Below are 72089 nucleotides of genomic sequence, written 5' to 3'. Positions count from 1 at the left end.
GGATTTGATGAACAGCACCCGGCTGTTAATAATCATCCTAAATCCCGTGGAAGCAGTAAGAATGTCTCGAGTCATTTTCACATAATAATTCTTTTATGTATGACAGGAAATTGTGACAGTTGTTAATACTATAAAACAGTTGATCACATCAACGATCAACACAAAACATTAGAATCAGTAAACAAACATTTATGACTATGCTAATAATGTAAATACCAGCATTACACAGCACAAACACTACACTGACAAAACACCACAACAAACGTTCGCTACTATAAATCACCATGTCTAATTATTTCAGTTCAACTGAGGACCAAAAAATGATCGAATGTCTTTATATAGAGTAAACATCCTGCATCACTGTAATCATCTCCTCACTGTTTTAATACATACATCAAAGCAACAAAGCCCACATTTTTCCTCATACTGTTTCAGTAAGTTTAACATGTTGCACATTGTTTCTGTCAGTGATGGATTTTGGTAATGATTTCCAGTCATTGCTTAAAATAAAACTGTCCACTGAGCCCATCTTTCTCTGCATTGTTGCATGTGGTTATATATGATTCAGCTGAAATATTATAAAAACACACATTTTTACCTGTCAATGAACCAACCCCGAATTGAAAAGACAAGAAAAGTGTCTGAATTTCTCATATTTGTTATGCCTGCTCTAAACATTTTTGATATTATAGTTTTTAATACTATATTATAATTTTTCCTACATGAATATTGAAAAGCTAAACAACAAACAACAAACTGAAGTATGACTCGTGCTATTTTTGGACTGTGCAGCTAATAATAATAATCTGGTTATACACTGGTCATAAAGCTGTAGTAGTACAATGTTATTGTCCCTCACAGCACACTCATTACGTAAGATATATTGGAAAAAAAGGAGTCAGTGAAAAAAGATAAACCTACTTTTACAAATTTACTCTGACTCATATATTAAGACACATGTTTATACAGATGGACTGTGAGTGTTTGTTTTTCTTATTTTCAATGTCTCTTTCATGGTGGGAGACTTCTTTAAAACTGAACAACTGTAAAAAATATGAGAATAATCCCCAGCCATCTCACAGAGTGGTTAAAGTCCCTTTTTCATACACTGCTACTAAAACAAGGGGTCCTAAAATCTTATTTTCGCAGGTCCAGTGTTTTTTGGGGGTTTGACAATTCATGCATTCAACAATAACAGTAATCAAGAGTTCCCATTTCTCTTTTATATAAACATGACCCAGAGATTCAGATCTAAAATATAAATGGCAAAAGGGCCAAGAGAAGAGTAGAGTCTGTGGGAAAACAGGACTCTGCAACACATAAGTATAGAAATAAGAAAAAAGGGACTGGGTCATAGCAAATATACAAAAAGGCAGGCCACACGGATGGACAAAAAAATGAAAGCGGTAAGGAAATACACAAATATAGCACCAAAGATAGAGAGCACTGATGTCACAGCGTGGCATCTGTGCTCTCTAACTTGAAGACGGTATCCTGCTTGTGTATGTTAAATCTAACTATACTCTTTCTTAACTGTTTATCTGTCAGTTCAATTCAACTGTAGTTATATAGCGCAGCAGTCACCTCAGGGGGCTTTACACTGTAAGGTAAAGAGCTTGAACCCCAACAATCAACAAACTCCCTCTGAGCAATCATTTGGCAATAGTGGGATGGAAAAACTCCCATTTAACATGAAGTACCTCAGCAGCACGGTGGCACAGTGGTTAGCAATGTTGCCTCACAGCAAGGTCCTGAGTTCTATTCCACCATCAGACGAGTCTTTCTGTGTGGAGTTTGCATATTCTCCCCATGTTTGTGTGGGTTCTCTCTGGGTACTCCGACTTCCTCCCACAATCCAAAGACAGTTAGTGGGGATAGGTTAATTGGAATCGAAATTGCTCATAGGTGTGAATGTGGCTGGGATAGGCTCCAGCCTCCCCACGACTCTGGGAAGGATAAGTGGCAGAGATTGGATGGATGGAACTAGGGATGCACCGATACCGATACTGGCATCAGGTATCAGGGCCGATACTGTAAAATGTGTGTGTACGCATACTCGTAAAAGTTAACCGATACCATGAACCGATACCAACTTATTTCATTAATCAGAGGGTGGCTTATCATTTTTGTTGTAGTTTTTTTAGATTGGCCACTAGGGGGACATCCCGCGCTAAACAGGCACAGGGTTAGACGAGTCAGACTGGCAGCTCCAGATAAAAAAAGAGAAACTGGAGGCTGCTGTAGCTAGACTAAACAAAATGTCTGCAGTGTGGACCGGAACAGCCAACTTTAACTCAGGTTTTGGCAAAGCGATGAAAAATGTCAAGAGAAAATCCACGGGCAGTTAAAATAACAGAGGCTCTGACTCATTTTATCGCTCTCGATGACCAGCCAATGCCAGTCGTGAAAAACATAGGATTCTTCTCAGCATGCTCGAGCTGCGATATGAAATTCCCAGCCGCCCACACATCAGGGAGATAATGGTGCCCAAACTTTCTAAACAGGTAAAGACAAGCAGTGTGTGCGCGATGTCAGTCCTTGGTTTAACGGCACAGTGGACTGATGATCCACGGGCAGATGGGGAGTTCTTTCGTCAATGCCAAATACTTTCGTTATTTTCTTTGTTTGTTTACAATATGGACACTCTGCAACAATTTAAAAGTTTATTTTATTCTCAAACCTAATTTGTATTTATTTTATTCCAAACAGAAGTGTTTATTTATTATTCCGAAAGCTCGAGACAGTGCCAATAGTTCAGTGATATTTTGTTAAATTACAATGTGGAGACTGCAATAATTTAACAGAAGTGCTTATTTTTCACTTGAAATTTTTTTGTGGTCATTTTTATTAAGATATTATTTATTATCGGCAGAGAATAAAATAAAATAAAACCTGTCTTCCAATTCATTGCATGTGTGTGTGTGTGTGTGTGTGTGTGTGTGTGTGTGTGTGTGTGTGTGTGTGTGTGTGTGTGTGAGATAGAAGTATCGGTTTTTGTACTCTGTATCGGCAAGTACTCAGATCCAAGTATCGGTATCGTATCGGTTTGAAAAAATTGGTATTGTTGCATCCCTAGATGGAACCTCTGGCAGAATCAGGCTGAGGGAGGGGCAGCTATCTGGCAGTCGGTTCACACCAAAGGCCAATTACAGTAAGTATCACCAATCAAGATAACATCAATTACTTGTAAATATGGGAAGATTCAGACAGTGATAGCATCTGAACTCAAGAAGGAAGGTCCCCAGCCAATTCAAACCCAGGAAAGTCTTGCTGTGAGGTGACGATGCTAACCACTCCACCACTGTGGTGCCTATGGACACCTTAAGAGTTTCATGTTGCAAAGCTCAAATAATATCAAACTGGTTTCTTGAACATGACACTGTACTTGTTGAATTTATGAGTTTATTAAGACGGTTCTGAGGGGGTCCAACTCAAGTGAGTGTAAGTAATCACTGTCTGACAAAAAAATATTTCACAATGGAATACAAATAAAAATGCTAATTTAAATGTTAATTTAAACCTGATGAGACATGTCTGCCCTCTTCAAAATTTCATGTACCATAAAAGGAGGGTGTGTTTCAGTCTGTAATGCTTATTCAAAGTTGATGGCCATCATTCAGTGTGTTGATCCTGGAATCTGGTTGCAGTGATTCAGTGTGCTATTATTTCATTAAGCACCATTACATCTGAGTCATTTTTACTTGGATGGATGTCTTTTACTACCATATTGATTTATGGTAAAACATTAAAAGCGTTTGCAGTTCAGTTCAAGTTTTAGAAATTTCTTCATAAAGCAGTACAACAAAATAAAGTATTTAAAACTTATTGTGGTGTTTTAAATATAATCATTAGTTTCAGTTACTTGTTGCTTTTTGGAGGACCTCTGAATTGCACTGATATGGTATCCAGAGTATATTGTTTATTGCAGTTTTAGTGGCTTTTTTAGAGTGAATCTTAATGTCAAAGTGCACCGTTTGCCCAGTTCTCAGGCCATGTGCTTACACGTGCTTACCACATGCTCCTTACTTGTGCAGCCAGAAATGGTTGTGAGCTGAAGCAAACAAATGACTAGTTAAGAAATTCTAAATGTTAAGCAAGCGAAAAACACCGAGATTACTTTTGTCAGGAACTGCAGTCAAGGACAGGGTCGAATAAAATTTAGCTGCCACGCTGCATTTATGTTGGACTGAAAGTCGAAATCGAGACTTTAGTGCGGTGTTAAGTTGATCCGTTTTTTTTTCTGGATATGCAAGGAGGAAAGTGTTTTCTGATATATTATCCACAGGACGACCTGTTGCTGTGGCTTTGTTTTGGTTGGAGAGAGTAGATTTCACTTTCCTGTGTCATAAAGACGGCTCCTTGGTGCCTTTTTGGCTTGTAGATTCCAGCTGTCCTGTTGTCTGTTGTTGCGTATAAGCAGTAAGTAATGTATGTTTCAGGGTTTCCTGCTTTGTTTGTTTTTAGGGGTGTTGTTTACACTTCAGTTATACATTATCATTGATATAATCCAGTTGATTTTCTTTCACAGAATTTCGTTTAAAGGAATAATCTTATTACAATACCATTATTATCATTGGGTGTATTTCGTTAGTTTGTCAAGAATTTCCAGCCTGCTTTGCTTAGTGTCAAGTAAGGTAAGTGGATAAGGAGATGGTGGTGTATTTGGTTGCAAAAACAAATTTCCTCAGTGACTCGAGTTCAGTAAATGGAAGTTAAATGGAAGATTCCTTTTGATTGTTTATAAGACCCCAAATTTCTTTGTAAAGTGTCTCCTTTCAGGGTGTGACCCGGTTTGACTTTCTGTGAGATCCTGCTGGCTTATCTAAGGAAAGGGACCGTTTGCCAGTCTTTCCTCCGAGGGTGTTTATGATAATGATATTAATTCATGTTTGCACACTATAGTACTTAGTACTTATCGTATCTGAGCTCCCTTCTCTGGTTCCAACAGTTCCGTTATGGAGGAAAAAAGGAAGTCCTAACAATGTTAAGGAAGTGTGTTGGTATGCCTGTCGGAAATGAGTGTCACTGCTCTTAATTGAACTGAGAGATGCGGGGTAAACTAACTGCAACTAAATTTCAGTGGGTGGGGGTTTAAGTTGGGAAAACTTGGTGAAATGCATGGGAATGGTTATATTTTTGGCCTCACTTAATTGGTTTTCCCATGCCTTAGGTACAACAACATTTTGTTAACATGTCAACTTAATGTTTATGGTATCTTAAGCATTTCTTTTGCTGGGCACCATCTGACATGGTGAAAAGTTGTTTCATCAGCATGTCATATTGCCCGTGTACTCTGCTGCCTTCACTCTCTCTCACTGTGAAGTGGCACACTGCCTAATTTCTGTCCCCAAGTCCCAAAGAAAGCCTGAGAAATTTTCTGATAAGGCAGAAATAAAACAATCTACAAATATGTAAGCATCACTTCTCACTGTGAAGGGATATTGGCTTACAATGCCAGGACTTTATTTTATTTTACATGTTAGATAGAATAGATAGGTATTTTAGGTGATGCCCGTATCAGTATTTAATGTGAGTGATTGATGCTGTAATGTTTATTATTTCAAACCAAGCATGTAGATCAATTTGCCTTTGGCGAGGGTATACAGTGCAAGCTCCCTATATTTGTTTTTCCATTTGTGTATTATTCTTCCTATTTTATTTATGCTTGTTTGCTTTTTGATACTTACTGTGATTTTTTTACTCTGTTGCTTTTTTTGGCTGTCTTTGCTCACTATGGATGGTTTCACCTTTATAAGCTTCTAGAGTTCTTTTTCTCCTGAAACTCTCACCTGGACCTTTACCTCTTTTGTTAAGTTTTGTGACTCCTATAATGACATAAAGTTGTTTTAATTTGTTATAGTTGTTGGAGTTACTAATCATGAATTTTGTCACTGACCTTTTCTCTATAGTTCCACCATGTTAACTTTCTTCTATGTGAATTTTCTACTACAAATCAATCACAACACCTCAATTCCAACTTAACTGTGAGCAGACATTTTGCGGGCAGCTGCTCATGCCACAAATGGGCACATTTCTTATCAACATTAGGTTGCGCACAGAGGCACACCTTTTTACTTACATGTACATACTTATTGATTTCAACACCCATTCAGTCATGCAAATATCTATCAGATCAAAAATTTACTTCAAATTTCAACAAAGTTGTCATGAACCGAAAGGCTGGGAGACAGAGACTGTCCAAGTAAGGTGAAGCCAGGGTTGGAACTCCACTGAATGAAGGGAAGACAGAAATTACTCCAAGAGATAAATCACACAAGGAAAACCACAAAGGGTAAACATCATTTACCACCAAGAAGAGTAGAGCAAACTGGCGAGGAGGAGCCAGTTGAGTCAGCTTAAGTAGGTCTCCCGCTGATTGCTCGCAGATGAGGCTCAGGTGAAGCACTGAAGTCTCCGCCCCCAAGGGATAGCTCAGCAGCCACAGAAGGAAAACCCCTCCAGGTACTCCCAGGGACCATGACAAACATTGAGTTTGCACAAATTGAGTATCAATATTTCTATACTTATTACAAGAACAAGCAATAACATGTCTTTTCTTGACATTGTGCTCCAACTGGCAAATTCAAATGTAATATTTCACATGATAAATAAGAGTTCATCTGTATTAAAATAATATATAGGTAATATTTTAATATAAAGACTTGTTTCGGACTTTACGTTTCCCAATTTTGCTTTAAGTTATAAAGTTATTTACATATGGCCTAATACTTATCTTTATTGCTGTTTTAGAGGAGCGGTGCTTCAAAGGATAGTTGCAGATTTCTGTCAGAATCTGCAGATTATACAGTACAAATAAAATGTTCACGTTTCTCCAACGTTGTCGTCCCAACAGTTTCACTAACATCTACACTGGACGGCCAGGAAGCGTTCGCGATGTCTTCTCGGCGCTGATAATTGGCGTCTGTCTTGTGTCAGTGACGTAAAAGACGGATTTAATGCGACTTGACCATTCAAGCAGCAGCCGCTTTCTAAAACAACAGATATGTACTGGGTTCAGTACCACATACGAAAGTGACCCAGATCGGATTTGAAAATATCGGATTTGAAAAAAGTCGGATTTGATGCGCTTTCGCCTGCAGTGTGAATGTAGCCTAAGACCTGACCTGACACATAAACATAGACAAACAGGCACACACAGACACAAACATGCATTCCCACCCTCATGCACACATGTACAAATACTGAGCACTCGCTCAACATGGAGAGACAAACAGAAATGAAGACTGTACACACACTCACACACCCCAAACATACTCTATACCCGCAGAGCCAATCCGACCCCAGACCCAAGAGATGTTTCCCTTTATTCTGGGGTGGAGACAAGCAGCAGCAGGGAGGCACAGCATCCCAGACCCCAACCAGATGGCTAGTTCCTTCTCCCGGCCAACTGCCCTAGACGGCAACCAAACAACGGGGGAGTGAAGACCCCAACAGTTATGTTTGTCACTGTTATGAAGCTTGCAGAGTCATAAAAACACAATTGTTTAGGGTTATAAAATGTGAAGTAATTGCTGCCATGGGTCAAAATTGAAATTCAAATAGAAAATTATAAAACAGAAAGTGAAAAACAAAACTGACATGCAAAAGAGATGCGTAGCAAACAAGAGGCCAAAAGGGCAGGTGGTTGAGCACCACCTGGAGTCTGTGCACGTGCCTGCAAACAGCTCTGCACAACCCAGAGCTTTACACATGAACCAACTACGCAACTTTTATCTCTTTAAAAAGTTAAAAAGCAAACAATTGTCTCTGTGCTGAGTCAACCTCAAAGGATGTCATGATGAATAGTTGTTTATTTTTCATTCTAACCCTGAATTTTGAAAAAGGTCAACCCATTTATCTTGTTACCCTGCTAATTAGAGAAACGTAGATTACCTCTGTAATGATGCTGGTCTGCGCTTTACTTTACACCAGACTGTATATGCCTGTGAGACCTGCGTTGTGAATTTAATTATCACTGCCAAAGATGACAAAAAATGATACACAGAGATTTGAATGTTTTATTTGAGCCCTTGCAAAGCTCACTGAAGGTCTGAGGCTTGAAGATTTGATGCCAAACATGAGTCACCCTGCTTCCTGGGTTGGCTCTTACCAGAAGTCATCAGTTTTCCCTGGGTGCCTGGGCTTAGATCTGCTGTTCCCTGGATCTTGCTTCGTATGCAGAGCAATGCTAATTGCTGAGAAACAACATCTGGAGCATGGTCTGGATATGTGAGTGTTGAACTCTGGAGGTAGGCCAGAGTGTGTGTGTGTTTGCTGGTGACAACACAGGCCATTAATGTTTGTATGGCATCAGGGCACTTCTCATCTACCAGTCTGTGAGGCTGCACTCTGCAGTGTCCCACCTCAGAGAGAGACAGAAGACATGGGCTGGAAGAATGCCTTCATCTTGCCTCAGCACTGTGGTTTACTCTTTGCACGTCTTTTGGAGACTTAAAACAAACCGAGGATGAATGAACATCAGACCAATCTGTACAGTGTCAGCTGCAGATTAAGAATGACCCACGCCACATAGCTAAACAACTTCACTCGGTGATTATCTCATGATGATGACGCCAGAGCTGATCCACTGCAGCAGTCTGCAGCAAGATGTAAGCACTTAGCCAGTGAACAAAGGTTTATTGTACCAATGGAAGCCCATGTGTGGACAGTTAAACAGTGAGTGCCCTCATGCTCAAAGAAATATACAAGAAAACAACGGCATCTGTATCAGCACAGTGGTTGTTTGAACCTGAGATCACTGCAGGAAGCAAAACTAGTTCATTGAGGATGCCACCAGCATAGGTAATATGTATCTGTTTAGGGATGTTGAATTGCTTGATTTTTGAATATATACATGTCGCGTGATGTCCAGGGGTGTACAATGGGCAGTAAGTGGGTAGGGGCCTCAGCTTCATACAATTTACATATAATGTAATTAAGCTGGAAGCCATGAACCTCAACCTGTGCTTAATTTGTCGCAGATCCTGCTTTATTTTCTGATGTGCAAAATAAGAACACCGAAGAACAAAATGTTAGAAATGTTCCATTTAGAGTTGTGGTATTGTGTTTTTATTACCTGCTAAAACTCAAACAAAACCAGACATTCAGAGCAAGAAACACTTTTGGCATAATTTCATTGACAGCCACCTTACACTGTGACTTATTTACCACTCTATGGCACTGTTTCCCAACCTTTTGGAGCCACGGCACACATTTCACATTAGAAAAAAAATCACAGGGCACACCACCAAACACCAATGTCACAAAAAGCATATTGATCATTTTCCCCCACGCACCTGGTATAGCAAAATTGGCTCAGTCTGTTCCCAGTATACATTTTTTGCTTTCTTCTGACCACTACTCATGCTAAGGTCCTTCATCTGGGTTGGAATTTTCTCCAAGACCCAGGACAGACTGACTACTTTTACTTTTCAAATACTGTTGTCTCACTCACAAAATGAGTATTATGTAATTTCTTCTTCATCTTCTTCTGTTTTACTGGCAGTTGGCAACCCATTTAATCAGTGCAGGTAGCTGTACTGCCCTCTAGTGGAAGAGAATGCAATTGTTCTGCCCGTTTCTCACGCAGATCGGTGGAACCAGATCATCTTCAGTTGAGATAAAATTGGTCTCTGGAATACTTTGTTGTACAGAAATGTTCAAGGCTCAGTGACTGCAAGGTATCCAGGTCCTTTGGCTACAAGACAAGGCCAAATCATTACCCCTCCACCACCGTGCCTGACCGTTGATATGAAGTGTTTGCGCTGGTTTTTGCATTTAGCCAAAAACATGTTCAGGTGTAACTTTCAGGTAAAGCCATTCTGCCATATTCTTTTTAGAGAAAAGAGGCTTTCTCCTGACAACCAAGAGTCTGTTTGTAGTCTGTGCGCATTTTCACACCGATGGAATATTTACTCTGATCCAAATCAGTTGATAAGATGGTAAACTTGTAGATTTTTCCTGTGATTTGGTTTCTTTTCTTACAGAAAAAAAACTACAGGGGAACCAAAATATGTCACTACAAACCACATGACGACATTTAGTCAGCTTACTGATCAGATGTGTTTGGGGCAGGAGCAACAGAAGTAAATAAGATAACTCTTTATTTTCATTGCACAGTCATACTTGGGACAGTTTTCCACTTTCATTGTACTATTGTACTATGAAAGTGGAAAACTGTCCCATGTCGGAACTAAGCACAAGTAAACACAACAAAACACAACACAGTAAACTTTAAAGTAAACAAAAAGTTGAAAAAAAAAAATGTATGAATAATAAATTAAAGAATGAATGTTCACTGCACATTATTGCCCCCCAAAAAAGTACAAGGAGGTAGCTATTCAGGTTAGCTGTTAGCATTGATTAGGGCTATTGCTCTTTTGTAAAAGACGTCCTTGAGTCGGTTTGTCCCCAATCTCAGCAACCAGAACCTCCTGCCACACCTCCACCTTCAAATACAGAAAGAAGGTGCCGTCTTCTGGCTTAGTGGGCACATGGAGAATTTACATTACATTAATGTGCTAGCACCACTGACTGTGTACAGGAAGGTTTTTAGCTCAGACTTGCAGCATACATCTGTTGGCTCTGATCAGGTTCACACCGTAAACGACTTGCTCTGGAATTCATTTGGAACTGGATCCAGACCACCTCCTCCAAAGTGTCTCGCTGCTTGTGTTTTGGTGCAATTATCATGTTTGCACCTGCCAAATAAACCACTATAAGAAGGAAAATGAAAGACCAATTTAAAAGGACTAAACACCACAGATGTGAAAACACCCTTAAATAAAATGCTGCTCTTGGGTTTGTTGCAGTTGCTCTGAGTATTGCACAGTCCGGCCTCTGGGTGAATTTGCTGGGACGTCCACTCTTCACACTTGCTGATAATTACTTAATCAAGTGCACCACCTGGCTGCTGATTACCTTTTTAATTCCTAAGGAAGCAGTTTTCTTAGTTTTGAACAGAGCTGCAAAGTCCTGTGAAAACTTTTTGTCATGTGACTCTGGTTCTAAGTTGGTGAGTTTGTTTCTCCAACTCTAAACAAAAAAAAAAAGTGCGGCATACACCCGATAAATGGTTTAGACTGAGGTGGATCACATTCTCAACATAAACAAGTCTCTGCAGATCTGGAGTTTGTTTGGAGATAACCTCCTCCAAAGCATCTTAGTGTGGTTGTTTTGGTCTACACCCATGTTCACAACCGAACCACACGGGCACACACAAGGCCTGAAAGCAAGACCAACATAAACAGGCTAAACACTGCATGTGTGAAAATATCCTTAGATTAATCATCTCCACCAATGAGGTTATGTAATTATTGTGGTTTGTCTTTAATTTCTTTGTTTGCTTATTTGTAAGCAGGATTACTCCATTATGGGTGGATTTGCATTAAAACCTTTTTCACAGCTTGGCTCGACTTAGAAGTAACTCCTTTTTGGATTTTAGATCAAGGGTCTGAGTACAGGAATGTTTGCCACTGCAAGGCAGGGCAAAATTGAACATTTTGCATCATAGCTTCATCAACAAATATCAAATTTAAAGAAGGAAAAACTAAGAAAGTATCTAAATGTTCCCACAAAATTATCACTAACTAATCATATTCCATTTGGAGTCTCAGTAAGGTGTGAAGTCTCAACTGCTCGTTGCTTTATAGCATCTATTATCTGTCTGTTATCAAATTCTGAGGAAAACTGAGGGAGGAAAATGGGTCAGTAAGTTTTGAAGTGGTGAATTTATTTGAATGCCTTTGACTAAATCTTCAGTAAGTTGGAATTTAATATACTAAAGTTTATATATAAAGTTTGTGTGCCTTCTTGGAGAGCCCTCAAAAGCTGACTTTACAGACTTTATTTCCTTTCTAGCAAAGCCAAAATTCAAAGTGGATTATATTCCACGGCTTTGCCAACTGTAAAAGGTCTTTTCTAATCCTTGGTTAAGACAGTTTATTACAGTGTGAAAATCCAAATGCTGCAGTATGTTGAGCAATGCAATGTGACACAAAGAGGATCCAAAGTCTCACAGAGATTTACACTGACAAATCAAAGGAAAAACCACAAAGTGTCTCAGTAGTAAGGTGTCAGGAAACCACGTGCCACAAGAACTGCTTCAGTGCATCTTGGCATCGACTCTCTTGAATGCTACTGAAGGATGAAACTCCATCCTTCCAAAAATTTTTTCCTTCATTTGGTTTTTGATGATCGTGGGTGAGGTCTAAAACACTGGCCCGAAGTCTCCCAGGGGTGTTCAGTCACTTCATGATCTGGTCATTTGTCAATTTCATATTCATCAAACAATTCTGTGACCTTTGTACCCTAAAGATTGAATCCAAAAGAGATCACTCCCATCAGGGCAGAAACATATTTTATTAGAGGATACAGTCATGTGGAACGTTTCACAAGGCTCCGTGCAGGCCTGTGAAAAGCTAAGTAAGCCCATGATTCATCAGCTTGTAGAACCACCTTTAGCAGCATTATCTTGAAGTAATCATTTTCTGTATGACTATCAGTCTCTCACATCATTACAGGGGAATTTGGGCCCATTCTTCTTTACAACAGTGTTACAGTTCATTGAGGTCTGTTTCAGTCAGGTTGAGGTCTGAACTTTAACTGGGTCATTGAAACACCTCGATTCTTTTTTTTCAGCTATTCTGTTATAGATTTCCTGCTGCACTTGGGATCATTGTCCCGTCTCGTGACCCAGTTTGGGCCAAGCTTTAGCTGTCGGACACATGGCTTCACATTTCACTCTGGAATACTTTGGTATACAGAGGAGTTTACGGTTGACTCAAAGACTGCAAGGTGCCCAGGTTTTGTGGTTGCAAAACAAGGCCAAATCATCACCCCTGTACCACTGAGCTTGACAGAGAGTATGAGGTGTTTGCACTGATATGCTGTGTTTGGTTTTCAGCAATGTGTTGCTGTTTATTATGGCCAAACATCTCCCCTTTGATCTCATCTGCCCAAAGGACATTGTCCCAGGTTTGTTCAGAGAGAGAACAAAGCCCGGCAACATGTCCAAACAAGCCATACTTGTTCAGTTTTTTTTCTCATTGTACTGTCATGAAATTAAACATGCTAACTGAGGCCTGTAGAGTCCGAGATGCAGCTCTTGGGTTTGTTGCAGTTTCTCAGAGGATTGCACACTCTGGAGAAACTGACCTTTGGGTGATTTTGCTGGAACATCTATTCCTGGGAAGATTTTTGACATTGTGTTAACACACACCTGCATGCTCCAGACCAGCAAACTGCCAAAACTTCTGCTTTTATAGAGATGCTCACGCCTGCTGATGATCAGTTAATCAAGTACATTTGATTAGCAGCACCTGGTTCCTACTGAGCCTCTTAATGCCTATGGAAGCAGAGAGGGAACATGTTCTTTTTCACATGACTGTAAAAGAGTTGATTCCAAACCATTTGTACTATTTGCAGTGTACAATTTGCAAATAGTTTGCAATTTGCAGAACTATTACACCACCATGGCGTCACAGGATTTGGGGTTTTCTTGAATTTGTCTGTAAGTGTGTAATTCTTAGAACATAATCATAAGGTGTTATTGAACAGCAACCTTGCCCACAAGCTATTCTTCACTAATCAATTTTCTTAATCACTGAGGATCTCTTGAGGTCTGGACTTCTTCCAGCTGTCAGTGGCAACCCTGAACAGGCTGCCTGCCCACCAGTTATCTTAATTGAAAACCAACATTACAGTTACACAGTTGACCTAATTACATTACATTGCGGTGAGCTGATTTAGTGAATCCATGTCAGACTAACTCCTGGAGATTGGCTACTGTGCTGAAAAACCATAAATTCTGGACAATTTTTCCTTGTGGAAAAAGCAAAGAGAAATCGCAGCTTGTTAACCCATCAGAGAAACTGTTACAAAGAACCAGTAAGTTAATTGTCTAATTAATAGCAGTGGGCTTTGTGTGACCTCTCATCAACCCTCACCAGAGTCCATGTTCAGTCTCAGCTCTTTTGGCAAAAACACCATCCAACTCAGCCCAAAGGAAGAATACCAGACATGAGCTAAAATAGACATTTAGCCTCGTGAATAAATTGAGAAAAACGAAGCTCTCATCCAGAATACACTTGTTTCCCAAACAGAGTAGTCAGCTGGGGTTTTTGGTTTGAAACCAAACATGGAAAGAATACCGCCATGCAGAATGCAGGATTAGGTCAGTGTCGTCCTGATGTTTGGATTGTAATTAATGATTTACTTTCATCACAAGAGTTGAGAGCAATTTAAAACTTTCCAGGATCTTGACTGGAATAGACTGTTTTGGACTTGTTCGGTGTGTTTGATGAGTTTACCGAGGACAACACATGTTTTCATTTACTCTTGAAGTCTGACTTGATAGAGTGTATGATAGAGTGATGTCCTAAGCATATATAAGTTGCCTTTTGTTATGAGGTGATGTGGGGAGCACTCCTTCAGGAAGATGGGCATAAATGGAAATTATTTCTAATTAGCTGAGAAACTGAAGCTGATCCATAACAGCATGACTCAACATCATAATTCAAACCAAAATATATACCTTGCCTTCATTCTGATCGAACCTTTAACAGCTGATATTGTTTGCATGCCTTACCTAACGTCAAGAAAATCAACACGAGGGAATATGAACATTAATGGGTGGACGTCACTACTATGAAGGATACTGTGTATCTTGGAAGGCAAGACCCATTAGCATGCATGCAACAACCCAGTCTGTCAGGTTTGTGTCTGAGAGAGTAATGGCTTTGGCCACAGCTCTCGCCAGTAAAAAAGTACCTCTGCTTAACCTCTTCCACTTAAAATCCAAAATATATGTCCCAGAGCAGAAAAAAAAGAGATGCACAATGACAGCTTTGTCAGCAGTGAGGTGTTTTGTAAGTAATGGCTCGGCGTGCGGAGCCAAGATCAATCTGCGCACAGGTGTCTGGAGAGGATGTATCACGTTAGTGATCTAACAGTGGTAATGTTGTGTCTATGAAACACTCACAGTGTGACACAGTTAATGAGTGGGGAGGTAACGAAGTTTTTTTAAACTGATTTGTTGCCGTTGTATTTTTTTTAAACCATGAGTAGAAAATACAGCGAGCGGTTTATCTGCTATATTTTTCCCCCAAAGTAGTTTTTGTCACCTGCGCATTCAAAGACAAATACATCACTCATGTAAAAGTAATGACTTGTAAGCAAGATTTGTTGAGCTCAGCTGTGCAGGTGTTGCTAAATATGCTTAGGCAGGACTGACTGAGAAGGATTTGGTTTGAAGAAGTGGTGAAGTGTGAAGATGGATGCTCCAAGGTTCAAGTCAGTGAGATCCTTCTATTACAAAAGTGAAAACAGGATCATATGAAATAAATGAGATAGAACAGTTGCCTCACAGCAAGAAGGTCCAGAGTTCAAGTCCACCATCTGCCCGAGTTTGCATGTTCTCCCCGTGTTTGCCTGGATTCTCTCCAGGTACTTCGGCTTCCTCTCACTGTCCAAAGACATGCAGTTAGTGGGGTTAGGTTAATTGGTAACTCTAAATTGCCCGTGAATGTGAGTGGAAATGGTTGTCTGTCTCTATGTGTTAACCCTGTGACAGACTGGCGACCTGTCCAGGGTGTACCCTGCCTCTCGCCATAAGACAGCTGAGATAGGCTTTCACAGGTGGGTTTTAAACTTCTTCTTAAATGTATTAACAGTGTAAATCAACCAATGTTAGTTCTACAACACCTTGGAGCCACATCCTCAAAAGCACCATTTCTCAGCCTGGACTGAGGACACTTTGGTCAGTAGACCTCAAAGTCTGGCAAGTTACATAAGGATTATAAAGCTTACTGACACAGAACATTGACTGTGAAGAGTACAGAGAGTCCATCTATCAATCCATTTTCTTCCACTTATCCAATTCAGGGTCACAGGGAGACTGGAGACTATCCCCACTGCCATAGGGCGAGAGGCAGGGTGCACCCTGGAGAGGCCAACAGTTGGCCACGGGGCTAAAACAGAGAATCAAATAACCACTCACACCTATGAGCAATTTAGAATCACCGGTTAACCTAACAACCCTAACTGCATGTTTTTGAGCTACGTGAGAAAGGTTAGTACACAGGGAGAACCCACACAAACATGGGGAAAACATGCAAACTCCTCACAGAAAAGCACTGGTCAGATGGTGGATTCAAACCCAGAACCTTTTTGCTGTAAGAGAACAGTGCTAACCACGGTGCCACCATGCTGAGTTCAGGAAGTGATCACCAAAATCTTGAACTAAGCCTTAAACTTTGTCACATGACCTAATAAGAAGCCTTGTAGCAGCCTTCTGGACTTTTTGTAGAGTGTAGGGTGATCCTTTTCCTTTTTCACAAAAGATCAAGTTAGTGTTGGATTGGGTGACCCTGTATCCTCCCTTAGTTACACTGCAATAGGCCTAGGCTGCTGGTGGCTTCTAATGATGCACTGAACATTTCTTCTTCTCCTTTTTCTTTTTCTATGCGTTTACACACCACTTTGCATTTAATCATTAGTTATTATTTATCTCGGGCTCTCTTCCAAAGTGTCTTTTCTCCGGTCTTCCCCCCATCCCCTCTAACCAGTGACAACAGATGGTTTCCCCTTTCCTGAGAGAGTTTCTTCCAGTTAAAAGGGAGTTTTTCCTTCCCACTCTCGCCATTGGCTTGCTCAAATGAAATGGCGAGAGTGGCGAGACTGTCATGGTCCGTGGGGGTACCTGGAGGGTGTCTCCTTCTGTGGCTGCTGTACCATCCCTTTGGGGCGGGGACTTCGGTGCTTCAACTGAGCCTCAGCTGCGAGCAATCAGCTGGAGACCTACTTCAGCTGTCTCAACCGGCTCCTCCGTGCCAGTTTGTTCTACCCGTCTCGGTGGTAAATGACGTTTCCCTTTGTGGTTTTCCTTGTGTGACTTAGCTCTCGGAGTCATTTCTGTCTTCCCTTCGTACAGCGGAGTTCCTATCCTGGCTTTCACCTCACGGGGACAGTCCCCGCCTCCCTGCCTACTCGTCCGCTTGCCCTCCAACCCCCACACTTCAGCTTGGGACCCTCCAGACGCTTTCCACGGACCTCTCCCCTCCCCTCAGTGATTCTAACCCGGACTGGCACAGTAAGGCGAACAATTCTCCAGTTTCTAGTTATCTATGCTCCAGTTTTCCCTTCCGATTATAACTACCTCCTCCTCTGTTACAGAATATTCCCGCGGCTCACTGACCTCCTCCCCGTCCCTGCAACTAGCCTGATTGGCCCCCCCTTGTCACATTAGGTCACTTTTTCGATTAAAATTCACTGTAAGCATTCCTCGCCCGTGTTTGTCTGCATTTTTGGGTCCACTTTCCTGATCGAACCTGTTGGTTCATGACAGAGACAGTTATTGTATGTCTATATAGATCAAACCAAACTGAACTGAATTTGATCCAGGGATGGTTTGCTCAGGCAATAAAAGTTTTAAAAACAGGATCGTACAAGACAACCAACTTATTTAGGTTGAACAGCTGATTAAATGTAAAGCCACCAAAGTTATCAGGGGCACAAATAAAAACGTCACTATTTAAGGAGCACAATTACATCAACCCGGAAGCCTGACATGTCCTCATGAACTTTCTGAGACATCGAATAGCTCCTAAGAAACATCATCCTTGGCTTCTTCACACGGTGTCATCTTTGAGTGACGATTCCTGCCTTTTGCATCGCAGGTTGCCGGGCACAGCATGTTTCAGTTTTCCCAGCTGTTTTTGGAGCCAGGGACATTTTTAATATGTGGCTCTTATATTTGGTGGAAAGATGCTGACTCTTGCTGTGTTTCTTTTCACCCTCTATCCTCAGGTTTTTGTGATTGCTTGGTTAAAAGAGTTGCAAGCTCGTGGCACTGCAAGTGTTGAAAAGCAACGAGCTGAAAATTAAAGCCACCGAGCGCAGGTAATTATCTGGGTTTGTTGTTTGCTCTTCCTCAGTCTGTAACAAATAAGTATGCTCTGTATCCGTGCAAATGCTTGGCAGTCAATTCAATTCCTTCTGGATGGGGGTCTTTCTTGCTCCCTCTCCCTCTCTGTATCTGTGTGTATGTCTCTTGCTCTCTCTCTCTCCCTCTCCTTGCTGGCAGGAGCGTCTGTGCTGCTGGCAGGAGTGACCAGAATAAAAACAGCAACACCAGACATAGACGAGGAAATAAAGCAAAGTGATCCACTGAACTAGAGTGTTTGCCCTCTCATAATTACGTTGAGCTTTTCCCTTTTTTCACCCTCCCCCTGCTTCTTTTTTTTTCATCACTCTTTGAGACTTCGGGGCTAGTGGTAATTAGCCAGAAGAGAATAAAACCAGCTGATCGGGAGAGGGGTGGTGCATTTTGGAGCGAGATGGCTAACAGAAACATTCTGTTGCTCTTCTGTGGACTCTTCCTCTTAGCACTGATTCAACCCTCTCTTCAAGGAGGTAAGTGCATAACCGCAGGTGAATGGAGTCATAATTATTGCTGCATCAATCAAAGGTTTAGAACAGGTGCAAAAAAGTTTTGTTCCTAAACTTAAAATCCTCAGTCATCAAAATGTCTGCTGATGTTTATTAGCCACAAGGCAGCAAGAAGTACATATAAAGGCTTTATATAATAACTAAAATTGATATTGTTTGCATCCGATGTTAAACTTGTGCAAAATAAAAATGTTAATTTAAAAAGAGCTCTGCATTATATTGCTTAGTATGCTTGATTTGCTAATTTATTGATGACTGCTGCTCATTTGATTTTTATTAATTCCCACAATACAATCTATATAGAAAAGAGTTCTTATTTTATGTTTCATGTTTGCGAAACGTGTGCACGTACATGCTGTCTATGACTTCACACTTCTGTCCCATGAGTTTAAATATTAAGTTTTAAAAGCCACATATTTATCTTAATGATTGCACTCCCCTATTGCATCATTATTATTGTGCAATCTAAATCTAAACCATAACAAGACGCCCCTCAAGTCTCCATCACATGCATGTGTTTTAATGCATTTCAAACGCTTGAACTGGCTCCTGTGTGCACACCTATCCATATGCGTGCTTATGTTTATATGGCTGCAGATCCAATCCAAAAAATGTAAGAGGAGGCTCCAGCTGGCTCTTCTTTCTACTCAGGAAAAAACACATACTTCTGATTCACTCCTGATGAACTCCTGCGTTGGACAGAGTGAATGTGAGAGTGACTCTAAAAGCTTTCCGCAGCTCTTGTAGCATGTGTGTGTACAGAGCCGAGGAGCTAGTTTCAAGTGCAGTTTGACGTTGAGACTTATCAGTTTCAGACTGAAAGGGAGAGAGTTTGCCTCCCACTATCATTCAGCTAGTGAGTTTGCTTTCTCTCCTCTGCCTGCATTGCTTTGATTGCTTCTTAGTCTGGGATTTGGCTGAGATTCTGAGTTATTCAGTCCCCAACTGGAAAACATGTCAAGCATCTGGGACTGGGTATGCTGTAGGCCATTTGTTGTTGTATTTATTTGCTTAAAAGTTACAGCTGTTTATATTCCTTATCTCCCAGTGTCCAAGTGTACTTTTAGATGCATTATGGCTATGCTGTTAGAGTCCTAAAATAAATATTTTGTCCATGTAAAGTCTCAATTTTTCTAGCTGTCTTCATCTGATTGTAGAATTTCTTTATCCGCTCTGCCTCATGGCACATCCATCATGTCTTCTCGGTGCCAGGTGCATTTCTATGGAGATTTTGAGGTACTCTCATGAAAAATATATAGCAGGTAAAGGAGCCAGCAAATATCAATAGCAGCGCAACTTTGATCTCAAGATGAGTGTTGAATCTATCAATTTCAAACATTTCTGTGGTGCTCAAACTAGTTCCATCTGTGTCTGTGCACTCTAACCTGAAAAAACCTTCTGGGCACAGTCCAAGGGTAAATTATCTGTGAGTAACACGAACCTCATTAACACCCAATCCACCCATTTAACGGTTCTGCCCAGAAAATGCCTCTTGTGCTTGACAAATTTACGCTTTGAATTATGGTGGACTGACAACCCTCTCTGAATAACTTCAGTCAACAAATGTAAATGAGAAATGGTACTGGAGGAAATATACAGTTACTATAGTTTGTTTGTTTGGATCTCCCTCATATGATGAAAGGGGCAGACCAACTTGAAGCTTTTTAAACAATGCGTCCTATAGAACACTAGCTATGGTTTTAAGTATCTCAAGTACCTCAGTCCATATGTTGCATTCACACAGACCATAAAACAATTTAACTGGCCTGTGCCACGTTTTGAGCTTTTCTTCAAGGACAAACAAGGACAGAGTTAATGGCACAACTCTGATTGGCAGGACTTGGCTGTGAGCTCTGATAAAAAAAAAAAAGGGGGGGGGGGCGGGGGAGTAGTTTTCTTCCTTCAAAGTGTCCAAGGAATTCAGGAGTTTGGGATTTTTCTTTTCTTTAGTGCTGCTGGAAGCCAGTTCCACTCATTTGGCATTAGTCATGATCAGCCTCGAGGAATATAATACATTAATCGGTGCCAGTCGCCTGGCTCTAGGTGAACTTAAATGCATTGCAGAGTGGACTGCCATGCAAAAGCCAAAACACCAGTGTTGACATGCAGCAGTACCTGAGAGTTACTGGTGGGTACCTAAACTCGATGCACTACTTTATTGGTAGCATGTGCTGTGAACACTTCTTTGGCTTTAATCCCTCCTCTGGTGGGGTGGGTTGCCAACCACAGTATACTGGATTAATGTGACATATAGGTGCTCCCAGCGCTCAACAGCTCTACTCTGCAATTACTGAAGCAGTCTATTTGAAGTCCCGTCTGAACAAGATGCAGGTTTTTTGGTGGCGGGGGGGAGATTTTTCCAACAAGGTTCTTCTCCTGCTTCTCTCTAGCTGGAGCCACACAAGCATTTTAATTTGTTGACGTTGAGCGGTTTGGTGTAATTTCCAGCGAGGTGACTTCATTCAGTACACATTTGGATAGAAGCTGTTTAGTTACAAGCACTGATTGGTTTGTTATTGTGAAAGAACTTTTATTCCATGTATACATGTCCCACTCTGGTGCATTTCCTGAGAAAGTGTTAGGGAATTGTACAATTCCATCCATGTTTTACATCAAAGAGGTTTTGCAAAGTCACTCTCTGCATCAAAGCACAAAGCCAGGAGCGATTACTGACATGTTGGCTTTCTTATCGCTCTTTTTTTTTTTTTTTTTTTTTTTTTTTTTTAACCATAACTACTGTTAAGAAGGTTACACAAATTGGAGCAGAGGTTTAGGATGGATGAGTTGTTTTAATACACATTATGTTGTATTATTTGAAGAATAATGCACTGCTAATATCCAGGGAACAACCTCTTAGTTCTTGCACTTCTTTTTTTTCACTACCAGTCTTGACTTTATAAACCCAGGACACAGTTTAATGGAAACCAATTCTTTCTCTGACTCACTGCTTTGCAAACCCAATGTGTTACGATTTAAATGCCTACAGGTTTTGGATAGTAGTCACTTCTCACCACTGCTACAAAAACATATCAATAATTTGTTTAGCTCTTACTCTTTGTGTGTAAATGTCAGTCTGAGCATCTTCCAGTCAGATGTTTGGTCTGCAATCGAGGAGTGCCAAGTGTTCAACAAAGAGGCGCATTATCTCCGATGATTCATTCCAGCCACTATGCAAGCAGCCCTCACCAGGCTGCGAGCTGGTAGGTGCAATCTTACCGGGCCAACAATCTGAAGTGGCTCCAGTCAGGAATTTTTTCATCTTCGGCCACCACGGCTGATGTCCAACTTCTTCTTTTAGGTTTACAACAACCTTCTTTTAGGTTTACAACAAACACCACGACAGCACTATTTTTTTTTATTTAAAAAGACACAAAAGAGGATGAGCAGATGAGGAAAAAATGGAAATAAACTATCATTTTAATCAAATGCATCACATGAGGTCAATCAAAATCATCAAAGTCCTCTGCGGTGAAACAATGTATCCTGTGTTGTGATTGATTTTTTTTTTTTTTTTTTTTTGGGGGGGGGGGTTTGTTTTGGGTTATTCACAATATGTAGTCCTATCTAAAATCAAATACACCTTTACTAATTTCATAACAATAAGGGTAAGTTGCAGTAATCAAATGCACTTTATTAACTGATCAGCAGCAAATGTGAGCATGTCTATAAAAGCAGAAGTTTTTTCAGTTTGCTGGTCTGAAGCTTTCAGGTGTGTGTGTTAACACAATGCCATCTTCCAGCATTGTGATCAGTTCCAGCAAGTTAACACCAAGGACAGCCTGTGCAATCCTCAGAGAGACTGCAACAAACCCAAGAGCAACATCTCAGACTGTACATGCCTCAGTTAGTACATTCAATGTTAAAGTTTCAGACTTGAACAGCTTAGGTTTACAGGTCTGCAAACCATAATGCATGGCGCCACGTTTGGTAAAACCCAAACACAGCTATCAGCACAAAAATCACAGTCCTGGTAGAAAGATGATGATTTTAGCTTGTGTTGCAACTACTGAGCCTGGGCACCATGAACTCCTCTGTACAACAAAATATTCTAGAGTCAAATGTCAGGCCGTCTGTCCGACAGCTAAAACCCGTTATTTCACTAGCTAGGTCCACGTCCTGATTTTAAGTTTGACAGCATTTTAGTAAGTAAAGGTGAATGCTTGGACATGAATTGAGCTGCAGTTTGGGGAAAGGCTCGAAGGGGACTGGCTGCTGCTCCTGGGCTTGGCAGATCCCCATGTACTAAATAGAAGTGAAGAAGTTAAAAAATTGAAAAGGTAAGGGAGGGTGGGGCACGTAAACGAGAATGAACAGCTTGTAGAACTGGGAGAACCTATACAGATGAGAACTGGAAGGAGCATATTTGGAGGCGTGGTCGCGCTCCTGAAATTCCGATACTTAATCTCCAATTGACCATGCAACAGGACAGTGATCCCAAGCACAAAAGAATGGAAACAAGTGTTGCAATGGCCCAAAGTCTATGCCTAAACATGACTGAAATGCTGCAGTGGGTCCTGTGAAAACCCTCCTTTTCATTACTTTATAGGGGATTTCTTTGCAAAGCACAACACATTTTGTGAAACAAAACTTTTATCATATCTTAAACTATATTTTAGTCAGTACAATTCACAATGGTGTTATGTTCAGGTGTCCCATCAGTTAACTTGGTTTTTACCAAGTCAAAAGAAATGCAGGCAACACATTTTCGAACATTGCAAACAGTGGATAATGATTTTAGTCATTTATGGTCCTTTTAACATTTCATTTGTAACTCTGTATCAACCAGTGGAACCAACAATCACATAAATCAGATTTTGGAGGGGAGTCATAACATGAACAACTTGTTCCATTAGCTTGTAGTGATTTCACATGGTCGATGGTTATCTCCAACCACGGCCCAGTTTCCTCCGCAATGCTCACGTTTGCAATCCTCACACAGGAGAGCCCACAGCAGCTGCTCCAAACCCATGTTTGGTTTCAAAGGCATGACTTTCCTAATCTTGTAATGATACCCTGTCAGCTTCCAGTAGAAAGCTTCACTAGAGCCACCAGAAGGTGAACCCTGACAGGACTGAAATCTGGTCTTGTGAGTTGTTAAAATTCTGCTCACCACATGCTTATGTTTCACTTCAGTCACTGAAACAAGATGGCAAACCGTAGAAAGGGAAGTTGAAATCTGTTGGGGGTGAGACTAACATAGATTTTAACTTTGAAAAATTTCATTTTCTGAACTGCTTCTCACATTTTTCCAACATGTTTTGGAAAATAGTGCAAAAATAGTGGAATGACTGACTGATTGGCCAGCTGTCATGTGTCTGATAACAGGAGATGTAAGAGTGCCAGGAACCGCAGTGTTTGCTTCACTGCAGTGCTCCTTGGGTTGCACTACGAGAGCTTTCCATAAAGAGAGAACCAAACCTCCTCTTCTGGGACAGCGGTTTTGGATACATGATGTGAATACAGCAAACAGCTGCTAGTTTGCCAAAACATTTTGAAATTTTATCTAAAGCGATAGAAATACAGGCGCAGAATCGTGTAAATGTGATGTAAACACTGTCCAGATCTGCCAATACTTCACAAACTATGCACTGTGAACACAATGGTAATGGCTCTGTAAGCCTTTTATGAAGGGAATGCCTTCATTAACTGTTTACGAGGTCACGCGTGTGTGTGCGCGCGCGTGTGCGTGTGTACTCACACACATAAGCGTGTTTTGCATGCACAAGTCAGGCAAATTGCTCAATCAACTCCGATGACCAATTATTAAACAGCCACAGCACAGGGTCAGGGAAATGTCACATTACTCACCCAGCTTGTTGTAAATGAAGTAAGACTAAGATCTTTCAAAGAGCAATTGTAAAAACTGCAATTAACTTGGGTGGTACTTTGGAAAAAACTGTCATTGGTTTTGGTTTGATTTAGTAACAAAACAAGATCTGACTTACAATTTCCTACCTTCTCTACGAGCCAGTCATTATTTTTGGGCCCAGTAACCCATATCCTCATAAAAATCAAGTGTGTAAGCCAGTGTACATTTTCCACTTAGGCTATAATATGTGATAAATTCATGAATTACAATGGAAGGCTTTGCTGCCAGTTTTGATGCTCAGGCAATACATCAAATAAATTATCTTGCCAGCTGAACAGCTGATAAACATGTCACTTTTTAATTTCCAGGCTGACACTCAAAACGTGACATTAGGCAAAGCTAAACATATCTGGATGTGGGCCTTTCCACTTGTTAGCTTGTGTCTAGTGAACTACGTCATTTTAATGAAACTCAAAACAAGGGAATTAGGCAAACCCAAAACACTACGTCCACATATGTGGACGCGTGTGAAAATGATTTCTATCTAAGCCTTCAGGCTTTTCACAGATTGTCCTCTCTGTTCTCCGTAAATGCAAATGCAAATTCCCTGGAAACAAAATAATCAACTCTCGTCAGAGTTTGAATGTCAAGTGTTGACAAGATTTTCACGCTTGAAGCAACCCTCACTGCTGATACACAAGTTTAGAAAGTATTATTTTCCTTGCATAAGGTAAAAATATAAATGATGTGAGGTTGAGATTTTCCACACAGCTGCAACTTGGCTGTGATTTATATAAAACTGGAAGCAAACGTTTTAAAGAAGTGGTGCGCCTTGAGCTACCGATAAGAAACTGTCTTATAAAACAGTGGCTACTTTAAAAAGTAATAAAAATCTGACTAATGACACTTCTGACACCTTTGTAAGAAACGTGTCCCTCTCTTAGGGAGTCTAGGAAATGTTGCCAATCACTAAAATAACAGAATACATGACAGGGTGAGGAACACTACATGTTGTAATGGGGTACATAAATGCACAGTCTAGAACTGTGTGTTAAGCTACTCACAGGGGTCCCTGTAGGTAAAGTGAATAATGTTGAGCATTTTGCTGCAGTACAATAATCTGCTGGGGAATCTTAGGTCCTTGCATTGACCTGGCCTCCAAACTTCCAAATCCCTTTCCAATTGAGCATCTGTGAGAAACATCAGAAAAAGCTGGACCCAGAAAGGCCCCACACCACAATCCATATCCCAGTGTCAGGGAGCGCAGGATAGCCCTATGGATCCCCTGTCTCCCCTGTCTATGATGCTGACTAGGTGTTGTTTTGGCAGCAAGAGGGACCACTCTACAATTTGATTATCCAAAAACTTTTTTTTATTAGCTGTTTTTCCCTTAGCTAGGAGTGATGAGTTAGCTGTAGCCTATTCATGCTGCCATAGGTCCAGAGGCTAGGTAACCCCAGATCAGGTCCATTATTTGACACAGGCCTAACACAAAGACACACGCTCACTCTGACATCAACACCTACACTACGGCCAATTTAGAATCAGCAATTAACCTAGTGAGCATATTGTTAGACTGGCAGAGCAGCAGAGAACTCCACTCATTCATACAAGCACTTTTTTTTACATCTACTTGTTTTTCTACGCTCTGGTGGATGCATCGGCGAGCAACAGGAGGTTCATCTGTTGTTGCAAATGGGTGCAAGCCTTTTACCACAAACTTAGTCACTGCTCGGTGACATTCGTCTATCCTGGCCTGAAAGGAGACGCTAACGGTAGACTGCAGCGAGAACTGCCAGCATCTGAGCCAGACTCTGTCTGTCTCTCTCATCATGGACACCTAAATGCACAGTAATGGCAGGTTTTGTAATAAGGCAGATCGCGCTAACATAATATGCACTGTTAGTTGATTATTTACCTGCCGCATTAACGGGAGAGGACGTGCAAAGGTTACCGCTGCTGCTGGGTTGAGATTCACGAGTCCGGAGCGGAATTAAAAACACGACATTCATTTAAGGTTATCGCGTGTTTTGTGAGCAAATGCTTTTGCATATTCGTAGTGTTTCCTCCCTTAAATGAAATATCTACTTTGCAAGTATTGCAAGTTGCCCTGTTGTCATCCGTTCTCGTAAAGTATGACCAAACTTCTGAGCGTTTGGCGCCATGTTTCCTGCCAGGTAAATGATGCAACGTGGTGACGTCATTCAGGGCGACTGGAATCGATAAGGGAATCGTTTGCAAAAATGGCAAACAATTCCAAGGAATTGAAACAGTGGGAACCGGTTCTCAACAAAAACTGGGTTTCGATACCCATCCCTATCCATAACTCGAAATTTCGACTTATTTTCTCGGAAATTCGACTTATTAACTTGAAATTTTGAGAAAATTAACTCGAAATTTCGAGTTAGCTCTGCCCATCAGTAAGCTACGTGGAATGCGCACTCAAAGCCGGATCTCAACAAATTGGCACTTTCGAGAGTACGTTTGCTGATGGTAACACCATGTGATTCAGTATAATAACACAAGGATTTCATCATTTGTGAAGCCACACTGAAAATAATCAGCAATTTGTGCATTCATGACTGGCTGTAATACTTGTAGCTTAGCTGTAGCATTTGTAGCTGAGGGCTTCCGGGTAACAAAGAAATTACGTAATTCATGTAGATTACTGATTGGCAGCGCTAACTCAAAATTTTGAGTTATTAAATCAAAATTTTGAGAAAAGTAAGTCAACATTTCAAGCTACTTTTCCAAAATTTTGAGTTAATAAGACAAAATTTCGAGTTAATAAGTCGAAATTTCGAGTTAATAAGTCTACTTCTCAAAATTTCGAGTTATGGATCCTTTTTTTTTTTCTGTGTGGTGGAAACGGGCTTCCATAAAGAGGTGAAACATCATCACGAAAATTAAAGAAGTCCAGTCACTTTCTTTCTAAACTCCATAGACTACTATGACTTGAATGACTAAGAACCTACACAGACAGACTATAAACTATGCTCGAGGTCTATCTCACACAGTAGTCCCACTTGCGCTTTTGTTAATCAGAGGCAGCCAATCAGAAGAATGTTTGCTTAAAGTGCTAAAAAAAAAAAAACAGCTTATTTCAGACAGTGGATAAGCTGTGTGCACCAAAACCTCAGGATAGGGATTATTGCGTAAATGATGAAAAAAATCCTCTCGTACAGTCCAAGAATCAAATGATGGAGGTGAAAATGAGGATAATAGGCTGTGTTTTATGTTATGACTGATCAGTCTGTGTAGATTTGGATGTTAGCAATTATCCTGAGGGTTACAGACAGTACAAAAGTGACTTCTTTTGCTTCTCTGTCTTTATTTTTTGCAAAGTTAACCACTGAAGTGTAGCTCGGAGTCGCCTAGTTTACTGGCTACACCACATCAAAAACTTTCTTGACATCTCTTGACAGGTTTCACTGCTTGTCTTCAGTCCCCCTGCCTCCAAAATGTGGCGTAAGGGTGATTCATATCTGGCAGGCCCTTAGACACCATGTTAGGTGAAAGTGGCGAATTATTATGTCTTTGCCTTTGTGGTGGGTGGAGTGATTGCTCTAAATGTTGCTCCTTTATGTTACACTCAAAAGAGATGCAGCAATAGCTATTCCTGCTGGCAGGCTGAATTATTTAATGTGGTGAACCACAGTGAGGCAAGCTCCATCTTCCTTTATGAAGAGAAAACTAGAATTTTGTGCTTTAATCTTAACATCGTCTTCTGTGATTAGCATGCAAAATACCGCAGGAAGTCTGAGGATCTCGCCACCAGATAATGAACTTTGTACTTTGTTGATGACTAGCTTACTGACAACCCATTGACTAAGAGTCCCACAGCTGGACCACATTCAAGTTCAAAGTGAAACTGGTGACAAGTCAAAATTGCTGCCAGGGTTCCTGTGAGTGCATGTACATCATCACCCTCTTAATATGCACAGAGCACTCTACAGAACAAAATACACTCTGTGCACCCTATTTAGGTTGTAACAGTCACTAATATTTAACTGATAACAAGAAAGCTTATTTACACAGCAGCCAGTAATTTATTAATATTTTCTTTTCCCCTTCTTATTTATCCAAAGTTGTCACAACTTCTTCTGTTCCAGTGGAGATAACCTGTACCAAGAAGGTTTCTACACATAAAATTACATTTGTTATGATTACCTTTTAGCTTTTACTCTAAAAAAAGCGGAGAGGGGCTTTTGCGGGGCCACCAGTCTTCTTTTCTCAACACCATGCACGTCACAAACACCCAGCAAACTTGACTGTACAGTCTAAATCCTGCTTGCTCTCCGAGTCAGTCTTGTCCTCCAAACACATTCCAACACATTCCCATGACCTGGCTGAGTTCATGAGGAACATAAGCACATGATGATGGTGATGATTAAGAAAATCATGAAGAAATCTTCAAATTTATTGACGTAGGTCAGGGCACTTGGCAGAGGTCAGTTTGGGCCTTATTTGGATGCACGGTCTTGGTGAACCCGGTGCACTCTGTGGATGTGGTACAGTAGCACGACTGGATTCTAAGCAGAAGGAAAACTGGAGCAGACCCGCAATCCGTCCTGCCTCACTTACAATGCCAGCACAGGAAATCCTCCTTTTGATTGCTAAATGAAGGCGCAAGATTGAGAACAATAACTGTGCGTCCACTGTGTAGTGCCTTGCACTTGAGCTCTATGCCATGGAGCCACAGGCATGGGCAAACTGATAGAGACAGACAAACATGTGCACTGCATTTCAAATTAATACACAGCACTTTTTTGTTTCAGTCTGCAAGGCCAAACCTCCAGAAATGTGATCAGTCCAGCACTCTGATCCTTCCAGCGAGCATAAGTTAAGAGACACCCTATCATTTGTCCTACACTGCAGACAACCACAGGGGTTATAAGACCTTTCTTGGCGCATTACTTTTTGCTCAACACAACATTTTATCTCTTCATCATAAACAATCGTGTTTACCCCTTAACTATCAGCACAGTTGCAAAGTATCTGAATGAGTGTGACACTGTTGTCCATAGCTTCACGGCAAACCACTTACAGCTGCGTCAGTACATTTAAATTAAAGATTTTCATACATAGTTTGCTTGTAATTTAATAATCCAGCTGTGTGTTAAAAAAATATCTTCTTCTTCCAGTCCAGGTGGTTCCTGCATCATCCTCTAGGACTTTGCACTTCACTAGTTCCCCCCACTGATTAGCACTGCTTTATTAGCCTCAGCTGCAAAACTGATAATACAGTTGCACAAATTAAAAATATATCACAGGTTGTTAGCGCTTTCTTCAATCTGGCGTACTTGATAAAATGCATGGGCTGGGTTTTTTGGTTTTGGTTTTGGGCTTTTTTTGTGGCATGTGTGATGAACTTCGATTCATCCAGCTTGGACAGTAATACCTTGTAATGTTCCTCTTCTAATGGCCTCACTCAGTGGACGGAACCGAAAGCCCACTTTTCAAAGGGTATTCTCTAATAAACACATGAACGCCTTTGACATGTGTTTTAAATTAAATTGCCTTCCAACACATGTAAGAGCCATTAAACATAGTGGTCTTACAGCCACATTCTCTCATTTACATTGTGTTTTTGTGATATAAACCAGGTTTTCCCCTCAAAAAATATTACTTGTAATTTTGGCTTTAGCTCACCGGTCCCGTTGGATTTAGCTGTTAGTCCTCCCAGAACAACTCATTTTTTTTAAAGTCTCCATTTCTTTTTATTTCTCTTGTTGTTCCTTGCACACATGAGGCCACCATGTCTGGGATCCAGAACGACCATCTCAGGAGTTACTCAGAGTTGCAGCCAAAAATCAGGCGAAAAATAAGGCTAGGGGATGCAGGTGGGGGTTGTGGGTATCCAGAGTGGTGCACTAGGATTCAGAAAGAAAGTTTCCAACTGCAGTACCTCATCAGTATGAAAACGATTTGAATTTTCTCCTCATCAAACTTATAAAGTTTCCCTTTCACTGTGGATTCGGCTGGAGCGGCTTTGTGCACGTTTCATTTAATTTCTGCAACCTGGGGCGGATGTGTATACCAGGGACGGATTCCATTTTTGCTTTATGGGTCACAGATGATGGAAGTGTTTAAGAGTGTTTGTCCAATAAATGAGCTATTTGTTTAGAAATGCTATTAGAAGCAATGTGCTTTAAAAAAAAATGGCTGCATGCCCATATTTCTAGTTAGTGTCACATGTGTTTGTGATAGAAGATAACTTCTTGCTTTTTCTGATGTGTGCTCCAGGTGTGTATCTACCACCTGGTGCTGGGTTAGGACCAGGAGGCGTTGGAACAGGAACTGGATTCTTTCCAGGTAAAAGAGCATCCACCGAGTGTCTGCACAATTTAAAAACAAAAAAACATCCAGAACGCAGCCACTATAAACAAAGTCTGCTTCTCTTTAGAAAAGGTATGAGAGGTAAATTGAACTACCGTGGAGCAGAAGTTTAACTAAAAGAAATAGTAGTATAAGAATCACTGCAATGTGAACATGCAATTGACTAAAAAAAAAAGACACTTGCAGTATTATGTGCAAAAGTATATAAGAAACATAGCACTCTACAGTGCTTTGTCATCAAACTTCAAAGCTGAGTTGATAGTTAAGTCTTGGCACTGATGATTCAAATGACTGAAAGTGGCTCACACAGATTTAACGTTCTTATTTATAACTGAAACCTAAGGGGTCTGTTTCTGTCAAAAGCATAAACTGGAAAGTCTGAAACTGTCTGAGTAAATATTTAACCCAAAAAGTCTTTCAAGGGTGAAAATGTGCATGTTTGTGACATGTAATCATCCTTTTCTCTTGTTGTATGTACTCAAAAATATACACTCATGTGAAAAAGAAAGTTTTCACATGACTTCATGCAGTCCTGTCAAAGCACACTCTTACTGCCTCCAGAAGAATTAATAAGGTAAGGAGGAGCCAGGTGCTGCTAATCAAATGCATATAATTAACCGCTCATCAGGAAGTGTGACCATTTCCAAAGGTTGCCTGAAGAAAGCGTCTTCTCTCTAAAATAAACATGACAGCATGGCTTAGGCTTGCAAAGCTGCATTTGAACAAACCACAAGATTTCAGGAACAATTTCCTTCGAGCCAAAGTAGAAATGCTTGGCCTTAACGCACAGCATTGTGTCTGCTGAAAACCAAACACAGCATATCAAACACATCATACCACCGTGGTGCAGGTGGGATGATTTCGGTTTATTTTGTAGCCACAGGACTTGGGCACCTTGAAGTCACAGAGTCGACCCTGAACTCTTCTGTCTCAAAGTATTCTAGAGTCAGATGTGGGGCCATCTGTCAAACAGCTAAAGCTTAGCTCAAACTGGGTCATGCAACAGGACAGTGATCCCAAAACATTTACAACAGAACGGTTGAAAAAAGAAAAAAATTAAGGTGCTGCATTGACCCAGTCAAAATCCAGACCTCAACCTGACTGAAATGCTGTGGTGGAACCTTAATAGAGCCGCGCATAAACAAATGACTGCAAACTTCAGTGAACTGAAGCAACCTTGTACAGGAGAGTGAGCCAAAATTCCTCTGCAACGATGTGAGGGGCTGATAAAGTCACACTGAAAATGATTACTTCAAGTTATTGCTGCTAAAGTTGGCTCTATAAGCTATCGAATCATGGGGCATACTCGATTTTTCACCAGACTGCATGGAGTCCTGTGCAAAACTTGACTGCATACAATCAATGTATGAGCACATGCATTCAGTGGTTTATAGCATATACCTCAATGTATGCATGTGCAGCATTGTCATTTCTGGAAAAGGAACATAGATTTTGAACCTCACAAGCGAACTTATGTGACCGTGCTTCATCGTGATATAAAAACTTATATGCAAGTATGTAGTAACCCTCAGAAGATGCCACAAGACACTCCTGGTGTCCTGACAGAACTTATGACACAAGTCAGCTGGCATGATGATAAACTGTCCATTACCTTACTACATGTAGGCAAACCATAAATCAATAGTTGTATGACTGTTATTTTACTAGGGGCTGCTGGAGGGTTCCCAGCGGGCTATAAACCAGCTAAAGCTGCAGGTGAGTAGAAGAGATTTTTTGATTTATGACTCCCCCCCCCCCCAAAAAAATAAATAAAAATAACTTCTCAAGAATTGCATCTGGTTTATCATGAACCAGAGCATTCATGTCTCTGTCTGTGATGGACAAATTAAACAAAATTATATCATAAAAGTCTACTTCAAATATGTATATTGGAAGAATTGTTTTTTAGCCTCATGGAGCTGTGCATGGATCAAGGTGATTTTATGATGAATTCAGCTTGGTTTAACTCATTGCCTTCCAGCTACTGATTAATATTTATACATTTTTAATAAGCTTCAGCATCATCTAGGCCGCTCTTTGAAGAGAGTCTTTCATTCGGCTCAGCCTAAATCATAGATATTTTCCATGTAAGTTTCTTTAAATCGAGAAAGTAGTGTCATTGCAGGCACAGGTATTCAGTCTGGTGATTGTCATTTCACACATCAGCAGCAGATACTCACACACACAATTTTAGCAGCAGCTTTACACACCCTGTGTAGTACCCTGACAGGGCTTCGGCTCCCATTTGCTGAACAAGTTTGACCTTGTGCACCTTTTTCTTTCTTTTTTTTTGCTATATTTTATGCTAATGCTATTTGAGGTCTATGCGCACATTAAGTTTACGACAATAAGCATGCAACAGTGTAACATTAGTTCCATAAGAAACAGTCCTTGTCCTTGAGACAAATTTCCCTGTCAGCGCTCGGATTTGGTTCGGCCCGATCAGGGGAAACAACTGGTGAGACTTCCTTGTCACGCCACCACAAGCTAAGATTAATTAAATCCAAGGGATATTGCTGAGGCAGTAAAACAATGTGTTTGAGGGCTGACCGCTTTTAATAAGCCTTTTTGCTGGAAGGCATTATGAGTTTTCTCTTATATGCGCGCAGTGGTCTTTAACAATGATTACCGTGATAATTATCAGCCATCTCCAAATGGTAACGATGAGGGCAAAATGACGACATGACACGAGATCGCTACAGAAACAAACACAGCAGTGCGACCGTGATCAGCCTATCATTAATGTTGTCATCACTTTTATCATCATCTGCTGTTTCTGTCAGGAGGTTATGCAGGAGGAGGTGGAGGCCGAGGCCTGTTCGTGCCAGGGGCAGGTGGCCAGGTCATTGCAGGATTGCCAGCAGGTATGAAGCAACTGCGCTTAATTGATTTAGCTGTCGACCAGCAATGCGCCTGCCTTTAGGAGCCGCTGTCATTACACATAATCAGGCAAAGCATTTCGGCATCTTAAGTCATAGCTGTCCGTTTGTGTTAAAACAGTTTAACAAATTATGTCACAATCAGATAATCACACAGTCCTCGCATATTATGTTTGCTTTGACTTCAGCAGGACAAGGTGGAAAGGCCCCTAAACCAGGTAAGCTGGAACATTTTTTTTAGTGTTATTGTGTTTTTTTATTCTATCATTTTATTGATATTAAAACAGACTCTGATTTTTACATGGAGCTAACACCAATCTACATTTTCACAAAATATTTTGAACCCACTATTTTTGCTCGGTTTCCACATGATGCAGTTTTGCAATAATAAGGAGATTTTACACCATGTTGGATGGTCTTGAAAGGAAGGAAATCTAATCACTCTATGGTCTGCATTACCTTTACCCACCCAGTCCTTAAAGAGACAGTCTATTCATCGGGTGTCAGCAGGTTGTCCTTATCAGCCCTGGGGTTTTTTGCGGTGGTGGGGTTGGCATCTCTCTGGGGAATCCTGACTGGGTGGGATCATACATACAGATTTCTCTACCTCTGCTACATGAAAAGGATTAAGGAGTGATGATTGGCAGAGTGCAAACAGCTATCAAGGCCTGCCAAGCAGTGGTGCCAGAGCACTGATTAATGTTATTGTAAAGCTGGACCCTCACAATATCTGGAAACCTCCGTGTTGAAATTTACCACAGCCCTTCTCTCCGATACTGTACAATAAATATTTTCCTTTGCTGTATTTTAGTCTGCACCGCATTGGTGCTCTAGTAAATTTAGCCATCATTTAATTTCCCCCAAGCACCGCTGATACAATCGCAGCCTACCTCTCTGTGTTTAGAAAGATAAGGGACCAAGCAATGGTTCTATAGTCCTGATAACACATGGAGCGGGGTCCCTCTGGAGTGCCACACCCTCACCCTCCAACCAGAGAGGCTGGAAAGCACTTTTGTGAAAATGACCTAATATCCAGCATTTGGTGGAAGTTGACTTTGGCCGGGCGCAGCAGAGCATTACTGGAGAAATATTGCGCTTTTGTGTGCATTTAAGACCCCTCTCTTCCTCACCGTGTACACGGCAGGAATTAAATTGGTGAGAAAAAGGGAAGTGAGAAATGTTTTAAAAAGCTCCTTGCGTGTTTGTTTTAGATCAGTGCTCCGCTCTGAATCCATACTAATCTTTGTTGTATGGAAAATACTCACAGTGCATTACTGGGGTTTAGCTAAGACGCTTTTTTTTTTAAATGGAAAAGAAGACTTAAAGTCTCAGGGGAGCAGTAATATGTTCCGCTTCATGGCTGTTCACAAAGCTTTGAATGTTGGTTTCCATCAGAGCTGCTTTCCTTTCCATCAGAGGAATATTGCCTGAAGCCTTACAAGCATGAAGCCTCCATTAATACACAAATGTATATCTACAGTTCACCTGTAAGTAAGACTCACACAGCGGCAGGTAGAATCCATCCCATTGGTCAGTGTCTGCAGGCTTGTGCTGCAGAGAGAACATGCAACTGTCACGTGAAAATTCACTGACATGTTTTTAGTTTTTCATTAATCTTCAATATTAAGAGCAAGGATTGTCTTTCTAAGGACACACAAATGCAAACACTGGTCAGCTAATCTCAGATGCATGCTCACATAACAGGAGCTGCCAGTCATTCTTCTGATGAAGTCAAGCAGTGACATTGCATTCCTCAGATATGCACCTTGCCTTTGCAGTAATGGAGAACAGCAGCTGGCTATGTGAGTAGCGTGACTGCAGTGAATTGCAGCGTAACTCATGCAAGACCTTGTAAATGTTACACTAATTGTGAAGTCTGTCAGCATCCAGCTCTGACAATACAATGAAAGGTGGAAGGAGGAACTTTCTCCTTATGAACAGCTGTTGGACCCCTTTTCTTGTGCTGCCTCAAGCGAAGGTGGAATCAATACTCATAGCGTTATTGCTGAAACTTGGCTTTCGCCGACCAGCCTCTTGTCACTTTCAGGCAACGTGAACGCAGTTAACGAGAAACATAGAGGTTACTGTTTTTGCTGTTGGTGTAATTTCTTTGTACGATTACAATGGTCTGTTTTAGCTTGAGAAAAGATGTGTCTGTGTGGGAGAGCTGCAATGTGTTTACACTCAGCCTACCAGTGGACTCTCCAAGAGTAATAAACACTGAAGATCATAGACAACATGTTGTCTGTCTTCGTTTTCTAACGCTGTCAGAAGCTGACAAGAGCGAGCCTCGGCCTTTGAGCAATGAAAACATATATGAGCCATCGGGATCTGTAAGCAATTTAACAGACTATAGATCTCATACAGTAGATGGATGAAATACTGCTCGTGTATAGTTTGTCTGTCGAAAGCATCAGTGGCAGTCGGGCTTTTATTAGTTTCTAGGCTCATAATGTTATAAAATAGGTATGTGTGAGCAAATAGCAATGACTAAAGGAAAAAACTAATGGCTGGCTGGCAGCAAGTCGCAAATCTGAAGAAATTAACATCTCAGGAGAAGACAAGTAGGCATCAGGTGTCACTTCTTTGTAAGAAAGTCCAACACTAGCTTTTAGGAAAGCTGTCCCTGAACAGTCTCTGTGCTATTCAGGACAGCTGAGTACACTGAGTTTCTGAGTAAGCTCTGCCAACTGCCATCCAACCAGAAAGAAAGACGGAAATTGATATTGTGAGCCTGGTAATGTAAGCCCACTGTTCGGCTTAACCTTGTGATGTAACTGCAGTGTAGTACAACTCAGCATTACAACCTGAAGTCTCCAAAAAGTCTTTGCGAAGGCGCAGCGGGATTTGTTGCAGAGCCGTTTATGAATAGATAAACGTACTGGAAAAAACTGGCAGCTGAGTGTAAAGAGTCTCGCCTTTTCTGCGGCTCTTCCACTGAAACATGATGATGAAAAGTATTGGAAAATGTAGTCAAAAATCCTCCTCGGAAAATTTGAGATACATGTAACATTTTGGTCCACACAGAAACATGTCTCTGAGTTGTTTTGGCAGTCATATGGACCTGCGTGGCGGCAGGCCAGCAGAGAGTTGTGGCTGCTGATTGCAGAAAATACATGCAGGTGGTGGGCTTGAGTGTTCGCAGCACTTTAGACTGTTTGTGAAAATCTGAAATAAATGAAGATATTCACTTTAATACCATCACTGGGGAAAAAAAAGCCCCTGTAATTTGTAAGAAAACAGTTATTTCAACACACGCACTTCTTTTTTTTTTCACGTAAAAACTCAGAATTTCTTTTTTCAGTTAATCTTTCTAGGATTTAAAAAGCACGGCCCAGACGTACACCTGCTTTTCTTTTCCTGCTCATCTTCTGGTTCATATCACGGTCATTGTTTGAAAACGCACCAAGTGAACTTGTCTTCTTCAAAAGCAGGAAAGGCAGAGAAATTGAAGCGTGCAGTGGACACGGGGAGGACAGACGAGAGACAGGCTAAAGCAAGGAGAACGGAAAGGACCGATAACTCACGCGGACATGCCATATATATGTCATACGTGTACACCACCTCTCACCGCCGCGCAGAGAATTATATGCGCATTCATTCGCATAGCACACATACCGAGAGAGCTCTGTGAGAGAAAGGAGACTGATAGATTGAGGTGAGGATTAAAGTGTTTAGCCAAAAGAAGATGAGCTCTGAGGAGGTTTAGTCTCCTGGAGCACATGTGTTTTTCATTACCGCAGCTCAGACCTGTCCTCTGAGCTGTCAGAGACTGGAAGCATCTGCATGTGAATATGCATGACTATGATTGTATGTAAATATGTTTATCATCTTCATATGTGCGCAATTACGAGAGCGACCGCATGTGTGCGCGCCGACACAAACACACACACAAATACCGAATATGTATTCTGACATCAGTTTGGAGGCATTCGGCATGCCTTTCAGCACATAATAGACACACTTGTCTATGCAGGAAAAATGTGAATTATGGACTTTTCTCTATTCTTACTCAACTATCTTTCCTCTTAGTCCATTTAATCTGCCCTCCACCGGCTCTCTGCGTCAAGCATTCAAGATCTTGGAAAATAAACTGTCTGCAGCGGAAACTTTCTGATATCACCCCCACACTGGACTCAGCCCACCCAATATGCACACAGCCAACACGGCTTATTTGTTCGCATTGCAAGTGCCTGTTGTCTCCCAAACAATTTTTCTTGGATTACGTCACCAGTTGTTGATGTTCCATTTTCTGTGTCCTCGCGAATTCATCTTGAGAATTACATTTATATTGGATTAAAGCTTGATAAGAAGCTCTTTATTAGTTTCCATTGGTGCCTAATCTGTCAGGCGTTCCACACATCACTGTTTCTAACTGTGGTATTTCCCCGCATGCAATTATAAAGTACTTTTTCTCTGCTTTAGTAATATCTCCTCAGGCCCTCACTGGCCAGTTTTGTATTTTGTTTGCACGGTTATTTTCCTGGGAACGTTACTACCGATGCATCTTGTCCATCTCCGCTTTGTTGGTTGAGCAACTGTCCCATGACAATACTTCTCACAACCTTATCTGACGCTCCCTTTGCCAGCAGGTCGGCAACGTGCGACTGTACTTGTCCATCCGGCTGCACAGCCAAAGCGTTATTTATGTAGTGATAGAGAAGCTTATGACGACAGAGTGAAGTCTGTGAGAGGCGAGGGCCTGTTTTGTAGATTCGTTTAAGAGTAAGCATTTACAGCGCTGTTGGGTTTGAAGAATTTAAAGAGCCATTAAGAGGAGATTATTTGTTTGGAAAGTTTACTGTATGCATTCCAGTCTTGGTGGGTATAAAGGATCATGCATCACACGGCATCGTCAAAAGAGTGGCGGGTGATTGATACATACACAGCTCACGTCTATGCTCAGGTCTGATGCAGGGCCTTAAAAATGTTGTGACGCAACATGTGTCATTTTAAAAAGGTCACTGTAAAAGTGTTCTGGTGCTGATGTCTTGTCCTCCCGGTGCAGGTTTGCTCATTCATTAAAATGCTCCTAATTTCAAATAATGGGAGTCGCAGAAATTATCTCACCCCTGTGAAATGTCGCTCTTGGATTTCTCAATCAGGCCCAGTGCCGGGCTTCAGTAACCTGGGATGATAAATGGGTTCTGAATGACTTCAGCTTTGGCCCTTGAGGCTTCGTAGGTATCCTAACGCATTAGTTCATGCAGCAATGCCTCTGCATATTTGTAACGTGCTATTTAGTAAACAGCTTTCCCACTGTCAGTGACAGTTTATCTTCTCTTGCTTGCTTTCCTTTGTAGAGTATCCCATACAGTTTGTCATAATGAAATGCCTCTCGTGGCTGAGCGGTGATAGCAGCCTTTTTCATAACGCCAGAGGAACTTGGAAAATGCTTTTAAGGCCGACTCCAGGAATCCATCGTCAATGTTTTAATTTGCATGTTATGAGCTGAGCCGACCTGTTGAGCACTAGCCTCCCCTCTCGGCCCTCTGTTGTCAGAAAAGCATTCAGTGGAATGGCAGTTAGATGCATGATGCATATGTGGACCATCTGGGAGAGGAAACGCACTTGGCCAACTTTACATACCATGGCCACAGGCTGCATTTGTTGACTGATTTTCTTACACCATGCATAATTTGCACAATTGAACCTCCCTGCACATGGAACCCACTGATCACAAATGAGCAGGTTTTTTTCCCCCCTAAAACTTCATTCTCCCCCAGCACATGTACTCCGTGCTTTGCTGCTCGATCTAATGCCTGTGGTTTGTTTCTGCCTTGTCTGCATGTCTTTACAGTACATTCTGTGAGTGTGTGTGCCAAGCTACAAAATGAGCAATGGTATGAGCTCTGAGTTAGAGATACTCTTCAGACATATTCAGGGGCTTAGTGTTGGCAGAGCAACTGTGACATTCCTTTAGAAGTGGATAAAAAGGAGAAGAGCAGAGCCTCTCCACTCACACACAAACAAGGAAGCGGGAGACATGTCGGGTCAACTTGAAAGCCTATAGCATAGCGTGTTCTGCTCTATATGGCTCTAGTATAAACAATTACATCAGAGGCTCGGTGGATATCGTGTAATGCGTGGAGTCGAAAATTAACATGGTGTAAATTAAGACATGGGAATAATGGTCTTTTGGACAGATGTGCTTGAAATAATGCGTGTTTGCAGAGGTGAGAGGCTTGAAAAGACTCGGGCTGGTGGGTTCAGACTGCCGCAGACGTCAGTGGGCATGGCAGCCTGGTTTGGCACAGCGGTGCTGCTTTAAATCCAAAGAAAGTGTAATGGTGACTTTTACAGTTGCCTTTAATTTGAAGAGTTGCTCAGCGCCTCACAGATGATGTATGTGTTCTGATGCCCAAGTGTGTGGGTTTGTGAGGCTCTCCAAAGATACCCAAAGTTTTTCTTGCACTGTAGGTGCCCACCGCCAAATATCCCCTTTTAATTTTTTAGTATGATGCAAAGCTCCCTTATAAAAGTGAATAATTGCCACTCGTACCAACTTACTGACACCTAACACTGATCTCAACCTGGATGGTGTGAGAGTGTGCTTGCACACGGTAACAGCAAGCATAGATGTCAGAGAACAAGACAATAACAAGACCTTTTCCCTGTTTGTCTGTAGGATTTTTGACAGTTTTGCACTTGGGGTCATTTGGCAGAGAGGCAGGATCAGGCTTTGGGACCTCTCATTGATCGTGTCAATGACTCCATGGAAAAGGAAAAGCAAAAACAATATAAGGCTTCCCGCCAAAGTCGGCAAGCTCACATCAGCCAGCGAGGGAAAGACTTTGTGTGTAGCGGTGTGACTGTGTAAATACTTAATTAGTCCAACATGTGACTCGTCCTGCCTTTCACAGCACCGCATGTCCGTGACTGACAGCACAACCAAATCTTGAGGTAACCAAGAGCAGGGGAGGTCAAAATGGAGGGAGGGGGGGAGAAGAGTAAGCAAAGGGGGAGCTTCGGTGTGTCCACATGTCTCACGCGATCTGGAATCACCATCGCACGTCACATGACTCTGGCTTCCATTCAGCTTGTCCTGCGTCACCTTGCAAGAATGCAACTTATCCACCAACTTGGAAGCAAAACTGTGTGATAATTTGATACTGATAAAAATCTGCTGTCATGACAGTGAAGGACAAAATGATGGGCTTAACTTTCAAAGTGAAAATTTATATGGGACCACAGCTGAACAGCAGAATCTGCCTGTCAGTCACAGTAAAGCACTGAGTCTCCTGGGCTCTTGAAGAGGAAGTTTATCTTCATGAAGATTTTCCGTCACATTACAGAAAATTACAGCATTTGTATTATGCTGTAGCACGTCTTTGTGCTTCTTGCAGCTACTCTACTCTTCACATGTTTGTTTGATTAGCCATTTTTTGCATACCAGCACCGGCTTCCAAGTCAGATAACAGTATTAAAAATGTGTATGAGTTACAGTACAATAACCTCCCTTTGTGAATTAACCACTTGTTCTTATGAAGCTTCCCTGATTAAATATGACCTGAAACCAAGAATACAATGAGAAACAAGTCCCAAAAATTTCCTGGACATTCCAGAGCTCCAGCTCCGAAGTCTGCTCTCCTCGCGTCTGCCGTCAGTTACAGTGGATCTCTGCCATGGAATTCTTTGCTCTCTTAAATTAAACCCTTCACCAGACCCAGCTGGTTCACAAAGCAGAGAGCGAGAGAGAATGAGAGGAGAGAAAGGCGGAGGAAAATGGAGGGGATGGAAAGGAGCGAGCAAATATTTCTCTCGCTTCTCATGTTTGGCTTTCTCCATTTGCTGCTATTAACACCTCATGTCTGGTCTGCACAAGCCCTTAGACACCAACTGGAGAGGAAAGAGTGAGAGGAAAGAGACAAGGATGGTTAAACCGACAGAGGAACGGTAACAGAAAAAGACTGTGCGCCGAAAATATTGTTTTGATTAATGTCTCTTGTATTCCTCTGGTCCCGAAACAGAGAATTACCTTACCTAACCCCAACGGAGAATGAGCAAGACGTTTCAGTGCAGAGATTGAAACCAGATATTTCTGTTCACACTGGCTCACATCCATCACTTGTTCTGGACTTGTGTTTGAGAACATGACTGGTGACTGAAAGTACTAGCCACACTGTCTGGCCAGTTTTAATCCAGCGTAAGTCTTCGGTTCAAATAGCTCTCTGCAGGAGGCATGGCTGCCTGTCCTTCGTCACGTTTTCATTCCATTGAAAAACAAGATTCCCTCTTCTTTGCCGGAGAAGCTTTAAACTCATGTACCCACAGTGAAATCATTCTTAAACAAGCGACCGCAAATTAATCACCCACCATTGCTAGGCAATGCTCAATTATTCATAACCGCAGCACAGCAGATTTCACCTCAACAACCTGTTTGTGCACTTGCCACTTCACAGCTCAGAGCCAGGGGTCTTTTCTCAATGGAAACTGGCTAGTAAACAGTGTTTCTGTCGCATTTCTTTTTTTCAAGGTATCTAAATGGAGGAAACTTTGATGCACTGCTGTGCCGCATCACTTACCTTCCAGTTTACTTGGCTCCCAGTCCTCCCTCCTGTGTAGTATTGGGTTTCTGTGCCGTTTAGAGCACAGGCCTTCTTTGGGTTCTTTTGTCTAAGGTCCAAATGCAATTGGGGTTTCAAGTGGTCTCTCGAGCTTTTTATTACGACTCGAGAGTCACTGAGAAAATTCGGAGCTGTATTAATGTACAGAAGTCCTTCAGCTTGACAGTAATCAGCCAAATATTTGGAGCGGCACCAAAGAAAAATGATGATTTGATATCAGGGTAACGGTGCAGGCTTTCCAAGTGTGCAGACCATGACAGCAAACAGCAATGGTGTGGACTCCCGCTAATGCGTGAGCTAAGTCGGGTCTATTTGTGTGAGCTGACATGCTGTAATAGTAGTAGTCCAACAAAAGCCTGCTTGTTTGGACTCACAAGATGGTGTAAATATAGCTAAACAGAGGGCTTTTGTACAAAACTCAACCCTCCATCTCCCAAAGACACAATCAGTGGATGAATGCCAAACTGACAAAAGTCCAGATTTTGTTAGCGTGTCCTCTCTCTTTGAGCTCAAACATACACAACCTCCAGGGTAACTTTTTTAAAACTGTAAAGCATTGTATTTTGCTACGCTCCAGTGATGTCAGAATTACAGAAAACGAAGTGTTCCTTCTTTTCTTTCTTCTCTAAACTTTGCCTCTGCCCAAGGCCTGCACTCATAGCCTCTCGCTCTCTCTCTCTCACACACACACACACACACACACACACACACACACAGAAGTATTCTGTGTGTCTGGATTGTGTCTCATGATCTCAATCAGACAGTTGAGCTCAACCTGGCAGATGCTGGACAACCTTTAAAACCGCTGCCAGGTTGGGTTGTGCATGTGCGAGCACAGGTGGGCCAGATGATGGATGAATAAGCTAAAAACCTCCAGGGTCCTACCTGTCTTCAGTCTTTGGTCCCCACTAACATGCAAAAGCCTCCTCTTGCTGTAATCTCACACCTACAAACATGCCTCAGATTGGCCAGTGAGACAGTCCAGTGCTCTTAGTGTAAATGAACACATCAAACCAGACCTGTAACGCTTCCATTTTTATGCCAGTTCTTTTAAATTTCTGCTGTGCATTGCTCACTGATAAGCTCGAGACAAATGATTCCTCATGTCAGCCGAAGACACATTGGGAAAAGGAAAGCCCAGGATCAGAGAGATTTATATAAGAATTGATTACTTTGAGGTGTGGCTGGGGATGGTTTTGCAATCAAGGGGAGTCAAGCTGAAAGCGTGGAAGGAGATGAATTATCACAAGGACACTCAGCTTAGCCTTTGGACTCATATTGCATGCTAAGTCTAGTTGCCAAACCCTTTGCAAGGCCGATGCCCACATTTGTTTTGACTCGGTCATGAAACTTTACTCTCCATCTTCCCCTCTGTCTCTCGCCGCACATTTCCCACCCTTTGTCAGTATCATTACCTGCACCCCGCGGCTTGCTGGACCGACACCAGACCTCCCGCCCTCCACTCTCGCCTTTTCTCCCCCTCCCCCTTACTCAACTCATTTCCCATGCTTACTCGTTCTCACCCCGAGATTATTTTTTGGCATACAAGCGTTGATGAAAATAAATTCTTTGGTCGACTAGCCCATTGGCAGCATCCAAATTTCGTCTGGTTTCGAAAACAGTCATTACGCCAACCTGTTTGTCTCTGATAAAAGAATTTGGTTAACTCACAGCTTCTTTTAATTCAACTCTGTGAAATACAGCTCTGACATTAATGTTCCTAACATGTTTTAAAACTTCCATTCCCATATGTTAACGCCAAGTAATAGGCATTTATCACTTTGGCAGTTGTCTGGAGATACTTAAGTTCGACATAATGCATCTAGATGTGAATAAAATTACACCATCTTGAGGGGGTTTTTTTCTTCTTCTTCTCTCTGTCTAAATTATAGCATGTTTTGTATCTTAAGAAATCTAACATATAAAGTTAAGATGGGATTTTATAATCTATTAAATTACCTTTTTTCCCAATGATTTAAAGCCACTAAATTCAAGCAATCTAAACCTTTGTCTGACTGTACTTTCCAGTGTTGAATTTTCTAAATGTGCTTTCTTAAGAGTCAGAGCTGAGGCAAAGCAGAATCTGTTTTCTGGAGTTTTTTTAATACTAAACTAGTCTCTTATGATCAATAGGCAGGTGGCGAGCATTTTTTCTTTTGCTCTTTCCCCACGTTCTTCTCACATTGTTTGTTCTTGTCAGCTTGCAGGAATATGGCTTTATTCATGTGTGAAGTGAAGCCAAAAAGATTAGTTTGGGGATTTAGGGCCTCAAAAAGTGCAGACTGCTCCATCCAGTGTTTAGAATTAAACATAACCAGATAGGGAACCAGTTTTTTTTTTTTTATGGTATTTCTCTCATGCGTTTTAGCCAGTTGGGGTCAGCTTTATCCCATGTACCCAAAGTAAAGTCCTTGGCTCTAAAAACATACACACAAGTGTTTTCAATCAGATCTAATTGGGCACACATGACATTATATCTTATGCCATGACATTTATTTTTTTACTGTATGGTGCGCTGTACTCACAGGTCTTGGAAAATGTTTGAGTTATGGCTTATTTTTCTTTAGGAGTAACTACTGCTGGGTAAACCACATCGAACTCATTATAGCCACATTGAAAGAAAACTGTGTGCTTTTCTTTAATTTGCTATCATCTACACACTTCAGTCCGTTTGTGAACTGTCACTTTTTTATCATCCAGGATATGGAAATCTAGGAGGTGGCGGCCTGGGGCCTGGAGGCTATGGAGGAGGTGAGCTGAAACTAGAACAGCTATGTGTATGTTAAACACAGGGGCAAAAACTCACTAACCTTTAACCTCTTGTGTCGCTTAGGTGGCTACGGGGGCTACTATCCGGGAGCTGGATCAAAGGCTGCTAAAAGCGGTAAAATGCAGGGCAGAAAATGTCTTGGTAGAAATGTAACATCGGCGGCTAATAAAACAGTGATGGCGTCAGCGAACAATTTTTCCTTGATTTCTCATTGAGTGCAGTGGAAACTGGAGGTTCATCAGATATGATTATGGGATATTGGCTGTTGGAACGAGACACTGTTTATGTTTCAATTACTTGTTTTGATTATTGAAGCAATATTATGCTTCTTTCGAAATTCAGTCCTGATATCTGAGGTCTAAAAATGCCTCATGACTTTAAGGTCTGAAGTAACTTCCAGGATTACAATGAAACATCCCTGCAGAGGTGGAATGAGCTTGTCTGCCATGTGAAAGCTTGTTGTTAAACAGAAACATTGCCTCCCTCTTATGTCAAATCTGTTTTGGTTTGGATAATTGTAAACTGACATTACCGATGTCACTGTAATCTGTTCAGGTTCTGTTCACTAAACAAAAAAACAACACACATTCACAGATGAGGCTCCTGCATGGATCTGAAGTGCATCTGAAATTCTGGTTGTCCTGCTCACAGGTGCAGGAGGCAAGCTCACGTTTTGGCCTGTTGACAGACTACTGTACAGACCAGACTGACACTGACTGAAGCGTTTTGAACTCTGAAAGATCTGCATGCTCAAATGTTAGGAGAAAGCCAAAGTGAATGTTTCACATTAATGGTAACTCGGCATGGAAACACAGTTTGGCAAACATGCGTACATTTTTAGCATGTACTTGCAAACCTTAGACAGTGTGAACCTCAGCAGAGCCTGGCCTGACCTGAGAGTCTGTGCTGTATTCAGACACATGATTTGCCTTAAATTAGTACGGCTGATTAAAAATGAACTCAAGAGGGCTCAATCATGGCCAAGACTTGACTGTGGCACAGAGCCTACCGTTAAGTATTGATTGGCAATGGCAAAAATCAGTCCGTAGAATCAGTCTGTATTGTTTTCATGACACTGAAAATAACAGGTCCTTCCTCTGAAAGAGCACAGATAAAACAAAACATTCCCTTGCCAGAGTTTGCCTCACCAGTTCCCCCAGAACGCATACTTACAGGCAGTGCGCAATGTCTGTCCAATAAAGTGTGTGGACTCTAAGATAAAAAAAAATTAACCAAATAAACCATTGTGTTTTATCCAGCTGCCAAGCTCCCTTGCAAGTGAAGCTGACAGCTCATTTCCTGCAGGAGGGGTTAGCCAGCGAAATGAGGCATTTGATGAAGTGAGGAAAATGCCATGCATGCTGGCTGCCGTTTCTGATTAAAGCAAAAGTCAAAAGCCATGTTGCTTTTGGTCACGGGAGTGATGATAAACTGCAAGGCCCAGATTAGCTGCTCTCATTACCGCTGACCAGCAAGCGGACCTGCCACAAGTCACAAAGCGACTCATTGCTCATCTTTAGTGGCACAGGGCCCTCTAGTGGTGTTGGGATGTACAACTTTACAGTGGTACAAAGCATCTTATTGGTGTCAAAGACTAACGCTGAACTGAATGTGACTTCAAATGTATGTTTATGTCTACATATGAACAGGGGTTGGAGGAGGAGGAGGTCCTGGAGTCACTGGAACTGGACCTGGTGGAGGCAAGGCACACACCTAATATCATTTTCCACCTTTTCTAATTTTCTTCATTTTATTTTAGCTCTGATTTCTCGAGTAAAATTGAAAGCCAGTCTTACTTTTGTTAGGTACTCACTAGAATAGATTGTATATAGTACATTTTCTAATATATAATAGTAAGAAAGAAAGGAGTCAGCTGTGTGAAGGGGCAGAAATCCCAGTTTGGCCAGGATGTGTGTGTTCTGGACACTGTGTCTTTTTCACACTCCTTTAAGCAAAATAATATTATGGCTTCTTTTCTTTGTTTTTTTTTTCAGCACCTGTTATTCCTCAGACCGGCCTTCCTGGAGGTGGTGGCGCAGGAAAAAAAGCTGCCAAAGTGCCAGGTTTTGTAGACTCAACAATAAACTCAGAGTGAAGACAGACAGGATGCAGCCCACCAGGCAGTGCAGCCACATCAAAAATATTTTCCAACAAAACATATATTTCTGCAAAAAGAAAACAGAAAAGCTTATATGGACAGTAGTGTGCAAAAGTCTTGCGTTACCACTCGTTTCTTTATATTTTGCTAATAAAATGTGAAACATGTGCAGTAATTTATTAAAACATGTCCAAACATACTTGAAAATATAGGATATAGCGTAAAAACACAGAGAGCTTGAAAGTCAGTTGTGGTATGTCCAGCTTTATACTTTGGCACAGCCTGAACTCTTAGTCAAAATTTCTTGTAATTTCTTGTAATTTAAAAGTAACCTTCAGAAATAGTTCTGAAGGACATTCAGAGCTCTCCTCTGGATGTTGGCTCGCTTTTGTTCCATTCTCTGTCAAGATGATCCCACACTGTTTAAATAATGTTGAGGTTTGGGCTCTGAGAAGCCAATCCATGACTGATAATACTTCATTGTTTGTTTTTCTATTCACATATGCTTCTCCTGCCTTAGTAGTAATTTGGGGATCACTGTCATGAAGCCAAATGAAGCCATTCCCAGTCAGACATTTTCCAGATGGTATTGCACAGTGGATCAAAATCAGACTCTTCTGCTTTGATAATTTCATAAGGTTTAACAAGATTCCCAACCCCACTGGCTGAAAAGCAGCTCCAAACCTGTGTTCTCCTGACCTGAACCAAAAATGTCTTATTTTGAATTATTACTCCATATAAGACCAGCCCAGTTCTTGTGTAGTTTAGCATACGCCAGTCTTTTCTCAGTAAACGTCATATCTCAAAAGATGTCATCAGACATGACTTCCAGTTGCTGTTCATCTGCTGTAGATAAAGTTTTAGGCCTGCTGGTTCTTTTTTTGTCTTCTTTGTCTTTGTCTTCCACTTGTCCAGCGTCCTCATTTTTTAAGGACACACTGCACACCATGCTGACATATGCCAAGTTTTCAGTTAGTGGCTCTTTGAGAATCACTTAGTTGCTGTAAAAATACAAGTGTGTTGTCTTTAGAAATTTGTTTTTACATATTCAGCTAAAGAAATGGGAATGTATTAAGTGTTTCTGTGACGGGTGATAGTAACAAAGTCCCTAAAGATACATTTTAAAATTGATTGTTTGCTACACACTGCACTGATTCATTCATTGAATTAAGGACTTCTTTATGTTTGGGCGATTCATAGGTGATTAGGTGCTTTAAAAAACAAAAAACATTCCTCTGAAAACAGTCAGGTGCAACACGTGAACTGAAAATGAAAGACAGAGAAGTATTCCCTGCTTTAAAAAAATAACAAGAAAGCGCCTTAGAAGCCAAATACCGTTTAAAGACCTGATGGGAGGCTCAAGACTTTTGCACAGTGTTGTACATAAAAGCAAAGGATTATACTGAGTCTTGTCAAATGTCACCTTAGAAAACAGCAAATCAACATTCTTTCAAAAGAGAATTCCCCTGATAATATATTAAATGTAAAGGCATTTTTTACATTGCTGAAATAAATTTAGATGAAGGTGAGCTATCAGTGTAGACAGTATAATTCATTTAGTTATAGAGGTGAATTCAATTTGTATCAACCAGGCAAAGGCTCAATGTGTAAGCATTTTCCGCATCCCATTTGGCTTCTTTTTCTTTTTGTGGTTTTCGGACATTTAAATGTTCACCGTCAACACTGCTGTTGATCCCTCACATATATTTAAACATGGGTGTCTTCTCATTGGCTGTGGCAGGTGTGGGTATACCTGGCCTTTATCAAGGTGGACTGGTGCCTGGACAAGGTTTGACTCTTTCATATATTAATCTGGGGAACTTTTACTCCTTTGTTAGTTTCACCATGCAGACTGTCAGTCATTTAAAGATAACTGCAGGAATGTCTGGTTTCTTCTGGCTTCTTCAGGGTTTGGTGGACGTGGAGTTCTGCCTGGAGTGCCCACTGGGTCTCAACTCAATCCCAAATCAAGTAAGTTCAAGTTTTTACTCATGGGTGTCAGCTGATTTATTTTCAGTTTTATTTCATTGCCAGTGAATCCCAAAAATAGTAAATACCAGCTCTACACAGGCTTACACTACTGACAATCATTCACAGACAATATTAGTAGAGTTCCCAGTGTAAGACATACTAAACAAATGTAGATGAATAAGTAAAAGTGCTGGTGTGGGTCCAGAGAGTAATGCCGTAGCACTGTGATGCATGGTTCCAGTGTGCTTTGCTTCGTCGCTGCAGCTCTGTTTAATACTCACATGGAAAAAATCTTCATGTGTCTCACTGGAATATCTCATTTTTCTTATGTAGTTGCAGGAGGAGGAGGAGGAGGAGGAGGACAGCAAGGTAACTTTATCAATGATTGTTTGTTATTATACAAGTAAATATTTCGGGGGGGGGGGGGGGGGGGGGGGGCGGGTATCCACTCTGTCTGCTATTATCTAACCAAGATTAAAATGTTTTTTTTCTTCACAGGTGTCCGTGGGTATGGGGGACCAATGCAGCCAGGAGTGTTCCATGGATACCCCCTCAAATCACCCAAAGTGCAAGGTGTGACATGAAATTATTCAGTGTTTGCATTAATTCTTCTACAAGCATGTGGCGTAATATTAATTTTGTGGTTTAAACCCTGCTGATGTTAAATAACTTTAACATCAGCAGGATTATTATTATCATTTTGCAGACTGCAGTCTTACTTATCTTTTACATAACTGTACTCTAAGATTTTCTGTGGCAGGTTTAGCACTGTGTTATTCTAATGAGAGAAGAGTGTATTTGGGGTCTCACACAGATTGCTTTTGTTTTGTTCGTCTTTCTGAAACCGAACCTTTGTGTTCGGGAGCTCGAAAAAGTTGTTTCTGTTCATCTGGACGTAGCGTTTTCAGTTTGAGAAAGGCACTGGATGAGTGAAGAAACGTTTTTCCCACTGAAAACATACGATCAGGAGAAACAGAATCAACCTTTTGGGTTGATTGTGTTCTCCTGAACGTAGCGTTTGCATATGATGATGTGCGCACATATAAAATAATTCCAGCCTCTTTTTTTTCACTCTTTCTCTCTTTAGGTGCCTATGGAGCAAAAACTGCAGGTGGAAAACTTCCATATGGTAAAAATACATTTATTTTTTAACATCTTTGAAGTTTGGTTTCAGTGGAAATTCACCATTTAGTGATCGGCCTCGTATCCATGCATCAGGTTATGGCGGCTTTAATGTTGCACCTGGACTGCCAGGAGTGCAAGGTGGCCCCGGGTCGAAGCCAGGATATCCTGTTGGAACTGGTAAAAGTTTTCACAATTTGTTTCCCTACGAGATGTGGAGTAGAGATATAGAATTCACTTTTTTCCTTTTTTTGCAGGAGTGGGAGTCATTTCACCTGGTCAGGGTAAAGCTGTTCAGTGTAGTAGTTTACCATACTGATTGAAGTTAATGCTTCCTGTAAAATCAGTATGTCTGCATGTAACTGAACTTTCTGCATTCTGCTTCATGTTTAGGTGGTACTGGAGGCTTTGGAGCTGGTGGTGGTGGCTTTGGTGGCACTGGTGGGCTGTATCCAGGCCAGGTGTTAGGAGGTACGATATCTAGCACTTGGCAAGAAAGCAAATGCACACCAGCACACATGCAGACAAAAGTCACACAGCAGTCAAATGAACTGTAAGATGATGGGAAAAGTAAAGATTTATTTGCAGGCCAATGCCCTGAAATTGAAAAAATAATATTTGTGGGTTAGCTCCATATGATCATCTTTAACACTTTCATGCATGAATTGTGACAACCTCAATCAGGGTTTTCTCTTAAATATTTGTATTCATCTTTAGGCATGAAAAAAGATTTTTGAACTTAATTTTTTAAAAACATGTACTTTTCAAAGAGTTTGTTACATGTCGACTTAGGTGGACAACAGACATTTTGACTTATGAATTTGACACACGAATAAATAATACACACTGTGTAAAAACTATAAAAAGACATATTTTTTATAAAAAGATGAAAATAACAACAGATATATATATATATAAACTATAACAAATATAATATGGACTGAGACATAAGTGTCCAATGTGCAAGTGTACCATCAACACTGACACAAATACAAGAAAACAGCCTTTGAATAGCTGTCCACTATAGTGACCACTATGCATGAAAGGGTTAACTAACTAGCACAAATATTTCACACCATACCTTACACCTTGTTTTATTTTGTGCTTTTAAAAAAAATAAATGTTCTTCAGTTACTAAACTTTTATCATATGACTCACTATCGTTATGTTGACGACAGGGTATGGAGCTGCTAAGGCTGCCAAATATGGTGAGAATGTTTATTTTTTACTTATCTGGAAAAAAAAATACTTTTAATCATTTTTCATACTTTTTTCATGCATTTCTTCAGTAGAGTGAGAAAAATATAACTTAACTAATATAAAATTATGTTACATTACATGGAAAAATTATTTACATGGACAAATTACACATATGCTTTTGTCAGGAGTTCCAGGAGGTGTACCTGGGGGAGTACCAGGAGGTGTACCTGGGGGAGTACCAGGAGGTGTTCCTGGGTTAGTACCAGGAGGTGTACCTGGGGGAGTACCAGGAGGTGTTCCTGGGTTAGTACCAGGAGGTGCACCGATTGGAAGAATTCCAGCGGTTGGTGGATATTTACCAGCAGCAAAAGCTGCTAAGTATGGTATGCTTTATTATTTGTGGAACTGTTACAAAGAAAACTAACTAACTAACTAATGACATTTTCAGTGGAATAACAGAAAAATTCTTCAAAAATATTTCTGTCTCACTGACTTCTAAGACCATGATTTTCAATCTACATTTATCACCAAATTGAAGGAAAAAATGATGGCAAAATATTTGTGGGGTGGGATCTGGCTCAAGTAGAGCTCAAGTAGAGCTAGATCAATGGAAAAATAGAAATAAGGGGACAAGCACAAATAGGAGAACACTATCCTTTTAGCAAAGCTGAAAGCTGCTAAATGTCGTATGCTTTATTAATTGAATTTTACTATTTATTTTGTGAACTTTTTAAACATTATATCAAACTGTAACCTGTAAATGTACTTCTTTTTTTTAAAAGTGCATAATTGTTTTCCTATTTAAATTAGGAACGGGAGGACAAATAGGCACAGGAGGGCAAATAGGCACAGGAGGGCAACTAGGAACAGGACAACTAGGAACAGGACAACTAGGAACAGGGCAACTTGGAACAGGAGGGCAACTAGGCACAGGAGGAGGATATTATCCTGCAAGCAAAGCTGCCAAATACGGTATTATTAATAATTGTTTTAATTTGTATTGTGACTTTCCGACATCATGCCAAATTTGTAACTTCTAAAGGCACTTATATTTTGTCTTTTTTTTTCTTCTTTTTTTTCAATTTAACTGCATGTGGGACAGGGGGACAACTAGGAACGGGACAACTAGGAACGGGACAACTAGGAACGGGACAACTAGGAACGGGACAACTAGGAACGGGACAACTAGGAACGGGACAACTAGGAACAGGGCAACTAGGAACAGGGCAACTAGGAACTGGAGGAGGATATTATCCTGCAAGCAAAGCTGCTAAATACGGTATTATTAATAATTGTGTTAATTTTTATTGTTAATTTTTTAACATCATATCAAAAATTTAACTTCTAAAGGTATTAAAAATGTGTTGTTGTTGTTTTTTTCAATTTAACTGCATGTGGGACAGGAGGGCAACTAGGAACGGGACAACTAGGAACGGGACAACTAGGAACGGGACAACTAGGAACGGGGCAACTAGGAACGGGGCAACTAGGAACGGGGCAACTAGGAACAGGACAACTAGGAACAGGACAACTAGGAACAGGACAACTAGGAACTGGAGGAGGATATTATCCTGCAAGCAAAGCTGCTAAATACGGTATTATTAATAATTGTGTTCATTTTTATTGTGAATTTTTTAACATCATATCAAAAATTTAACTTCTAAAGGTATTAAAAATGTGTCTTTTTTTCAATTTAACTGCATGTGGGACAGGAGGGCAACTAGGAACAGGAGGGCAACTAGGAACAGGAGGGCAACTAGGAACAGGGCAACTAGGAACAGGACAACTAGGAACAGGGGGAGGATATTATCCTGCAAGCAAAGCTGCCAAATACGGTATTCTTAATAATTGTTTTAATTTTTATTGTTAATTTTTTAACATCATGCCAAAGCTGTAACTTCTAAAGGTATTAAAAATGTGTCTTTTTTCAATTTAACTGCATGTGGGACAGGGGGACAACTTGGAACAGGAGGGCAACTTGGAACAGGGGGACAACTTGGAACAGGAGGGCAACTTGGAACAGGAGGGCAACTTGGAACAGGAGGGCAACTTGGAATAGGAGGAGCATATTATGCTGCAAGCAAAGCTGCCAAATACGGTATGCTCTTAACTGTATTATTGTCTGCATGTTTTTAGCCCATCGGGTCGAAGGATTCCCATCAAGTTCTAGCAACAATGATTTTGCCGTTTCATGCACAGTTTTCTAGTGTCACAAGAATCACTGGTCCTCCTAGAGTATTGGTCAACGAAACAAATTTGAATTGACTGTTTCTGAGCCTCCATACTTCTCACTGGATTTTAATTATCTTTGGTTTGTGCAGTATAGCCAACCAATGATAACAAAACTGACATCTTGGTTTAACATTATCTCAAGCGGTATTCTAAAAAAAGCTACTTATGTCTTCAAAAGTAAATATTTTGTCTCTATTTAACCCCTCGGGCAACAACTCCATCAAATATTGCCAATATAACTTCAATCTGAACAAAAAGGCAAATAAGAAAGCAAATAACAGCTATAAAATAACGAGTGACTGACAGAGATGTTACTGAACCATCTTTAAAAGTTCTCAAATACAACTCAGAAAATTCATGATTTACGATATTAAGTGAAGGAGTAGCAAGACTGAGAAAAAAATGTTAGTGACCAAGAGGCTGCAGTTGGAGGGAATTTACCATTTAAGCCACTATAAAAGTATTTTCCAGCTTCTGATGGCTGTTTGGAAGCCTCAGACTCCACCACAGTCTGTTCCAAGTGATACATTTGGATTTGGTTTTTTTTTAAAACCTATTTGAAACTGAGACTTTTTAAAGATTTCTTTAATTAATAATTAATTTTATAATTTTTAACTTTAATCTTTAACAATACAGTTTTATTCCACAACAAAAACAAGTATTAGTAAGACTCTTTTCCGCTGGGAAGTGACATGGCGGTCCTGCCATTTCCTTCGGATCTTTTCCTCTCTCCGGTCACGTTTGACCTCATCTAGCATCTGCTCCTCTTCCTGGAAAAAAGACAGACAGCATATTATGCTGCAAGCAATTTGTCGTGGAAGTTTCCATTTAATAAAGCCTGCAGAGAAACGGTGAGCGGTGGCTGACAACCTTTAATCAAAAAAGAACAGGCTTGGTGAGAGAAGCCATCCTTGCTGACGGTTGGCAGAGTCTCTCCCTGAAGCCAGCAGGGCCCTGAGTTTAAATACCATCATATCATTTAAATAAATGGAAAAAAAGAAAAACAATTCCAGACCAAATAATTATATTTTTCCTTAAAGGTCAAGGTGGTGGAGGGTTTATTCCAGGTGTTCGTGGAGGTGGTGGATTTTTACCAGGATATGGATGTAAGCTTGCCACGTGGACATAATATTTTTAGATATTTCAAGGATTCAATTATATTTTTCAATCTTATTCACTTTGTCCTGATATCTTACCTTTTGTCCTTACTTTGGTGCAGCTTTGGCAGCCAAACCTCCTAAATATGGTGAGACTTTGATATTTACAGTTTGGTACCTCATAATATTTGCCAAACGTATTCCACCTATACAAGTCTATCAACATATTAATACATAAATCCAGTGATACAGTTTTAAAGGTTGTGCCTTTAATGCAATATTGGATTTATTTTGGTCTGTTAAAGCTGTGCTGACACATTTTATAGGAGTGCCAGGAGCAGGCCTAGGAGGAGGGGTTGTCCCAGGGGGAGGAGGGGTTGTCCCAGGAGGAGGAGGGGTTGTCCCAGGAGGAGGAGGGGTTGTCCCAGGGGGAGCAGGACAGGTAGTCCCTGGTGGTGGATTGGGTGGTAAGTCGCTAAAGGTTTGTTTGTTTGTTTTTAAAGAACTTCTTCTCTGTCGTTTGTGATAATTCAGATGCAAACTTTGTTTGGTTTCTTACAGGTTTTGGAGGTGGTGCTGGAGTCAAACCACCAAAGTATGGTAAGGCTTTTGTTTTGATTACACTCTAATATGATGAAAATGACACCAATGCAATATGGAGAGAAATACTAAACTGTATTAGCAGCAGTATGTGGCTCACACTCCCCTGCTGCAAAAACTTCTAAATAAGGAAGCAGAAATAAGTATAAAACTGCATAAATCCTGCACGTTGAGAAATATTTCCTCGGCCATGAATGTATTCTTACTCATTAATCTAACTTCACTTTAGATTTTAATACTTGTGAACTAATTGTACCACCTGCACTAATGTAGGAGTTCCTGGAGGAGTCGGAACAGGGCTAGGACCTGGAGGAGTTCCTATTGGAGGATCAGGAGTTGCAGGTGGACCGTACTCCCCCGCCGCAAAAGCTGCTAAATACGGTAAGGTGAAACGACCACACAAGCATATAAGTGCTGCAACATTTCCTTGATGATTCTGAGAGAAAGAGTACAGTTTTCTGTCACTTAAGGAATTTTTCACTTAATCGTTTCTATAAATTTTTATATTGTCTTAGTTGCAAATTAATGATGCAGCTGGTTCTGGTTCTTTTAATTAGGAGTTGGAACTGGAGGTCTACCTGGAGGTACTGCATGAAAACACCAAATAGCCATTGAATGTGATTATAGAATTCAAGTAACATCAAACAATGTCATGATATGAGTATTAATGACAATGTGTTTTTACACAGGAGTTCCAGTTGGAGCAAAAGCACCAAAATACGGTAAGGAGAACCTCAAAACTAATATAAAAAGCTACATTGTTTTATAATAAAGATGCAAAGATGCAGAAGTTGGTTAAAAGATAAAATACCGAATCACAGCCAATTACAGTCAACTGGAGTAAAGCTTTATCCACCAATGACATCAGGTATCAGGGTCCATGTCATGATGGGAAACAAGTTAGGGTTCTGGCAAATTATAGACGGAATTTGGATGAATTTAAAATGTTGTATCATTGCAGTAGTTCCAGGAGTGACTCCATACACACCTGTCAGTTTTCCAAATGGCTCTGTTGTACCTGGTCAATTAGTTCCTGGAAAACCAGGTAAAGCTTAGAGTACAGCTTCTTGTTTGTTTGTTTGTTTGTTTGCACCTTTTCATAGTTGTAAATTTTAAATGATCTATTATTGCTTCCACAGCAAAGGATGTCAGTGGAACTCCTCGGCCAGGTATGGTGAAATGTCCCAGCTGATTACATACTGTATGAAAGGAGGATTTGTCTGCCACAGTTAGAGTATTTCTATAATACAGCAAATGTAAAAAGTTAACAGCAAACTGAAGGGACTTGTGGATTTTCATTTTTAAGCCTCAGAAGCTTATTGGGAGCTTCAGCACACTGCTTGCATGACTTTAGCAATAAAACACACACACGGCTCACCTGCCACGCCATTTTTTTCTTGTTTTTGACAGTTGCTCTCTACTTAGTGGTAAACGTATTTGCCCCTTCACTCCTTTTCTGCCCACACAATTTCCCAGTTTTAATGATATTGCTACAAGCCGTTGACCACCTGCAGCTTTGCAGCCTCCAAGCTGTGGCAGTGCTTTGGTCCACTTCACAGCTTCTGCCTTTTCTCGTGCCCGTGGAATTCACGCTGGATCAAACTGGTACTTGTCATCTTTTTGGCAGAGCCCACTGATATTGCCACAACTGGCAAGACCCCAGAGGTCCCAGATCCCAGTAAGGCTCGGTTTGCTTGAAGTCTTTGACCATAAATTAAAATATAAGGCATTTATTTGATGTTTGCAGTTGTAGTTGAGTTTTGATCTAATATATATATTTATCTATTCAGTATTCGAGAATGTGATTTTTTTTTAACTTCATTTCATCACTGCATTCAAAAACATCATTTTTAATTGGAGTCGTTGAGATGATTTGGACCCTTTTTGCTTCTGTCTTGATAATTACTATTTATTTAAATCAAATTATTACATCAAGAAATTATGCCTTATGAGAGTATTTATAATTTATACAAAGCTAAATTAAATTTTCCAAGATCTAGAGAGTTCACTTTCTCAAATACTGTTTGGAAATACTATAGAAATGTCTCATGAGCATGCATTAGCTGTAGTAAGTAGCACTCCACTTCTTTTTGGGACTGTAAAGAATGGGAACCAATTACCTTTTTTACAGTATTATATATATACTCTGCTAAAGGGAAGCAGCATTATGTACTCTGTCAAATACGTGAGAGAGCTGTCTCACATATAGTGCCTGGACACTGTGCTTCACAAAGTCCTGAAAGAAAAGTCGTTTTAAAGCAGACCTATCATGCTTGCTTCAAGCTCCAGAGTTTTATTCTTGGACTATATAGAGTAGTTTTGAATCATAGCTCAAAATTATTCTTTGTTACCTTAGTTAAGCATTAGTGCACCTCAGTTTTAGCTATTCTTCCTTTGAGCCGACCTTCTTCTGATTGGCTGCCCCTCACTAAAAGAAGACTTCAGCAGCAGGTGGGTGGAGCTTCTATGCAGACAGCCAGAGCTGCGTGTCTGATATGATGTCCCTCTTTGACATCATACAGATCCAAGAGTAGGAAAACTGTCTGAAACTGAGTATCTAGAGCACAATGAAGGCTTTTGGTTTAGGCTTATTCAGTTTTATAGGGATTAAGAGTTTATGTTTAATATATCCAACAGTATTCACATCACCAAAATAAATAAGTGAACTCATAAAAATAAAAAGAACGGCAGCATAATAGGTCCACTTTAACCTGTCTTGCCTCTTCAACTTCCTGTTAGTGTTGCATAATTTGGGGCTGCTTTTTTTTCTCTTTCTCTAGCACTCAACTTGTGCACTCCTTTACTTTTTACCTCGTAGCTTGCTGTGCTTGATGCATTGCTTTCATTATAGCGTCATAACTGCAATTTGTGTACTATTCACTGCATTAGTCCTTTAGAGGGAACGGGTAGATTAATGGGTAGCGATCTTTTCTGTTTTAATTCCTCATATTCTCCACAGAGGTTTGTTTAGGAACATGACTACTTGTGCACATAGTTTGACAGACAGTTTTTTGTGATATTTACACAGTTTAAGTTTGTAAAATCACTGCACTTAAAGTCCTTTATTATTAAATAAACACTGAATAAACTGAAAAGCAGCTACTTTACACTTTTTATTAGATTAGTTGTTTCGTAGTTGCATGAAATCCTAGAAGATTGTCTTTTATTTATTTCCTTGCATTCCCAAATCCAATTAATGGAAACCATTGATTTTGTTGATATTAGTTGGGCTCATCTGAAAGGACAAAAAAGTAAAAGGCACTTTTCTAACTTTTTTTCTTTCTTTTTTCTTTACTCTCATGGTGGATGGGTGAACACAGGTGGTAAGTTGGAAACAAACATGCAGGTTTTTGCTTCATTTGATTCTCATGTGTGTCTGTTTGTTTTAATAAATGTTATTTCTGACTCCTCTGACAGTTTCTGGTGGAATTGTTCAGCCTAGTGGTAAGTAGTTCACATTAATCCTGTATATCCTTGTTAACAGGGAAAGTATGCTTACTGTGCTTATCTAAACATTATTATACTTTTTCTTTTTCTTTTTCTTTTTTTTACTTTACAGCTGGCACAGGTGTTGGTAAATATGTCAAAATCCTCTCATATTGAAATATACCGAAAATACTCAGAGGTTCATGATTTGGGCTTCATTCAAACATTAAACGTGACAAAACTTTTACTTTTGTGTTTCCCGTGTGACAGTTGGAACGGGAGTTGATGCTCCCGCTGGTGGTAAGAACAGTTTTTCTTTTTCCTTTCGATACGTATTCAACATGTGCCATTAAGCCACTTATTTCAATGGATCTTTTAACAAAAGCTTGTAGCTTCTGTTAATCTGTAAAGTCTATGACAGGGGTGTCAAACACAAGGCCAGGGGGCCAGAATTGGCCGAATCCGGCCAACTGGACAGCTTTAGAGGAGGGCATCAATTTTGTTCTTTTAACTGTATTTTCAGTTGAAACATTGTGGTTTATACGTAAGGGACAGTTTGGACAATGAGCTACCAGAACTTTCTTTGTAATCTCCTTACAGTGTCACACTGTCAGATTTATTTCATTTACTACAACAGCATTTGTTTATATTATAACAATATTTATTTCTTATCTCTGGGATTAAATATGCACTTAAACTTCTTTACACTAACAGCATGAGCTTTATGTAGCCCTTAAAGTGAAATGAGTTTGGCATACCGGCCCTGTTACATTTATTATTACTGAAATTACATTACTTGTCATTTTGACATATTTTAATGAATGTAACCGTTGCCTGTGTTTCTAGTTGACACTTCACGCCAAGTTCAACCTGGTAAGTTTATATTTTTTAATCAAAATTGAGCAAAATGTACTGATTAATTTGTAATTTAGAAATAAGAAAGAAAAAAAGGAAAATAAGAGTTAAGTTTCACCCTATCACGCCTCACTCACTGGCCACAAAAAGGTGTTTTAACATTCCTCAGAGATTTTCGTCCATATTTACGTGATGGCATCACACATTTGCTACAGATTTGTTGACTGTACATGGATGATGGAAATCTCTCGTTACATCACATCCCAAAAATGGTCTATTCGATTGTGTACAGAGAACTCAAGAGAAAAATGACAGGAGGCCAAGCTGAAGATGTTGACTTTGGAGACAAAGTTAGAGAAGCGAGGCTGAGATGGCTTCGACAGTGAATATGTTGGACAAAGAATGTATAAAAAAAAAAAAATGGAGCTGCCCAGATAGAGGAAAAGAGGAGAGCAAAAATTATAGATATAGTGAATGAAGACATGCAGAGGGTTGGTGTGACTGTGGAGGATGCTAAGAACAGGGTGAGATGGAGGCAGATGATCCACTGTGGCCTAAAGGGACTGCACAGATGTACCTAATGAAGTGGCCAGTGAGTGTAATTCTACCCATTCTTGTGACTGTAATAGTTAAAGGAACTAAACACGATATGCTAAATTAAATTAAATGTATTAAAAATGTCAGAATAGTTAAGGATTTTAAATTAACGGATCAAACTGTTGTTTTCTAACTGGTTTTAATAGGTTTTCCTTTTTTACCTTTCTTTTTTTCATCACACATGTTGGGCAGTTTATTATTCTATCTGTTATTTTAACTGGAGTTCAACAACAAGTCAGGCGCGCCGTGTTGTTTTAATCCCTCAGTCTCCTGTATGTTTTCTAACTTAAAATTCATGAAAGTATGCTGGATCCATCTGGCCACATGGTGGAGACCAATACAAACATACCCGCTATCGGGTTTTTTCTCTTTGACTGTAAAAGTAAAAGGCGCGGCTGTTTTCAGGTCCTGGTGTTGGAACAGTTGGAAAAGCACCCAAGCCATTTATACCAGGTAAAGAGGAACTAGATATTTTAACTATCACTCATTTGTACGATAAAGCATAAGATATTGTCTCTGATTCTCTTCCATGTGATCTGTTAATGTTTTCCTCACTCCTTCGCCACAAAATACTAGATGTGCATTTAAGGAGTTCAACTGAATATTGTCTGAATTTAGTACATAATATTTTAGCCATCTGTAGCTTACACCAAGCCTAGATGTTTATATCTGGATTTATACAGTTTGTAAATGAATTTGTATTTAAAAGTTTCTAATTATTAGAGTTGTGCATTATGCATATGATCAGTATGGCACAGTTAAAAGACTAAATTGTGACATATCACAGATTAATTTCAGCACTACTGTCATGTTTGCTGCTGCTGCTCATTACTTACGCAAACACACAGACAGCATCTTACCCTGTCATTTTAGTCTCAATCCAAATATTGATTAATTTGTTTTTATAATCACATCCACTGTCAAGCTACACATGATGCATCCTTCTTAACGTGCACTCTCTGTGCAGACAGTTAACGATTCTTCAGCCTGGATCAATGAAACCAACAAAAAGCTGCATCAGGCCAATTATACCTGCAACAGACTGAATAGTCATCAGTTTTGTGCATCTGCTCGTTTGCACTTTTAGGGCATTTTACCTATTGTGCACTTTTTTTCAAGCTTTGATGTAATTCTTTTGAATAGAATTGTAAAACTGAGAAATTTTGTTGGTAACAGGAGACTCTCCTGATAGATAATTAAAAATAAAAACAAAGAAACATTTTTTACTAACATTAAAACACACAATATGACAAAAAATTAAACGTTAAAATATTATAAACTCTCAAGATAAAGTATTTGTTACCTTTACAGTTTTTTAATTAATGTAAAGGATCATCAATAACAGTGTGATACCGAGTAGAATCTGTTATTATTTTTGTTGACTGTTGATTTTGTTTCTCACTTTTGTCTGATGCCTATCGAGTAAATCTCAGTTTTTCCCAGTATTAACATGGCAGGGATTTGAAATTCTACGTTATAACATGAAGTCTACTGTTTGACGTTTACTCGTTTGTGCACTCAGGGTAAATGTTATGCCCAAACTGTTGATTTAACTAATTTAATAAATGTAAATTTTCTATGTAATTTTGTTACATAAGTACGTATACATTCAGTTTCTACAGAGTACATTTTATTTAATGATTAATCACTTGAATAAATAAACCTTTGGTTTTTGGGGTCTTCTATTTTTACTCCCTAGGTACTGGCTATCCTTATGGAGCACCTTATGGAGGCAAGTTTCCTGTTTAAGTTTATTGTGTTTTGGCTCTCATAGATTTTGTTTAAAGAGCAGTGAGGTATATTTCTACTCTTTTTTTTGTGCTTTAGTACCTTTAGGCACTGGACCCGGAACTGGGCCTGGAACTGGGCCTGGAACTGGGCCTGGAACTGGAACACTGCCTGGAGCAAAGCCTCTGAAACCTCCAGGTACTCGAATCCATTTCTACTTTCACCTTCAAGCAACCAAACCGTTTTAGTAACTTAAACTTTTTTAAATATACTATAAGACTAAAGCTGGTGCAAAAATCTTGCCTATAATCTTTTCTTTATCTATGAGAGACACTCTAATGTCTTATAATTATGGTGTAATGATTTTTATGCAAAACACAAAGTGGAAAGACACTGGATGAACAAAACCGTTGTATGGTACGACATACAGAACACAATAAAAAACACTTAAAAATGTAAATTCTGAATGAATGCATGTACAATATGTTTCATTTTAACACAAAGTGTAGTCATAGCCAAAGTGTGTTTCATTGTTTGGTACTTGATAACAAATTCAAATTAAACAATATTTAGAGTACTGAAATATATGAAAGTTTCGACTGTCAGAATTGAAGAACTAATAATGGAATAATTAGATAAATACAGAGCGTGATAACTGCTATCATGTTTGTGTTTTTGCAGAAGCTTGTGCACATGCAGTCTCAGCATTGTTGTGTTTTGTGTTTGTAGCTGTGGGTGGTGTTGGAGAGAGACCAGGAATCCCACTGGCTGCAGGAGGTTATCAAGGTCAGTGAGCCCTAAGAAAATGTACTTGCAGGAAGCTAAATTATTATAACGTATTAGTAATTTTTAATCAGGAAATAAGAGTGCATCCTGCTTTTTAGCAGGACTTGTTGAAATCAGGGAACATCGTATTATCATTAGACCCTTTTTGTAATTCCTTCACTGAGCATAACGCCTTCTCGAACTGTAGGAGATGAGTTATCTATTAGATGTCACCATGATTCAGGGGGATACACTCTGCTTGGACAAGGTATATATAAAACGAGGCGAGCCCGTCAGCATTGATGCCTAATGTTTCCCTAACTTTAAAAAACAACAACAAAATCATCCAGTCCAGTGCACAAAGTGACAGTTGGTGAAGAGATGTGATCTCATGGCACTTCCTTTGCAGGAAATTGGCCAAAATGCTGATAAGTTGCTGTGCAGGGTGCAGCGTATCAGGAATGAGAAACCACTTTAAGGAAGGAAAACAACTGGGGGCATTATTCAAAGAGTTTCTCATTCTTTATGTGGCTCTCAGTCCTAAGCAGGATGGCTATAGTAATAGATTAAAGTGTCATTGCATGTAAGCCATTTTTTCGCTGTGTGACAGGTGGAGTTGCGTATCCTGGAGCTGCAGCTAAAGCGCCAAAACCAGGTAATGTAACAGGCCTGGTACTGCTGCCGCACATGAAAGCACAATGTAAACATGGGAAATGTGCTGTGAATGTGTTTTCCTATAGCTTGTGGCCACTGTGTACTTTATGTTGAAAACACAGTTTCCCAGAAACAGTGTTTGGGAAACGTCCACCTCACTTCCTCTTCAAATTAAGCCTCAAAAATTCAGTACTGGATCTTTTAAAATAGGTTTTGTTTTTTAGCGAGTTGCTGTCAAACCAAAATCACTAGATTTACTCAGATTACGTGTATCAAAAAGACACTTTGTAGACATTTACAGTACCATATTCTCTCTCTTTAGCAGAGTTTGTTTACCAGTGAGAAATGTGGCCTGAAATAAAGTGATTCAGCCATTTTTTTTTTAACTCCAGCTTCTGCAAAGGCAAGCTCCACCAAGGGCAGTAATCCCTGCAGTATTTCTGTTCCGTTAGGAGTCTGTAAATGGAGCAAGTCAACAACACATCATTTTGCCCTGGAGACCATATTACTGTGCAGAACATCACTGTTGGATTGTTTGAAGATAACACAACCCCCCTGGGGAGTCCTGCCCTGAAATAGCAAAATTCTGCCAGGGGAAATTTGGATGAGGACGTTAATGTGACGTTAGCTGAGCCACTGGCCACATGCCAGTTTAGGGCCTGAAGCAATAATGCTGGAGTAATACACACAGAAAAAAACTACAATCCATAGAAATATGGAACTTAGAAAGTTGGATTTGCTGTATATCAGAAGAAAAGAAACATTTGAATTGTTTCTTTATTGTCTTTTAATTTGAGCAGGCTACGGCAATATTGGAGGTGGTGGCGGATACCAACAAGGTGAGGACCACAGTGACATTTTTACCACTCAGTCCCTCTCCTTTTTATTCTTAAGCAGTTTAAGATGATGCATATTTCTGTTCAGAGGTCCACAGCCATATTTACACTTGCACAGCTTTTAGACCTGCCTCTTCTCCTCTTCCTCTGCCCACCCATGATGGATCATTGCAATCACACAGCAGCAGCCGACAGTGCCGCCTGCTCTCACTTCCCCACAGATACTGCCCGGCTACAGCTAGTCATAAAAACGGTCTGCCCTAATCCATCTCCCAGTGAACACAGACACATCCGTCTGTGTGAAATGTTACTGCAGATGGTTTAATACCTTTCATTTTTGCAGCACAGTTTTTCCATCAGGGAGGTTTGCCAAACTGAGAGATCCGTAATTATGAAAATCAGGTCAAGTTGTCATATTCAGAGTAATGCTGGGTTGTTTAATCATAACTTACTTGTAAAACATTTAGTGCAAATCAATTTACTGCCAACACAAATAGATTCTATACATGAATCCAATTCATATCGTGTGATATATTTTCTATCTGTAGGCCTGTGAGGTCTCCATTAAAAATGTTTTTTCAAATTTCAAATGTAGTTCCTGGTTACAGAGGAGGATACCCCCAGCAGTACTACCAAGGTAAAACAACTACTTCCTTTATGCACATTTTGATTAAAGTATATTGATGAATTCACAGCACACATTATGTTACATACTACCTGCTACCTGTTGTTGGTGATAAACACTTCTGTGTAGTGACCTTTTAAGGGCGCAGGTTGTGCCATAAATCAGTGTTGACAAATGAGAAAATAGAGCCATTTATCTTTAGAAGGTGGGATCAAAGGCAGAGAACAGTGGTAGGATGTTTTAAGAGTGTGTGGCTGTATCGGAGGTGGACTTTCACGCAAGAATAAGAACTCCAAAAAAAGAGGCTCTAATACTACTTTTCAGTAAAGCAGACTGAAGTATACTCATGAGCTACTTTATTAGATGTACCTTGCTAGTACCAAGTAGGTCCAATTTTACCTTCAGAACGGCCTTAATTGTTTGTTGCATAGATTCATCATTCATTCATCAGCTGTATTGTCACAGCAGACAATCTTTCCAGCCTTCTGTTGTTCAAGAAAAAAGAAAAAAAGATGCAAATCTCGGTTGTAACAAGTGGTTATTTGAGTAACTGTTGCTTTCCTGTCGAATCATGTGGTGATTCTCCTCTGACATCAGCAAGGCAGTTTCAGCCAGACAACAGCAACCTGCTGGATATTTTCTCTTTTTCAGCCCATTCTCAGTAAACCCTAGACATGGTTGTTGGGGACAATCCCAGTAGCTCAGCAGTTTCTGAAATACTCTGACCAGCCAGTCTCACAACAAAGTCACTTAAATCAAATCGTCTTCTTTCATCATTCTGATAAGCAGTTTGAAATTCAGCATGCCGTCTTGACCCTTGGCTGATTAGATATTTGCATCAACAAGCAGTTGAATAGGTGTACCTAATGAAAAACTGTAATTCACAGTACATTCATAGCACTGATAAGTGCATTGGTAAAATAAACCTGCCTCCACCGAGCAGAGGATTTGGCGCATGGATGATTGTTTAACTGTTTGTCCTTGTTTCTGGATCAGGAGCTGGATTAATGTTGAGACGCTATTACCCATGTAACAGGCAGACAGGAAACTGCCTCCACTTTAGAGCTTAAAGAAAAGGAGAGGGGAGTAACAGAAGGTTTCACTTTCTTGCAACAATATTCACATGCCGTAAATGATTCGGAAACCACATTAGGAAAAATATTACCTGATTACCTCATCTGTATTTATTCTTCCCTCTCCTTTCCTTTATGTCGGCCACTTTCACGTAAACGCAGCTCCAGCTTCTGCACAGTTTCCATGTTATGCTTATCATGATCTCTTACTCGTTAAGCTACAGTAGAGATATCTACTGTGTCCTCTTATCCAACTTTAAAAAAACATATTAAACTTTAAATATCTGGAATGTTTTAGTTTAATTTGAATTTGATTAATTATTCATAAATATTTTGACTATCCTAAACACTGAAGGTTTTTTTTTTTAAACCAAAAGGATTTGTGAACTTTTCCATTTTAAGTTTAAAATAATTAAACATGTTAACGCACATTTATCTGACATTTCTTCAGTTTAAGCAGACAAACCTTATGCACCTCTATCCACAAGATTAAATGTCGGTATTTTAAATACAAAACACAGATAGGAGAAGACTATTGTCTGCATAAAATCTGGTCACTTGTCCGCACTGAAAATGTGTCTGGAACAAACAGCTCAGCTCTACATTTAAGTGCCTCCTGTGCGATCCTCTATAATGTCAACAGTTTAATTCTAACCACATCCTGGCTGAGAGAAATGAATCCACCTGTGTGACAGACCCAAAGTGGTTTCATCCTAACATTGCTCTGCTGACACCTATTCTTGTATTTGTCTTTCCTGTTGTGTAGGATATGTGCCGGCCCCGCTGACTCCTCAACAAGGTACCAAAACTCCATGTCCTCTCATTACATTACTTCACACATGCAAAAAGAAAACATCATTTTTTTGCACATTATAAAGGCATTGTTTCTGTGAGCGACTGTTCCCTGAAGCTCTGCTCATTTTCCAGTTCATCTCTCATTAAATCTACTTTTTGGCAGAGCACGCCAACATGCCAGATTATCGAGATGAGTTTGGAAAATGGGTGTGTGCTGGTGAGTGCAGATGGTGTAGCTCAGCCGTATGATGAACACACCATAATCTGTATCTCCCTGAACTAAATTACTCCTGTGAGTGGGATAATTTCATAGAAAGCGCATGCTATTTTAGAGGCTATAATATCACTCGTTGGATCACTCAAAGTACCTGACATACAGCTTTCAAGGGCTTTCAAGTCTCTGAATGAAATCTGAATTAGGTTTATTGACAAAACTTTAGCCAAACCAGGATTTTTTTTTATAAAATGCCCTGAATAAGCATGTGTTAGTGTAACATGTTACTTATAACGTGACCGGAGGATAATTAAGCAGTCCAACTGTTGACGGGAAGAAAATGTTCTTGTGCCTTGAGATGTAGGTCCTAATGGTCTGCAACCCCCTGCCAGAGGCAAGTGACTTAAAAAGCCCCCGTGGGAGAAGTGCAGATTCCAGCCAGTTGCCTTCTTAGTAGAGCAGACAACATGGTGCAGTCAGCATTTGTGTTTGGCAGCAACATATAAGGTGGTGATAGAGATGTCATTAATCACAAGATGAGGCGTCAAATGCAGAGGCGTAAACAAAAAGTGAACCTTAATTCAATCTGATTTCAAAGTCTGATAGATGATGGAAACAAAAAAGGGACACAAAGAGGATAACAGATGCTGAGACAAAACTGAAGGGGAGACAACCCTACACATGAGAGTAACTAGGAGAAGCGGATGACAAGATGCAGGTGAAGATAATCAAAGACAGGTATCTATCAAAATAAAACAGGAAGGAAGAATTGTAACTAAAGGGGGGAACACAGACATGTGAATGATCTTAACATATGGGATCAACACAGTAAGAAGAAGATAAGATAGGAAACAACTAAAACTTTAATTAAGAATAATGTTAATGTTTCTATGGTGAACGTAATTAAATCATGTAGCATCTGCATGAAATTCAGCAACTTAATTTGTATCATGTCATCTCAACAAGATCAATCTAGTAAGAGTGGTTCGTTGCCTGGACTCACAAAATTCACAAAATCACATTAAATGTCAAACTGCAGGAAAATCGCTGGAGTTTTAAGAGGCAGACAACTGCACCCACACCACGTGTATGCTATCGCTATTTATTCTGGTTTAACCTGTCAAGGACAAAAACGTACAGAAAATTCTGCATCAAGCCTTGTAATCATAGTTTTCCTAGTTTTGTTAAGCCTGGCTTGACAGCTTGGTGGCATGATGATGGTTAGTGCTGTTGCCTCACAGCAAGAAGGGCCTGGGTTCAAATCCACAATCTGGCTGGTTTGCAGTGTGTAATTAGAGTTAGTTTAATGGGTAATTCTAAATTACCCATGAATGTAAGTACAAATGGTTGTATGTCTCTATGAAATCATCAACCCTCATATTGGTTCATTAAGCAAGACTAGCAGTTATTGCCTTGATTAACAAAGTAGTCATTCAGATTTCATTGTGTTTTCCAAGTTTTTAACTTGTGTAGAATGAATTAAAACAAATTTCACTTTACATACTTCAATAAATCACTTCAAGTCAATGTAAGTATACTACATTGATTCAACGTAATCTGATTACATTAAACCACCAAATGCCAAATGTCTTGGTTTGACATGGTCAAAAATGGGTTATTGTACTTATTGTTATTGAAAAAGGTGCCATGATTAAATTGTATTCATCCAACAACAGATTTTTTTGAGTGCAGGCAGACTCATCCCCACCTTTGATTAGCCCGATCGAGGTAGTGTCATCTGCTAATTTCATAAGGTTAACTGACTGGAGGTGGAGCTGTTGGTATGCAGGAATAAAATGAGGGGAGAAAGTACGTAGCCTGTAGGGGAACTGGTGCTGGTGGTCTGAGACATGCATGCATTTTCATGTCATACCATTACATGACCAGTGAGGGTTTTCACATCCTTCCTTGGGCTGGTTTATAGTGGAGCAGTCCCACAATGATGTGACAAAATGATCTTTGCTAAAGTACTTGTAAAATCAGTGTGCCTTTTAGCAGCCATCCTAAAAAGTATTTCACAGTCACCAGGATTCAAAAACTTTATATGTAGAAGTTTATTATAAATATTATTCATCTCATCTTGGTGGTGTTGATTAGATTAAGATAAAGTTCTTGTCCAGTATATCAGCAGCTGTCTGTCATATATCACCTACCTTATTAATATAACTTGCTGAGCCGGGCTGCAGTGCAAACTTCACTAGTAAATCCATCTACAGTTTAATTTCCAGCACCTGTGTTTGGAGGCAAGTGTCTCCTGCTTTAAAGGGCATCCTTACAGGGAAACGTGAACTTATCAAATGTGAACTTTGATAAGACATGCTGAAAAAGACAAGTTCTTAAACATTTATGCACTAGAAGAATATTTTGTTGAAAGCAAATGAATCATATTGTGTTCTTTTTTTTTCTTTTTCTTTTTAAAGTACCAAATTTTACACACATAAAGTTTTTCCTTGTAGAAATAGAAACAAAAACCACAAAAAAGCCAAGAGAACAGTTGAATATTCAAATATATGCGTGGAAAATAGAGGGACAGATCTGCCCAGTGTCCAGTCGGGTAATCTTCTGGCAAACATTAAGGCCAGTACCCTCAGATTGGAAACATAATAACCAATATTGTTTTGTTGTTTTGCAGCCAAAGCAGCAAAGTACGGTGCTCTGCAGGGCTTCTTTGGTGGTGCAGGTGGAGGAGGAGGCGGAGGATTCTATAGAGGTAAAAGACTTGTGCACATTGTTGAAGAAGCATCCTGAAAAACAGAAGTTGCTGCAAAGGCTAAAATGTTGCCGGTGTTTGCTGTAGGTGGCGTTGCAGGATGCCAGGGCAAATACTGTGGGAGGAGGAAGTAGAGGATCTCTCGAGATCCAGTGACCTCAAGAAACCATGGTGCTACTGCATGATCGAGAATGTACATTTTATATGCAAAGCCCCATTAGACAACCTGTAAAGATGTTTGTTTTTACTTACTTGACTTCAGTGTCTGTTTTTACACAAACCCACCGACCCAGAATTTTGTACATGTGATGTATGTTATTGACAGTGCCTTTAATCATTAACGTGTTCAAGTTAACCAAGTTAATTCTGTACCGCACCGGCCCACCATGTGCCGCTGCGTCCGTGCACGCACGCCTGCACGTGTGTGTATCGTTTGTTTGAAACTCTGTCTGTACCATCGGCTGTCAATGTCACCCACAAGTGATTTCCCTTTCTGCTTTAATCCTAAACTAAATCAAGGTGATCCGTCTCACTGGGCAGCACAGGGCTCGTCTGCTTGTCTCCAACCTGTCACAGGGGTGGGGTTGGTCATAGCTAGGCCGAAATCTGATGATATCCAGCCAATGTCAGTGCGGTTCCTGGCTCCCCATTTCCTCTGCTGCCATTTTTAGGCCTGCTGGGTATAAAGCGGTGGTAACTGGGGCTCCAGCCAACCCATCTGCTCTCACCAACTTTGCTGATTCTTGTTGCTGTGCAGTTCAGTTTTCTCAGCTTTTTTTGTGTTAAATGTTGCCAAACACTTTCTGCTGAAGACAGTCAAAAAGCAGTGGGTTTAAATATCAATCAGACACTGCTTTGGTATGTACGCGACGTGTATGTGCGTGTGTGTTTCATTATGTGTCGTGTTTAAGTCTGCTTCAAATGTTTAGTCTCATTTACATTTATGTAACTGGTCATTATTCAAGATTTGTTGCACCATGATTTGACTCATAGCTTTTTTGTTATCAGGAATGTGTGATCATTAAAAAAAAACAATCCTTTGCTTTTGCATTTATTCACTGTTATTAACTGTAATACAGATTAATACTTTGTTTTAATGGGAATGCCGCTGTGTTTATGTGAGGCACAAAATCCCTGTTCTTTATTTACTTGAGCTGCTTTAAAAAAACCAAAACCAAAGGCTTTACTGACCAAAGGTTCATGAGCGCTGTTGCCAAGTGACCCCCATCTCTTCCCGTAACTGTGTACTGTATTTTGTACTAATTTGATGGCTTCAGTTCCTTCACTCGGTGCTGTGTAAGAACTGTCTTTGAGCCTCGCTGGGTCAGACCTTGTCTTATGTGGCGTGGGATACTCTTCATCTTTATTTAAAACTGTTTTTATAAGGAGGAACAGTGTGGTTTTGCACTTTTTATGTTTCCACGGCACACATGTGACTTGTTCCCGGACATCCCGGCATTTTATTTGCTTTAACAAATAACAAAATAAAATGTGTTTAAAGAACACGCGTCTTCTTATTCATTACTTCTTCCTGCCCGTCCTGAGGGCTGATCAAAATCACCCGGCGGGGAGTGTCGAATCAGTCCAACGCTGGAAAATAACCTGGGTTCAAGTCCTGCCTGTTTTAGAGCTTTTTTCATATGAGTTTTGTTATTGTTCCACTAGGAAAAATGAATCACTTATCAGATTTATTGTATGTGAAGGATTTCTTCTCTATAATGAAAACAAACCTCAGGTTAGATGCGAACACTTTGCCAGAGTATGGCGACTATGAGCTGTGTTCTTATTGTGCCAGCTGGAAGTAATGAACTCATACTGCTGTTCCCTGAAGATCTCCTGGGAGAGCCACTGACCCGTGAGCCACATCCTGTAAAAGTAGCTTACACTGTTGTTCCAGGAGCAGAGGCTTTACTGCAGACATAAAACAATGTCACTGTGAAACTCTAGTCGAATTCTGTTTTTCTACAGCTGGCAATTACACATTTCTGTAAATCTGTTTCCTTGATTTCCCTAGTGTTAGTTAGCTTGCTTAATTTCTAACAGGAAATAATGTGTTTGTGTTACTTTAGCCAACATGTAATCGGTGTAGGCAAACCCTTTGTACATACGTGTACTAAATCAGTTACCAGGCGACCTGCCGCTGGGACAAACAGATCAAACCTCTGGCCCTGGCTTAGCTATCCCACTCCCATCTCCCCATACCAACACTCCTGACGCTGAACCAGCGCCACTGATTCTTGAAGAAAAATGTGTCTAATTGCAGGAAGCCCCTTGGGAAATACATATATTTAGTAATAATAATAATGATAAATTATTATTATAACCCACATAAACTGAGAATTTTTGCATTGCTCTGTGTATATTTTGCACACTGCCGGCTGCAGGTAGCTTTAAGAAGCGTTAAGTTCATCATGTCTAAGCAATGAGGATTTTTAAGCAAAAATATTTCAACTTGGTGTCCACTAATGCTATACTCACACATGAGAAAACAGTGTTTGGAGACTGCAGCACAAGCAAGATTACTGTGATTTGTGTGCTTTGAAGACGGAGACCGGGTATGCAACCACCTGCAGTGAGCTGCCGTCCTCATTACCATTTTATTGCTGTCTTTAGTGCGATAAGACTGAATCAGTCTGCTATAAATCTGCTGGCAATTACATGTTAATACTACAAACCTGTT

At 40.3% G+C, this 72089-nt stretch overlaps 1 protein-coding gene and 1 long non-coding RNA gene across 2 annotated transcripts; both read left to right on the top strand.

The window, feature by feature from the left end:
• The first annotated feature begins 18127 nt into the window (after positions 1 to 18127).
• Positions 18128 to 64063, top strand: elna (elastin a). Its single transcript, XM_087851631.1, has 43 exons — positions 18128 to 18411; positions 30503 to 30571; positions 32264 to 32311; positions 33379 to 33459; positions 33663 to 33692; positions 44742 to 44792; positions 44875 to 44925; positions 46461 to 46511; positions 46806 to 46874; positions 48651 to 48698; positions 48818 to 48880; positions 49214 to 49249; positions 49379 to 49453; positions 49968 to 50009; positions 50099 to 50182; positions 50260 to 50286; positions 50396 to 50473; positions 51181 to 51210; positions 51388 to 51585; positions 52013 to 52174; positions 52305 to 52481; positions 52606 to 52797; positions 52915 to 53037; positions 53154 to 53300; positions 54475 to 54540; positions 54654 to 54680; positions 54858 to 54998; positions 55093 to 55131; positions 55405 to 55512; positions 55689 to 55715; positions 55821 to 55853; positions 56093 to 56176; positions 56271 to 56302; positions 58548 to 58575; positions 58691 to 58705; positions 58828 to 58857; positions 59404 to 59430; positions 60415 to 60462; positions 61709 to 61741; positions 61837 to 61935; positions 62467 to 62523; positions 63113 to 63157; positions 63957 to 64063. The coding sequence occupies exons 1-43, from the start codon at positions 18336 to 18338 to the stop codon at positions 64061 to 64063; spliced, it is 3054 nt and encodes a 1017-aa protein (XP_087707757.1). The 5' UTR covers positions 18128 to 18335.
• Positions 64064 to 64498: 435 nt separating this feature from the next.
• On the top strand, positions 64499 to 70912 carry LOC148098874 (uncharacterized). The gene is made up of 4 exons (XR_015719987.1): positions 64499 to 64629; positions 66457 to 66489; positions 69332 to 69409; positions 69497 to 70912. It is a non-coding gene; the product is annotated as an uncharacterized LOC148098874 (long non-coding RNA).
• Positions 70913 to 72089: the final 1177 nt, after the last annotated feature.

Source organism: Neolamprologus brichardi, chromosome 14 (genome assembly GCF_056152115.1).
Source record: "Neolamprologus brichardi isolate AB-2024 chromosome 14, ASM5615211v1, whole genome shotgun sequence".
Taxonomy (NCBI): domain Eukaryota; kingdom Metazoa; phylum Chordata; class Actinopteri; order Cichliformes; family Cichlidae; genus Neolamprologus; species Neolamprologus brichardi.
This window is presented reverse-complemented; position numbering and strand designations above follow the sequence as displayed.

Excerpts from the sequence above, each read along its gene's own strand:
- elna (XM_087851631.1), top strand. The coding sequence starts at position 18,336 with ATGGCTAACAGAAACATTCTGTTGCTCTTCTGTGGACTCTTCCTCTTA. Across the intron at positions 49,250-49,378 it reads AGGAGGAGGAGGACAGCAAG|GTGTCCGTGGGTATGGGGGA; the intron begins GTAACTTTATCA and ends TTTTCTTCACAG. Across the intron at positions 55,132-55,404 it reads AGTCAAACCACCAAAGTATG|GAGTTCCTGGAGGAGTCGGA; the intron begins GTAAGGCTTTTG and ends GCACTAATGTAG.